General features: G+C 38.4%; 2 long non-coding RNA genes across 2 annotated transcripts; one reads left to right on the top strand and one right to left on the bottom strand.

Moving 5' to 3' along the window:
• Window positions 1-39812: 39812 nt before the first annotated feature.
• Window positions 39813-41399, top strand: LOC145821177 (uncharacterized). The gene is made up of 2 exons (XR_014363209.1): window positions 39813-40047; window positions 40995-41399. It is a non-coding gene; the product is annotated as an uncharacterized LOC145821177 (long non-coding RNA).
• A 6417-nt stretch (window positions 41400-47816) lies between these two features.
• Window positions 47817-49913, bottom strand: LOC145821176 (uncharacterized). The gene is made up of 2 exons (XR_014363208.1): window positions 49296-49913; window positions 47817-48166 (listed from the first exon to the last, which is right to left on the bottom strand). It is a non-coding gene; the product is annotated as an uncharacterized LOC145821176 (long non-coding RNA).
• Window positions 49914-72089: the final 22176 nt, after the last annotated feature.

The raw sequence follows: 72089 nt of genomic DNA, 5'->3' as shown, positions 1-72089 counted from the left end.
CATGCTCAAACATGAGGCATACAAGACTAGGTTGTGTGATTTACACTACAAGTGTACTAACCATGCATGGAGTGGCCAAGGCAGGTAAAAACAGCGGTATGCCACAGCAAAATAACCAAAAATACAAGCTAAGACATGGTCAACATACACTTGGTAAAGATGCTCAAACATGAGAAGGATAGCCCAAATGTCCTCCGGTTGTGCCAACCGGAGGAAAATATCTCCAAAAAGGTGGCAAAAAGCAGCCGACCACTTGAAGTGGTCGGCCGACCACTTTATGTGGTCAACAAGAGCAAAAACTTGTTGGCCACAGGTGGGAGAGGTCTACACACTAAATGCATGGTGGTGGTGTGGTGACCGACCAGAAAAGATGGTCCAAAGACCAAGAAAGCCAGTTACTGACAAGAAAACCGACTGGAAAAAGGGAATGTTGCCTCCAAGAAGAAATACAGGTTTCCCACCCTTGTACCACCTTCTAAACAAGTAAAACAAGGTTTGTACCAAACACAAACCAAAGCGGATGCAAGACGAGAAATCGGGAGGCGAAACACGCGGCCAAAAGCCCCGAAAACTAGCTGGCGAGCATCAAAAGTGGTATGCAACCACAAAAGTGGTCTCCCGGACCACAGTGTTCCTCTAGGCAGAGGCAACAAGGTGTGGTTCAAAAATCACGCCAAACGGAGAACGTTAAGCGGTCCCGAGACAAGACGTGCGGCCAAAGGCTCCAAAAATTGAAAACTAGCCTCCAAACGACAAAAAGGGGCCTACGACCATGAAAAGTAGTCTACAACCATAGAGAGACGGTCTACAAGACCACTCCCTCCCTCCGGGAAGGGAAAACAAGACTTGGTCCGCAAACCGAGCCAAAACACAAAGAGTTCCGAGGCCCGGAGGCGAGGCTCTCATCCAAAACTCCGAAACCTCAGAACGAGCACAACATGCATCATCACTGAGCGCTCAATTGATGACATATGAGTCTTAAGGTCGGTCAAAAATGGGTTGTCTACAGTTGCCCCTCTTTGACAGAACTCGAAAGTCATAAGTGACGGGAGTGAATGTCAAAGACTAGAGACAACCTATGGTTGACAAGGCCGAAGACTTAGACAAACAGGCAAGATAACAAAGAAATGTGCCCGCTGGCAGGGGCAAAATGCAAAAGACATGCAAGATGCCAAACATAACTTATGATCATGCAAGGAAAGTTGTAATGAAGCAAATATGCAAAACAAATGCAACAGTTTTAAGCAGGTGAATACAAATCTAACTACATTATATGCAGAAAGGATGCAAGAGAATTATACAATTCTCACTACGTCTTACGCGGAGTACATACAATACCTGTTCGATTCGTCTGGTCGCGTCAGCTTTAAATGAACCGTACATACAATATCGTGCCTGTCTGGTTCGTCTGGTCGCGCGTGCCTGTCTGGTTCGTCTGGTCGCGCTAGTTTCAAATGACTGTACATACAATATTGTGCCTGAAAAAGAGAGAAACTCAACAGGTATAATATTGTTAGAAATATGCATAGCAATGCAAGTGAAAAGTGCGTAATAACGCAAGTCGAAGGATGCATGACAATGCAACCTAAGTGTGACTCATAACAATGTGGTGCACTAATAAGTGCAAGTAAGGTGCGCAAGATAGCGCAATAAAATCATGCAAAATGCAAGTAAAGTGCATAAAATAGTGTGAATGCGCAAAACAGCGCGAGTGAAATGCAATGCTCAAAATAGCGCGATGAAGGTGCCCAAGGGAAGGGTGCGATAAAATGCATGCAAAATGCAAGTATTGGACATAGCGCAAAGTAGCGCGATGCGCAAAATAGCGCGATTGAATGTAATGCAGAAGATAGTGCGATAAAATGCATGCAAAATGCAAGTATTGGACACAACACAAAATAGCGCGATGTGCAAAATAGCGCGATTGAATGTAATGCACAAGACAATGCGGTAAAATGCATACAAAATGCAAGTATTGGACACAGCGCAAAATAGCACGATACGCAAAATAGCGCGATTCAATGTAATGCACAAGACAGTGCGATAAAATGCATGCAAAATGCTAGTATTGGACACAGCGCAAAATAGCGTGATTGAATGTAATGCACAAGACAGTGCAATAAAACAGATAGTACAGCAGATGCAAAGGGTGACAAACTCCAACCATGTTGGAATCTTGAGAGGAGAAAAACAAAACAACCACCCAGGTGTGTCCAAAACACAACTTGAGATTAAACACGCCCAGGCCCGCGCATACGCGTCCTAAGATAAATTCCAAACATGCTGAAATCGCGTATGGAACGGGACACTCAAACCACGCCGAAATCGTGAGAGGAGGTCTAGAAAAATCCTCCGAGGTGTGTGCAAAACACACCCTGAGATAAAACACGCCCAAGCCCGCGCACACGCGTCCTAAGATAAATTCCAAACATGCTGAAATCGTGTCAGGAGCGGGACAGGGAGAAACACAGGGACATATCCCCGTGTTTCAAAAAGGAAGGAGAAACAAAGGGACGTATCCCGGGGTTTCGGAATGGCAAGAGCATTGGAACGTATTCCAAATGCTTTTAACTAGAGAGAGAAACATAGGGACGTATCCTAGTGTTTCGGAATGGAATAAATTCCAAACACACTGAAATCGTGTGAGGAATGGGACACTCAAATGACGCTGAAATCGTGAGAAGAAGTCCGAAAAGAACCCGCCCAGGTGTGTTCAAAACACAACCTGTGATAAAACATGCCCAGGCCGGCGCACATGTGTCCTGAGATAAATTCCAAACACGCTAAAATCGGGTAAGGAATGGGACACTCAAACCACGCTGAAATTGTGAGAGGAGGTCCAGAAAAACCCGCCCAGGTGTGTGCAGTACACAACCTGAGATAAAACATCCCCAAGCCCACGTACACGTGTCCTGAGATAAATTCCAAACACGCTGAAATTGTGTGAGGAATGGGACACTCAAACCATGCTGAAATCGTGAGAGGAGGTCCAGAAAAACCCGCCCCGGTGTGTGCGAAACACAACCTGAGATAAAACATGCCCAAGCCCACGCACACGCATCATGAGATAAATTCCAAACACGCTGAAATCACGTAAGGAACGCGACACTCAAACCACGCTGAAATCGTGAGAGGAGGACCAAAAAAACCCGCCCAGGTGTATGCAAAACACAACCTGAGATAAAACACGCCCAAGCCCGTGCACACGCGTCCTGAGATAAATTCCAAACACACTGAAATCGTGTAAGGAACGGGGAGAGGGAGAAACATAGGGACGTATCCCAGAGTTTCGAGTGGCATGAGCATTGAAACATATTCCAAATGCTCTTAACCAGAGGGGGAGAAATATAGGGATGTATCCCAGTGTTTTGGAATGGCATGAGTATTGGAACGTATTCCAAATGCTCTTAACTAGAGAGAGAAACATAGGGACATATCCCGGTGTTTCGGAATGGCACAAGCATTGGAACGTATTCTAAATGTTCTTAACCAGAAAGAGAAACATAGGGACGTATCTTGGTGTTTCGGAATGGCATGAGCATTGGAATGTATTCCAAATGCTCTTAACCAGAGAGAGAAACATAGGGATGTATCCCGGTGTTTCGGAATGGCACGAGGATTGGAACGTATTCCAAATACTTTTAACCAGAGAGAGAAACATAGGGACATATCCCAGTGTTTCAGAAGGAGAAACCTCTCAGCGTACCACACGCCAGCGAGGAAAGGGAAAAACCAAATGCGCGCCAAACGCGAGAGAAGAGAAAGGTATCCAAACGCGCGCCAAACGCGAGAGGAGGAAGGTATCAGTTAAACTAAACCGGAACATCTCTGAATGAACGGTACATGCAATACCGTGCATGAATGAGAAAGGAACTCGATAGGTAGAATGCAAAACAATGCATGATGTTTAAGTAATGCAGTAAACAAACAAAGTGGCACTTTAGAAAGCACCTTAAGAGGTGAGTGGCGGTGAACCGCTCTACTCCGATGGGGATTTCCCTTTGCATTGTGTTGTTCGAACACTTACCTTCAACTCATAGTACAAAGGTGCTGAAATACGGACAAGAAGCAACATCTGCTGGGGAAACCGTGGATGCCGCTTTTCTTCATGATCATATTCACAACTTTCCCTATTCTTCAACGGGGTGACAGACTAGGTTGGTTTAGTATCCAAAATTGAAGTGCATACCTGCTACCTCAACCTATGAAGCTTCCATACAGATTTCAAGCTGGGGATGCACCCTTGGGTATTCAAACCAGACTTTAGTCTCGGAAATTCCAAACCTTTGTGTTCTAGGCAACAACCGTTCGAACTCTGGTTTCCACCATCGCAATTGACCTCCTAGGAACTCATTGCAAGCACAGTCAAGATGCCTCTAGCATGGATTGGTACTGTGCGAGAGCATTTCTGATTGCCATTTTGGCGCGAAAATAGTCGACACAATATTCTATTCATTTTGAACACACAGCCCGTAGCACAGTACTCTGTTTATTTTGAACACACAGCTCATGCAGGACACTGCTAATTCTGAACACACGGCCCATAATACAGTACCTGATTTATTCTGCACACAGCTCATACAGTGCACTTCTCATTTTGAACACATAGTTCATAACACAGTGCTTGGTTTATTCGACACATGGCTCACACGGGGTACTGCTTACTTCAAACACACAGCTCATAAGACAGTACTCAGCTTATTCTGCACACGACTCACTCTGAACACACAGCTCATAACGCAGTATTCTGTTCATTTTGAACACACGGGATGCAAAGACGGAACTCGCAGAAGTCGAAACAACCTCAGATGCTCCGAATTTTCCTCTTTTCTTTTACTTTGCAACCTGGAACCTATAGCTTCAGATTGGTCGTAATTCTACTATTCTGAGATGACCTGGGTTGAACCCCGTGATTTTATGAAAGAACGAATTCTGTTTTGTACAAATGCGGAGAATGGCACAACACTCTCAGCACGAAACGATTCTATTTTGAAATTGAAATGAGAAAAGGGTTCTCAACTGGGTATTGAGCCTACAACTGACCACGGCCAAAACGACTCAATAAAGAAACAAAAGGTAAACTGCCTGAACACAACGAGTAACACTCGAAACGACTCAAAACAAGAATTTGAGACAAACAACACACACGACACTCAAACATATTGCAAAGACGAGAGACTTCTTAGTTCGCGAGGAGCCAGTTTCTTTGGGTATTGTTTCCCACCCTATTCTCATTTGGTGATTCTCACATCACTCGGCCCTCAGGCTTTGTTTTTTTTTTTTTTTGAAAAACCCTTTTCTCACTTTTTCTCTCAACGCATAGCTCTCTATTCTTTAATCTCTCGTTTTTTTATCCTTTCCCTAGGTGGTTGATGGATAAACAGGAAGGTTGTGGGTTCTTGCCCAGCATATTCTGCTTGCGGCTATTTCCTCCGGTGACGTCTAGTCAATGCCCCGGATGAGGGAGTGGAGTATCTTGATCCATTCTGGTTCGTGCTTCGCACTTGGCTTAATACCTCGTTGCTCGGAGGATGAGAGAGCTTTCAGCCCTTCGTTGTTAGCTTCGGTTGTGCCGTTTCTGGTGAATAGAGTGCCCTTTCTGGCAAGTATGTTGATAATGGGGGAAAGACAGAACACCTGACTCAACTGCGCCCCTAGTTCATCATTTTGACCATGTTTTGTTTTTGCTTTCTACTAAAACCATTTTGACCAATATGATAGTTAGATTAACATACTTGTTCGATTTTCTGATTTGAAATCATGCAAGTCAAGCTATGAGCACTGAAAATTTTCCTCTTTTGAGTCCAAGAAATGGTCCAATTTTGAAAAGAATGGAATAATTTTCGAGAAAATTGGTCAACCTCAATAAAAATTCTCAAAAACTGTTTTTGCCAACAACCACTGCTCGACGAGCACAGAACCTACACTTGAGATGCACAACCTCATATCCGAAGAAGACCTGCCCCCTGTTTGAGGAGAGCTGCATGGCAACGGAAAGTTGCCCCTTGTTTGAATAGCACCGCAGCACATCGTGTGGCAATGGAAAGTTGCCCATTGTCTGAATGGTACCGCAGCACACTGTAACCAATTCTCAAGGTGACGATCGCAACCGAACTCTTGGATACAGAGAAGACAACGATGATCAGAACCATTACATGGACACAGTCGAATTGGAAGTGTTTATGGCTGGACTTCATAATGAAGTTGCCTACATATCCCAAAAATGGGAATCAAGCCTTATGTAGTTCAGGTTAAGGTACACACGTGTATTAACCCTCACCTTTTACGCTCTAACTTTTGCCAAGGCCACCCTTTTGGGTTTTCAACCTTGCGAGCTTTGTCTTTCTTTTCTTTTCATTTCTTTTTTTGTTTTCTTTTTGTTTTGCTTTATTTTTTGCATTTTTTTTTCTTTTTTCATTTGCTCTAACTTTTGCCTGGGTCGCCCTTCCGGGGTTTTGGCCCAGCGAGCCTCTCAAGGGTAAAAGTGTAGCTAGTCCATGTCAAATGGTTGTAGGGTCTCGAATCCATCTGAATCTAGGAGAGTGGCTGTTGTTCGCTGATGATGTAAAAGTCCATCCAATGGGGGGCCAAATTTGCCCCTAGTGTTGCGGATACGAACTTGGTTGTCTTTCAGCAAAACTTTCTCCTTTTCTCCCATCTAGGATTTAGCATTCTTGCCAGTCTTTGTTATCTTGAGAAAGGTCCAAATTTTTTTTTTTACTCTTTGAGCGCCTCTGGCATTTTTTGTGCCCCTAGTTCGAGGGGTACTTCTGATTTGGCTTCACAAGCTTTTTTTTGATGACTTTTGATCTACTTGATTTGACTTTCTTGCCTCTTGTTCAAGGGCTGCTTCAAATCTGGCCACACAGGCCTCACATTGTGGTTGACCGTTGAACATTCTGAACCAAGGTTCAAGGTTTGAAAGCAAGGAGTCGAGTCTCAAGGCTGAGAGCGATCCTACGCTGCACAATCTCAAGAGCGATTCCACACAAGTCTTCGCAGGACTTCGCAAAACATTTTTTTTTTTTAAAATCTTTTAAGAAATCGACTAATCGCTTGCGCTGAAGATAATGTAGAACCAATCTGGATCAAGCCAGGATCCTTCTCAGTATTCACATTAATAAGCATGATCTCAATCATTAAGGGCTTAGCACGCCTCTCTTTCTTTCAGTTTGGTCAAATTTTTGCAAATCCCGAGGAATTCCTTCCTCTTCGTTTTCGTCACAATGTTCAAAAAGTTTTGAAGAACTTAGGTTAATGCAATAATTTCAAGGCACAGAAGAGCAAGTGGAATGTGCTACCATTTCATCCTAAACTTGTTGGCAAAATAGGCTTAAAGCAGAAACAAACACAGAAACATGAAAACCACAGCTGCTTCATTCAGATCTTCCGGTGTAACTGGCTCCATGGCAGAAATAGACTCAGAAGAAAGCAAAAAGACAAACACAAAACAAAATAGTGATGCCCGAGGTAACATCCTCGGAATCACCCGACTCCTATACAATAGGACTGACTTGATACAACAAGACAAACCCTAAACAAAAGACTGACTTAAAGCAGAAAGACAGACTCGAAACAACACAACAGAACTGACTCAATGCCCAAGCCAGAATGTAAAAATAAACAGCATTCGCAAATGCTCAAAACAGTGCGTGCATACGCAACATCTGGAGAAAACTGAACGTTGTATGCAGGTGGTTCATCCCCCAATCACATACTCGTACTATCCCCCAAGTCCACTGATCTAGTGACGATAGACTTTGCCGAGCTTGGTGGGATGATAACCTCATCATCGATCAACTCTTGCACTTCATGGCAAAGACGAAAGCAGTTGTCGGTACTGTGACCGATTTGTTGATGGTATGCACAGTACTGGGTGCCATCATGCTTAGCTGGAAAGGGGATTCGGGAGGGGGCAAGGCTCAAGAGGTTTGAGATGGCCTTTCTCGACAAGGATTTGAAGAGCCTTGGACAAAGGCATATAGAGGGCATGGAAGACCCTGCGACCCCGAGGTTGGTACTTCGTGGTTTGTGGATTTTTGCTGGGTGCACTAGCAAAAGGGTCGGCAGGCATTGGCTTGGTCTGCTGATTTTTCCCGGATGCAGAATTAGGGTTGGAAGATGCAGTTCTGGTATAGCGATCCTTTTCCCGATTTTTCCCTTGGCTTGAACTGCCCTCGATCTGAGTAGGGAAAGTGTCATCCACAATTTTTGCAGCAACTACGAGTACCTGTTGCTTATTCAGTCCCCCAGCTTTCCTCAACTGCCTGCAGAAGTTGTTCATAGGGATCAAAGTCCACCTTTGCCTTGTCCTTACCACTCACTTCAGCTTGGTTGAAGGTTTGGGTCACGATCTCAGTGTGGAACCCGGTTGTTGTTGGCACGACATTGCTTATACTCAGGATGGGTATAGATTGGCTGAGTTCAATCACAATTCGCCCTAGTAACGGGGGCTCCTCCGGCATAAAATTCCTAACGTGTGACATGGTCGGTGGTGGAGCTGACATTCTGAAGGCTAGATTAGCTACAGATCTCTGAAGATCGCCGATCATTTCCATAAGCTCAAAAGTGGTGGGTTCACGGGTTTGAAATGGTTGGGGTTCCCAGATCGGGTGTGCGGCAGGTGACCTGGGCGGATGTTCCATTTCAACATCGGTCACACCCTGCATGGCGATTCCCTGGTCTAATGTTGTTGCCATGACCACAATTTCTTCTGAATTCTACGTTATCACGAGTCTGCTTAGCTGAACAGAGGGGATGTGACTGGTGACTGACAAATCAGATGAACCGGTGAGCCTTGACTGACCTTTCTCTGCCTTGCCTCAGCAAAGGAGAACACTGGTTGTTCTAAACTAAATCTCTGAACCCCCCCTTGAAAGAGAAAACAAGTAGCATCTCAGCCCTAATTTCATCAGAACAGATATAAGCATAATTGAATAATTGTATTTGACCACTGATCACTGTTCCCCAAATTATTGCCCCAAAACTAAATCTGATACCCGCAGATATAACGGATTCTCAAAATACTAATGCCCACAGGCCTGACACCCAGACTTGCAAACTGATACGTACAACCTGTAGAGACACACTCTGACAACACGTAGCAAGCAAATGAGAGCCAAAACACCCCTATGTTGGGGTAAGGTTTCCCTGTCCTATTTTGTCAGGAGCTAGGGTTTCACTATGCATACAGCGGTTTCAAACAACCTACAATTGGGTAAGCAACCTGTCCTAGTTTGGAATAGTCACTATGGATTCTGAATATGCACTTGGTTGAATGGTCAAAAAGGGTGCCCCAATAAAAATCAGGGTTTATGTTCCCGTTGTGGCAAAGCCCGCAACCGGTCAGCCTTATGGAACGCTTTCTTAAAGTGAGCCTCTGACAAACTGTTCAGGAATAGCATACGGCAAACACGGTGTCCTAGGCGCACAAATGCAAATGCAATGCAAAGAGACACATAAGTGTGAACAAAACACGATATCATGAGTTCGAGTCAAGTTCTCTAGATTCCCCAACAGAGTCGCCAGAACTGTAGATGCGCCCCATAGGCCTTGCATGCTACAGTTCGGCGCTAGAAAATGTGCGATGTGAGATTGATAAATCACCAAAGAGTCCAAATTTAGAAAATCGTTTTGGAAAACTGAGTTTTGTAAAGAAGTGCCAAACATGGACTGTTTGCTAGATACAGAGTCGCCACCTAAATATTTTATTTTGGGGAAATTTAGGAAACCCTGACTCGTGCCTAAGGCCACATATCCGTCATCACCAAAGTTGCCTCGGCTCGGGAACTTGGGTACGATTGGGGAAGATCATTTAATGAGCACCCCCGCTTGCCCGATCAAAGATCGGCCTGTACTAAGCATGATATCGAGTTTTTGAAAACACATGCATTTTTATTTCGGTTAATTAGCGAGAATTACTATGTGATGCGCACAGCAAAACAAGTATAGACTAGATCGCCTAATTTGGAACAAAGTATTGCGTATCCGTGTGTTTGGAAAATGGTTTGAAGTTTGCTACTCGCAAGTAGGCTAAAATGCGGATTTCAATGAATTGTCCCAATTCAAGGAATCCAACTTTCACCCATAGGCATTCGGGTAGTTAATCACGTAAGCAAATAGCCTCATGGAAAGCATGCTTTCATGGCAACATTAACACACATGCAGTATGCTAAAGCGTAAACACTCACAGTGTACTCCGAGCAAAAACAAAGAACTAGCTAGAAATCATGCATGATCCTAGTTCATATTAAAATGGCTAATGCAACACATGTGAAACTGCAACTAAAATAGGCTCGGCTATCCTAATCATGTCATGTGAAATGCAACTTGATACATGTATTCAAATGGGTATTGAAATACAATGCAGTTAGTATGATGAGCCGAGCCCGGTGCATGCAATACAGATGAATGAATGCAAACATGAAAGCATAAGGCACGCTAAATGAAACGTGCCCTAAAACTAACCATCGAAAGCAGTTAAGTAAAAGGGAGAAAGAAATGGGGATTGGAAGACATGCATCACACACATGCACGCTTATTACAACAATTGGCTCTCTCAAGGGAGAGACCGAATAAAGAGCTAACTAGCTAACCTTAGCTAATTAGACTAATTATTACACAACAAATTAATTAACTAATCCTAGTTAACTAATTATTACAAAACGAATTGAAAAGTTAACACATTAACTATTAAAGGTACAAACCAAAGCAAAACCTAGCTATCTAAGCATGGCAGCTAAGGAAAGCAGTAAACAAGGAGCCTCAGAGGTAGAGGGATGCATGCATGTCCGGTCATCTCGTTCGGAAATCCAATGCGATGCCCCGATTTGCCTCTGTTTTCATTTGTCTTCAGAAACTTACACCAAGCTCCAGAAAAATGAAAATCCACCTTGGGAATCCAGTGGGAGGGTGGCCGACCACTATTGGTCTCTCCAAACCCCTGCCGACCACTTTTTGTTGTTGAAAACCAAGAAAAGTAGTCGGCCAGCTACTTTTTCTGGCTGGCCGACCAGTTGTTGCTGCTGAACTGCAATTTGCTGCAACATAGAGCAAGAAAGGGCATGGCATTGTATTTGCAAGATATGTGTGCACAACTACCCTCCCTATCATGTCATGAACTCAAGGGAGTGTAGGTTCTTGACCCTCGGGCCACCAATCGCTCATTTTCATGCATGATGGCCGAGAGGCGAAGTTGCACAATTCAATATGAAAATGAATGCACAAGTAAACACATAAGGCCTAAAACTCTATCATGGATGATCAAGAGCGTCGACGACCGGGAATTAAGGCACGTTTCATTACTCTAAGTATGAAACGTCCCTCGTTTCCCGTGTTTGGACTAACACCTATTCCAAACACAATGCAAGCAAGCATGGCATACACAATGCGACTCAAGCATGCAAGTATGCAATATGGTTTAAGGATGCAATCATGCAATGCAATAAACAACCTAACAAGGCTAATGGCATGCACAATGCTAAAGCTTGTAACAACTAGCATACACAATGCTAAACGCTAAGAACTAGATGGCATACTGAATGCAAGGCATTCATACAGTTCTAAGCATAAGGTAATGCATGCATGCACAATGCAATGCAACAAGGGAAACTTATACAATACACCAAACATGGCATGCTCAATGCAAATAAACATGGCATATTCAATGGACTTAAACCAAAAGGGTTAGACCTCAGTCATGCCCAAATCAGTGGCCATTGGTGATGAATTGAAGGTACATGAAGCAAGGCATGCATGCACAATGCATTGGCCATCAAACAGGCCAAACAGCACAACTCTCAAGAGTGCTCAATGAGGGACAAAAGTGGAAGTGTAACAACACTAAGTGCACTGAAATAAAGCATGAAATGATGCCAAATCATTCAAACAACATAAGTAAAGCATGCTAGGGTCCTAAGGCATGAAAGCTAGCAAAGAGCAACACAAAGAAAGCATGCAATACATGGCATAAATGCATGAACTAAGCATGAACAGAGCTTAAATAGGTCCAATCATGAACCAAAACATGCTGAGATAAGGGCCCAAAGGCCTAGGCATGCAAGCATACAAGCTAAGGCATAAACTTGGCAAACATGCACAACACTTAAGGGCACTTAAAGCATGAATGAAGTGGGAACATGAGTATGCTAAAAGCTCTGAAATGTCATGTTAGATGATGCCAAATCATGTACACAACACAAATGAAGCATGCAATGGTGCTCAAAGCTTGAGGCAAGCAAGAGCATTTGTACTGCAAGTAGACAAAACATGAAGCATGCGATTAAGGTAACCCAAAAAAGTCCTAGAACATGTCAAAATGAGTCCAAAATATGCGGGGAAGTATGCCAAAATGTGCTACCATGAAAGGCATAAGGCATGATTCATATAAGGCAAATAAGGTGGATTACACTACACCTATTAAGACCAAGCATGGAATGACTTAAGCAACAAAAATCAGAGTTATGTCATGGCACAATAACCCCAAACAAGCACTAAAATCGTGGCTCGCAAGCAAGCGCATGAAGGCATCCGCAATGGTTCATGTTAAAACATAAAGGGGGAAACCCTCCAATGCATTGAATGAGCGGTAAATGTGACTACATGGACATGAAACATGAACTGAAATCACATTATGAATGATGCCAAATTATTGAAATAGGCCAAGTAGAGCATGCTAGTGGACTTGGTGTACAAAGCTAACAAGCTAGATTGAACTATAGCTATACAGAGCAAGTCATGCATGGCCAAAACAACCAAAATCAAAGCTAAAGCATGTTAAAACATGGACAAAAGCTTCATGAAGTTAAGACAAAAGCATGCTATAGAATGACATGTCACAACATGATGCATGTTAGGCTATTTCATGGAAATACACTACAAGTGCATGGAGCATGCAAAGGCTAACCAAACCAAACCTAAAAAGAGGTATGACATGGTAAAACATCACCAAAGACATGCTGAAATGGCCTCAAACCAAGCTAAAATGACATGCAACTTCATGAAGCATACAAAGCTAGTTTAAGGGATTTACACTACAAGTGTATTAGGCATGCAAGAGCCAACCAAACCAACCCAAAACAGATCTAAGGAATGTTGAAACAACATCAAAAACCCACTGAGATGGCTCCAAAATAAGCTAGAAAGACATGCTCAAACATGAGGCATACAAGACTAGGTTGTGTGATTTACACTACAAGTGTACTAACCATGCATGGAGTGACCAAGGCAGGTAAAAATAGTGGTATGCCACAGCAAAATAACCACAAATACAAGCTAATTCGTGGTCAACATACACTTGGTAAAGATGCTCAAACATGAGGCATATTAAGGCATGTATTGAAGATGCAAGGAGAGGGGAAGGCCCTCTCCTTCTTAGGACCTTAAAACACCATCCCCACCACTGAAATCTCTCTAGATTTCAGTGGTGAAAGGGCCAAAAGAAGGTGGTCCCGAAGCTCACAGAAAAGGCTCAAAAGCAAGGCCAAACATGGCCTAAGAGGGGGTAAACAACCCCAAACACAAAAGTGATCTAAACAAACTTCAAAGGCATGCAAAAATAGATCTTTTATCAGTTACAAGTTAAGCTTAAAATAGCATGCAAGATAGGCTAAAAGCTTAAGCAAGAAAGGGGGTTTTAAGGCTTAGAAACGCACCCTTGTAGAACCACTTCAAGACTGTAACTTCAGCAAGTTTTTCAAGCTCAAACCAACCCAAGAACACCAAAATCAGCCCCTAAGCACCTTAGTAGCAAAAGGATGGTGTTTGAATGTGTGTTTGTGTGTTAAACTAAGACAAATCTACACTTTTGATGCACAAAAATGAAAAAACAAGGCAATATAGAGACAAAGCTATATCTATCTCTTCTAAGGAAATTTTCTGAACCTGGAGGAGGGAGGTGGAGCCTCCCTCTTATAGAAGAGGAAAGCCAAAGCTTCTTGGAGAAGCTAAGCTTCAAAGAAATCCATCCATACACGTGTATGGAGGATAGCCCAAATGTCCTCCAAATGTGCCAGCTGGAGGAAAATATCTCCAAAAAGGTGCCAAAAAATAGCCAACCACTTTATGTGGTCAACCAGAGCAAAAACTGGTCGATGATAGGTGGAAGAGGTCAACACACTAAATGTAAGGTGGTGGTGTGGTGGCCGACCAGAAAAGATGGTCCAAAGACCAAGAAAGCCAGTTATCTAACAAGAAAATCGGCTGGAAAAAAGAAAAGTGGTCTCCAAGGAGAAATACTGGTCTTCCACCCTTGTACTACCTTCCAAACAAGTAAAACAAGGTTTGTACCAAAAGCAAACCAAAGCGGATGGAAGACGAGAAATCGGGAGGGGAAATACGTGGCCAAAAGCCTTGAAAACTAGCTGGCGAGCATCAAAAGTGGTATGCAACCACAAAAGTGGTCTCTCGGACCACAGTGTTTCTCTAGGCAGAGGCAACAAGGTGTGGTTCAAAAACCACGCCAAACATAGAACGTTAAGTGGTCTCGAGACAAGGCGCGCGGCCAAAGGCTCCAAAAACCGAAAACTAGTCTCCAAACGGGAAAAGGGACCTACGACCATGAAAAGTAGTCTACAACCACAGAGAGATGGTCTACAAGACTACTCCCTTCCTCCGGGAAGGGAAAACAAGACTTGGTCCGTAAACCGAGCCAAAACACAAAGAGTTCCGAGGCCCGGAGGCAAGGCTCTCATCCAAAACTTCGAAACCTCAGAACGAGCACAACATGCATAATCACCGAGCGCTCAATCGATGACGTATGAGTCTTAAGGTTGGTCAAAAATTGGGTGTCTACGGCAGGACCAGTGGATACCCAAAAACATTTTCTCACATTCATCCAGCGATAACCGCAGATAGGGCAACTAGGCACCTTGACTTCCGACACGGGTACCAATTACTTTACACAACTCACCCAACCCGACTCACTACCTGGAGTCATAGACTATTTACCCGCTTTCAACTCCTTCAATATGCCAACATTTTAAAAGTCACAAGATAAAATTTTAAAAGTTTATGATGTATGAATTTTCCAAATCTCAATTTCCGTATAATAATTTCAATGCACAACAATAGTTCACATGTCAACAATGAGAAGATTCTTCAATTCATAACCATCATCATCTCCAGTTTTGGTTCTAGAGGCCAATTGGGCGAAACCCCTTTTAACTCTTCCAAGGTGTGTGCTAGCATATGATAGGGCTCCCTCCTCGGTGCCATCCTAGTTGGAATTGAGTGGGTGTGCCATGATGCTCTTTGCACTCCCTCTCCCTTTATTGATGTATCTCCAAACTTTGTATACTTATTTCCACCAATAAAGTTTCCTTTTGTTGATTAAAAAAAAAAAAAAAAACCTCTTCCTGCAATTCATACACATTAGTAGCACAAGAAGAATTAAGTAATGTATATTGTGCATGAATTTAAAGTTTTCAATTTCCCCTAAGATGATTTCAATTCACAATAATCCAATAGTTCATATTTCAACCTCAAAGTCGAATAAACATGCCCAATTTCATGCTTTAAAAATCAATTGAGCAAAACCCTTCTTTATTGAACAAGTTTCACAACTAGGGTTCGTAGAAAATTAGGGGCTTTCTCTATTTCATGAATTAGAGACTAAGGCCTCATTTGGGAACATGCTTTTTTAGTAACTTTTTGACTTTTTGGATAAAATATTATGTAAAAAAAAACTAGTATGTTTGGGGTGACTTTTTGATTTTTTACGAAAAGATGTGCAAAAAGTAGAGAGAAAATGGAATCTTTAACTTTTTGGTATAGGTTGTTGCCTTTTTGTTTTTTTAGTGACTTTTTGGCTTTTAGACTAAAAAAGATATTTCCCAAACGTGGCCTAATTTTCATCATCAACAATAATAATCCTCAATAATAGACATAATTCTGTCCATAATCATAAATTATTGCCCACATCCTGTAACGCCCTCAAAATAACAACATTAAACCCAACAAATAAGACATGCATTGATATTCAAAAGTTCCACATTCTTTCATTTATCAGAGTTTTATTACATAAGTATTACATGTTAACAACAAAAGCAAAATGCCCTACGGGCTTACAGCTTTCCAAGTTAACACTTGGTTACACAAAAAGGAGTACTAACTCATACACATTAAGCCCTTGGCTTGAATTTACATGTAATACATCAAAAGTAAACCGACAAAAGTATGTCCGCCTCTAGCCTCCCAAGCTATGTCCTTGGAGGTGGCATGCTTCCTGTACCTGAAAATGATATTCCCATAAAGGGTGAGCCACAGCCCAGCAGAAATATACTAAACCAACCACGAACAATGACTAAAAGATTAGCAATTGATAGATGGCCAACACTGATATATTCACATAAATCACACATTTATGTCATACGACCTTTGAGTCCAAGTTTCCTTTCATTTTCCCTTTTTCAACGGATAGGCATATAAACACTAACCACATTATCAACAGATATGTATAACAACAATATCCACATTCTCAGATAAGCAAATAGCTATATCCACATTCTACAACAGATATGTATAACCACAATATCCACAGATAAGCATATAAGCTATATCCACACATCACAAAGATAAGCATATAAGCTCTATCTTAACTTCTTTAGACAAGCATATGAGCTGTATCTACGGAGTTCATCCCCTATCTTCTCCCAACACTATCCGGTTTAGAGGTACATCCCCTATCTTCCCCTAAACCGCGGAGTACATCCCCCATCTCCTCCTCTACACATAACGTATACAAACACATTGGTTCTATATACAATCACTCAATACACATATAGTTAATGTATTCTATCAACCGTCAAGTTCCATGACACACTTCATTGATTAGTTCAGTTTGCCTAATCATCATGCATTGTCTACAACAATCACGACTATCCTCCACCGATAGCCCAAAGCAGTTATTTCTAAACAGAAAAATAAAGGCACAAATGGATATTCAATCAACATTTCATTTCCTCATTTCTCACAATTAATTATCCCAATTAATTAAACAATGTAATTAGGTCAATTCCCATAATTAACATTTCAACCCTTAGGTCCCATTTTCATCAATGATTTAACATTTATTCCATTTCTCTATTCCAAACATGCATCTAGGTTTATTATGAATAAAACCCCAACTTTTGTAAAATTACACAAAAGCCCCCAAACTTTCACAAAATTACCAAACCAACCCCAACATCTCAAAATACCAAAATTTAATCCCAATGCCCTCTATCTTTTTAACAAAGGCCCTAGGCTAGAATCATACTCTAGGGAGATCAATTCTTAGAGAGAATATAAGTGTAGAGAGAGAGGGTCTCGAATCTAGGGTTTGATCAAAGAGAGAAGGTGAAAAAGTGATGTTTAAAACACTACTGTCCGCTGATATAAAACACGCTCGCTCGAGCGAAGCCTTTGTCGCTCAAGCGACCAGACACAGAAAACTCTCGCTCGAGCCAAGAAACTCTTGCTCGAGCCAAAAACTCAAAAGTGCGCTCGAGCGAAGGAATGCTCGCTCGAGCCAACAACTCGAACCCTCAGGTCTGCAACCACAAGCACGCTCGAGCGACAGACCTCTCGCTCGAGCGAAGAACAAACCAGACCGCTCGAGCCAAGAAAAGCTCGCTCGAGCCAAGAAACACAACTCTCAGGTCCAGAACCAGACGCCATCGCTTGCTCGAGCGAAGCCATCCTGGCTCGACCCACCAGACACAACTCAACGCTCGCTCGAGCGACAAACTCCTCGCTCGAGCGAAGGTCCAAAAATCTGGGCAGCAACACTAGGCTCCCAAACACAACCAACCTGTAACAAACCTGCCCAACACATCCTATAGCTCAAATACGAAGAAAAAGGATGCAAACAAGATAATAAACAACTACCAACATCCACGGACACATGTCCGGATCACTGTTCAACAAGGGTAAAACCCGGGATCGCTACAACCTCCCCCCCTTAAAGAATTTTGTCCCCGAAATTAAGCACAAGTTTCTCAAAAACAAGTTTTTCTTCATTTTAAACAATGTTACACTTTAACATTCAACAATCCGACCCATTACCGGTCACCCCCTCCCTTTAACAAGAGGCATTTCACAATATGTAAACAATATATGTACTTTCAACATGCATCAACATTATGCATTATCTTTCCAATTTCAACAATATAATCAACATATATAATGTCACATTCAACTTCCATATGAGCCAAGTTCCAAAACATACTTTCAATAAACCAAAACATTTTCAATGTTTCACAACTCAAGACATATATAAAAGCTCTTAAGTTCAACCATTGTTCAAAATTTAAATACAAGATCACATATCAACAAACAAGTCCGGATATTTTTCGCGGACTTCCAACTCACGTTCCCAAGTGGCCTCCTCCACTCCGTGATGTTTCCACAAGACTTTCACCAAAGGAATGGTCTTGCCACGCAGGACCTGATCCCGCCTATCCAAGACCCGAACCGGTCTCTCCTCATACGAGGCATCCTCATCTACCTCTAAATCGGTCCAATCCAACACATGTGATGGATCTGGCTCGTACTTCCGAAGCATACTCACATGAAACACGTCATGCACTCCGGACAACTGCGGCGGTAAGGCTAACCGATAAGCAACCTCACCAATCCTCTCAAGGATCTCAAAAGGACCAATAAACCGAGGGGATAACTTCCCACTCTTCCCAAACCTCATCAAACCTCGCCTAGGTCATATCTTCAGAAAGACATGATCACCTACCTCAAACGCCAAAGGCCTCCTCCTACGGTCAGCATAAGATTTCTGCCGACTCTGGGCTGTAACAAGCCTCCTACGGATAAGCTCAACTTTCTCCGTCGTCTCCCTAACCAACTCCGGACCCAACAAAGGTACATCACCCACCTCGGCCCAACAAACTGGAGACCTACAAGGTCGGCCATACAAGGCCTCAAACGGTGCCATACCGATGCTAGACTGAAAACTGTTGTTGTAGGCAAACTCTACCAAGGGTAAGTGCCTCTCCCACGTCCCACTGAAATCCAGGACACAACCCTAAAGCATGTCCTCGAGGATCTGAATAGTACGCTCGGACTGCCCGTCAGTCTGAGGATGATAAGCCGTACTAAAGGTCAACTTAGTGCCCAAGGCACTCTGCAAACTCTGCCACAACCTAGCAGTAAAACGAGGATCTCTATCTGAGACAATCGTCACTGGGACCCCGTGCAATCTCACTATGTCCCGAACATACAAGTCGGCAAGATGATCTACCGAATCTCTCATGCGCATAGGAATAAAGTGCGCCGACTTAGTCAACCGGTCTACAACCACCCAAATAGTATCACTACCCCGCTGCGTCCTCGGAAGACCTACAACGAAGTCCATAGTGACATGCTCCCACTTCCACTCGGCAATTGGCAAGGGTTGCAACAAACCCGTTGGCCTCTGATGCTCGGCCTTCACCTGCTGGCAAGTAAGGCACTTCGATACGAAAACAGCCACATCTCTCTTCATACCCCGCCACCAAAACTGGCGACCCAAATCCTGATACATCTTAGTACCTCCCGGATGCACTGCAAGGCGCGAATGGTGAAACTCTCGGAGTACTTCCTCTTGGCAAGACTCCGGTACAAACAAACGGTCTCGGTATCTCACACTCAGGTCGGGATACACCGTCAAACCCTTCTCCACTTTCCCACTGGAGATCTTCTCTCGGAGAGATTCTACCTCAAGGTCACCTCTCTGTGCCTCTACCACTCTAGTCACAAGTGTAGGCTGCGCAACAACAGAAAACAAAGCCGTAGCCCCAACAGATTCGCCCAGTAGCAAATCAAACTCACCAAGTGCTCCCAATATCTCCCATTCCCAGATGGCTATATAAGCTACATCACTAATGGATTTCCTACTAAGGGCATCGGCCACAACATTGGCTTTTCCCGGATGATAATGCAACTCAAAATCATAATCCTCGATGAACTCCATCCATCTCCTCTGCCTCAAATTCAAGTCTCTCTGTGTAAACAGATACTTCAAACTCTTGTGGTCCGAGAACACCTCGAACTTCTCACCATAAAGGTAGTGCCTCCAAATTTTCAAGGCAAAGATCACAGCCGCTAACTCTAGGTCGTGTGTGGGGTAATTCTTCTCGTGTATTTTCAACTGACGTGAGCCATAAGCTACCACTTTCCCCTCTTGCATCAACACACAACCCAAACCCTCCCGTGAGGCATCACAATAAACCGCATAACCCAACCCTCTCTCTGGAATAATCAACACCGGAGCGGTGGTCAATCTAACTTTCAGCTCTTGGAACGACTTTTCACAAGTCTCACTCCACACAAACTTGACTCCCTTCCGAGTCAGTCTAGTCAACAGTGACGCTAACCTGGAGAAATCTTTCACAAACCGACGGTAATACCCAGCTAATCCCAGAAAACTGCGGATCTCAAACACACTCTTAGGCTATGCCCAATCTTGCACTGCCTCAACCTTGGATGTATCAACAGACACCCCTTCCCCGGATACCACGTGGCCTAAAAATTTGACTTCCCTCAGCCAGAACTCACACTTCCCAAACTTGGCATACAGCCTATGGGCTCTAAGCAACTCAAGCACCACTCTCAAGTGTTCCTCGTGCTCCTCCTCTGAAGGCGAATAGATAAGGATGTCGTCCACAAAGACGACCACAAATCGATCTAAGAACTCCCGGAAAATCCGGTTCATCAAGTCCATAAAGACTGTCGGTGCATTGGTAAGCCCAAATGGCATCACCAGAAACTCATAATGGCCATACCGCGTATGGAATGCCGTTTTCGGAATATCCTCCTCCCTGACCCTCAACTGGTGGTAACCCGATCTCAAGTCTATCTTAGAGAAACAACGGGAACCCTTCAACTGGTCAAACAAATCATCTATACGGGGCATAGGATATTTATTCTTAACCGTAGCCCGATTCAACTTCCGGTAGTCAATACACAATCTCAAGGCACCATCTTTCTTTTTAACAAAGAGGGCCGGTGCTCCCCACGGCGAAACACTAGGGCGAACAAAGCCCTTATCGAGCAATTCCTGGAGCTGAACTTTCAACTCAACCAACTCTGCTGGAGCAAAACGATAAGGTGCCATAGAAATCGGCGTCGTGCCGGGCACTAAATCAATAGAGAACTCTATCTCTCGGTGAGGTGGCAAACTAACAAGATCTTCGGGAAAGACATCCGAATACTCACAAACCACCCTCGGCAACACAATCTGTGTCTCATCACACTCACTACTCTCAAAGCTAGCAAGTAGACCACTAAGCTCACCTCGCTCTCGCGAATCATACCCCGGTGGCAAAACACTACCAACCCGGTCTCCCAAGAAATGGAACCACTCCCCGCTCACGGTACATAACGTGACCCTCTGGCGGTAGTAATCGATAACAGCCCGGTATGACGATAGCCAGTCCATACCCAAAATAACATCAAAACCCTTCATAGGCATGACAACAAACGGAAAAGGAAGCCTATAGTCGGCGACCTCTATATCACATCCTCTAACACCCTGTTTCAGGATCAACTCACCACCCAAAGGCGATACCACACAAATAGGAGATGCCAACTGTGCTAACTCCAATTCCAAAACAGATGTAAATGCAGCAGATACAAAAGAATGAGATGCACCCGTGTCTATCAACACATTAGCAACCGAGTTACAAAACAAAAAAGTACCTCTCACTACTGATGGAGCCGGTACTAAGTCCTGCGCGGTAACAGTATACACGCGCCCCGTAGGCCCCTGGTCTACCTGCTCACCTCTCGGAGCAAAAGACTGCTGCACAGATTGGGATGACGAAGCTCCCGGATTAGCCCTCGAGGCCTGCACAGACTGAGCTGGCTGAAAACCCTGCGTCTGCCTAGAACCAGACGCTCCCGAAGTGGCACTCAACTGCGGGCAAAACCTCTTTAGGTGCCCAGGCTGTCCACACTGATAATAAGTCAAGGGCTGCCCCCTGCCCAAACTCTGACTCTGCGGTCTAGCTGAAGAAGAAGCAGCTCTCTGACCCCCACCCTTCTGGGGGCAAACAGAAACCTTGTGACCCAGCTGGCCACACTTGTAACAGGTGAAATCCCCCTGACCACCTCTCCCAGAGCCTGCACTCGGCACTGGGAAGGTCGATCTAGCAACACCACCCTGCGACTGCTGAGGGTTAGAACCCCTCTGCCTCTTGCCATCACCCTGACCATCTTGGCTCCTCTTGGAGCCTCTCTGCCCCTCATCCTCCTCCTGCATCATGAGCTCCACATGAGCTGCAGCGTCCACTAGGTGTCTATACTCTCGGATGTAAGACCCACCAACCCTCAACTTGAGGCCCCGCCTCAACTTCCGCTCAAACTCATAGCAACGGCGTTCCTCAGACGCCACCAGTTCAGGTGCAAACCTGGACAAACTAGTAAAGGTAGCCTCAAACTCGGCCACTGACAAGCCCTGCTGATTAAGCCAGCTAAACTGATCTCTCAGCTTCTCCCTAGCTGCTGCAGACAAAAACCTCTCCTGAAAAGCATTTATAAACGCCTCCCAAGTACCACCAACCCGAGCCTTCTCATACTTCCACCACTGACCCGCATCTCCCTTCAGTTGGAAGGATGCCAAGGTCACTTTCAGTGCTCCGTCCTCGATGCCAAGCATCTCGAACGTCTTACTCATTTGCTCTAGGCACTCATCAGCCTTCAGTGGCTCCTTCGGATCCCCGATAAACTCATCCGGATTAGACCGGAAGAACTCCCTCTTCAAGAAAGAAGGCCCTGCCTCAGCGGCCTGATTCCCAGCTCTAAGAATACCCAAAGCTCCTGCTATCTCTCAGGCCAAGGCACCCATGGCCTGCTAACCCACTGGCTCGGCCACATTGGCCTGACCAACTCCCTCCTGCACTGCCGGAATCTCACCCTGTAACGGTACCTCCTGCCTCGTAGGTCTACCACGCCTAGCACCTCTTCCTCGTCCTGACATCCTAATAAAGGTAACACAGAACATTAGCACATTCACAAATGTGCCGAAACTAAACACTCACGTTCTAATGCATGGACAACTGTAATTCACTCCACATAAGCACATAAACACATAAGCACTTACAAATTTCATTTCCGGATAATGATAGTCCCGAGGCGTTACTGGAGTTCCGGTTAGAAACAGCATTGATCAAGTGCTTTTCCAACAAGACTCCCAGAAACCCAAGGATCCAATCAACATCCTAGAAATTAAATCCCATACCCACATAGTCACATAAGCATGTTATCAAGTAAGCACATAGCATGTGATACTACATCTAGGTCTCTATCAAGCGAGACAAACCCATTGTGATACTAATCACTTCCCACGTACCCAAAGTATTCGAACCCGGTACGCTCTGATACCAAGTTGTAACGCCCTCAAAATAACAACATTAAACCCAACAAATAAGACATGCATTGATATTCAAAAGTTCCACATTCTTTCATTTATCAGAGTTTTATTACATAAGTATTACATGTTAACAACAAAAGCAAAATGCCCTACGGGCTTACAGCTTTCCAAGTTAACACTTGGTTACACAAAAAGGAGTACTAACTCATACACATTAAGCCCTTGGCTTGAATTTACATGTAATACATCAAAAGTAAACCGACAAAAGTATGTCCGCCTCTAGCCTCCCAAGCTATGTCCTTGGAGGTGGCATGCTTCCTGTACCTGAAAATGATATTCCCACAAAGGGTGAGCCACAACCCAGCAGAAATATACTAAACCAACCATGAACAATGACTAAAAGATTAGCAATTGATAGATGGCCAACACTGATATATTCACATAAATCACACATTTATGTCATACGACCTTTGAGTCCAAGTTTCCTTTCATTTTCCCTTTTTCAACGGATAGGCATATAAGCACTAACCACATTATCAACAGATATGCATAACAACAATATCCACATTCTCAGATAAGCAAATAGCTATATCCACATTCTACAACAGATATGTATAACCACAATATCCACAGATAAGCATATAAGCTATATCCACACATCACAAAGATAAGCATATAAGCTCTATCTTAACTTCTTTAGACAAGCATATGAGCTGTATCTACGGAGTTCATCCCCTATCTTCTCCCAACACTATCCGGTTTAGAGGTACATCCCCTATCTTCCCCTAAACCGCGGAGTACATCCCCCATCTCCTCCTCTACACATAACGTATACAAACACATTGGTTCTATATACAATCACTCAATACACATATAGTTAATGTATTCTATCAACCGTCAAGTTCCATGACACACTTCATTGATTAGTTTCAGTTTGCCTAATCATCATGCATTGTCTACAACAATCACGACTATCCTCCACCGATAGCCCAAAGCAGTTATTTCTAAACAGAAAAATAAATGCACAAATGGATATTCAATCAACATTTCATTTCCTCATTTCTCACAATTAATTATCCCAATTAATTAAACAATGTAATTAGGTCAATTCCCATAATTAACATTTCAACCCTTAGGTCCCATTTTCATCAATGATTTAACATTTATTCCATTTCTGTATTCCAAACATGCATCTAGGTTTATTATGAATAAAACCCCAACTTTTGTAAAATTACACAAAAGCCCCCAAACTTTCACAAAATTACCAAACCAACCCCAACATCTCAAAATACCAAAATTTAAAGACAAAATCCATAGAGAGGAGTAGGATATCCCTACCTTGAAGTTTGAGCCAAAAAGGAGATGAAGACTCGAAGACCAACGTACTCCAAATCCAAACTTTTTCAGATTAAAACAAAGCTCCCAATGCCCTCTATCTTTTTAACAAAGGCCCTAGGCCAGAATCATACTCTAGGGAGATCAGTTCTTAGATAGAATATAAGTGCAGAGAGAGAGGGTCTCGGATCTAGGGGTTGATCAAAAAGAGAAGGTGAAAAAGTGATGTTTAAAACGCTACTGTCCGCTGATATAAAACACGCTCGCTCGAGCGAAGCCTTTGTCGCTCGAGCGACCAGACACAGAAAACTCTCGCTCGAGCCAAGAAACTCTTGCTCGAGCCAAAAACTCAAAAGTGCGCTCGAGCGAAGGAATGCTCGCTCGAGCCAACAACTCGAACCCTCAGGTCTGCAACCACAAGCACGCTCGAGCGACAGACCTCTCGCTCGAGCGAAGAACAAACCAGACCGCTCGAGCAAGAAAAGCTCGCTCGAGCCAAGAAACACAACTCTCAGGTCCAGAACCAGACGCCATCGCTCGCTCGAGCGAAGCCACCCTGGCTCAACCCACCAGACACAACTCAACGCTCGCTCGAGCGACAAACTCCTCGCTCGAGCGAAGGTCCAAAAATCTGGGCAGCAACACTAGGCTCCCAAACACAACCAACCTTTAACAAACCTGCCCAACACATCCTATAGCTCAAATACGAAGAAAAATGATGCAAACAAGATAATAAACAACTACCAACATCCACGGACACATGTCCGGATCACTGTTCAACAAGGGTAAAACCCGGGATCGCTATACATCCTTCCAAATCATTTATTAGCAAACACTACCCATACATATATACATATATATCTACAAAGGTGAATATCTAATGAAATTACCACATGTGGTTCTCAAATTAAAGATATAATAAGTTAAAGATACCCTTACCTCAAGAATGGAAACTTAAGATGGAAAACCACTTGAAATTTCAGTGAAAATGTGAAACAACTGGTAGATATCTCGAACTAAACTTGTTCTTCAATTTTCTTGAAGGATCTAGGGTGGATTTAAGGGAAAAATTGGATAAATCAAGTGTTTGGAGCTCTAGGAGAGGGAGAGAAGAGAAGAAGAAAGAATAAATATTTTTGGCCAAAAAGTGACTTTAAAGTGCTAGAATTCGCACAGACCGCTCAAGCGGTCAAAAGTTCGATTGAGCGGGACTTGTTTCCAACACAGGTACCCAAATTTCAAACAGGCAGAACTCCCTCGTCTGGACTCCATTTTAGGTCATTTCTGTGTCCAAATTGAAACACCAGAAACAAGCTTTCCAATGGTTCTAACTTCACACCCAAATTCAAAGTGTGGAAAGAGAAATAGGCAAAAGAGTGAAGACTACTCATGGGATAATTATCAAAATCAATGTTTTGGTTCAATCTTACTTTAGCATTATGATATCACCTCAATCAATATCCCAAAATGAACCAAAGAGGCTCCAAGTACAATAATAAGAGTGTCAAGACCAATCCCACTAGTCCAAGAAGTACAAAGTGTTACATTGATTGACAGGTAGGGTAGAAAATTTGACTCCCCCATTAATTGCTTTTGTTTTTTTATTTTTTTATTTTTCTTTTATTTTTTGATTACTTTTTATCACTACAATAATTTATATAATATAATATATATACATATGAATTGCTTGCCAGATTCCACCATAGATAGATGTAGCTTGCTTTTCGTGATCCTTTCGAATACGACTAGCCCTACAGCTCAGACACCCGTGGTTCTGAATCTGATCTTACAAGTGCAATGTGAAATAAAAAAAAAAAGACAAATGAGTCCAAATCCAGAAAATCTTTTTGAAAATCGATGTTTGAATCAAATGCCAAAAATGGGTTATTTTGTCAGATTTTATATTCGCCACCTAAATATTTTTGAAAAATTTAGGAAACCCGTGACTCGTGCCAAATGTCACTTATCCATCATCACCAAAGTGTCTCTACTCGGGAACTTAGGTATGAGAGGGGAAGGTCATGAATTGAGCACCCCACTCACCCGATCAAAGATCGGCCTATACTAATCATGATGTGATTTTTATTTATATTATATGCTCTTGTTCTGATTTATTAGCTAACATTACTATGTGTTGCACCCAAGTATAGACTAATTTGCAAAAGTTGGAACACTTTGATTTTATGTTTGTTTTGAAAATTGTTTTTGAATATGCGTCACTTGAAAACGTGAGTTTGTATATACATTAATCAATTTATCCCAATTTGTGCAATTCGCCTTCATCCACCGGCATTCAAACAAGTATATCACTTAAGCAATTAGCCTCATGAAAAGCATACTTGACATGGTGACAATCACACTCATGCGATGTGCTAAAACAATAAACACTCACCTAGTACTCCAAGGCAAGTCAACAAAGCAAAATAATTAGAAAACATGCATGCCTCTAACTGATGCAAAATGACTAATGTGATGCAATACAATCATGCAATTAATAGGCTCGGCTACTAGCATGGTATATGAACCAAATCAAGGCATGCAATAAATCACGTATTGGTTGGTATGATGAGCCGAACCTAAATGCATGTGAGACAAGTGTATGCAAACATGGGAAATGCTAAGGAAAACATGATGCTCTATGCTACCAATATAAGCAGGTAAATAAAAGGGAGAAAGAAATGGGTTTGGAAGACACACACCATTATTACATATTTGCCCTCATGCAAGAGGGTGTGAACGAGTGTCCAAGTGTCCGAATTAAGCTAGCTATTGCAATATGAAACAAATGAATTGAGAAAACTAACTACTTATTACATATTCAAATGAATTCTAAATTAACTAGCTATCTAATTTTATTACGACAAGGGTATTGTAGCAATACTGAATTATAACAATAATACACGAATGACATTGCAACCATATTACTTACAACGACAATAATAATAATAATAATAATAATAATAATAATAATAATAATAATAATAATAATAATAATAATAATAATAATAATAATAATAATAATACAACAATGATAATTACAATGATGCTAATAGGAATATTAATCCAAGCAACCACGAAGATGATCGTATGCACAGTTCCCAGAAGCTGCTCTATCTACCCAAATTGCTTTGCCTCACCTTCAGCTATTGCCCAATGTTCCTGCCAAAATGTTATTGCTTACCACACATTAGAGGTCGGCCAGCCCCCAATGAGATCCAGTTGGATCCAAACACTATCGGTCAGCTCCAAATTTCATGCCAGAATTCATTTTGTGTTTTGAGGTGAGGACAGTGCAGACAGAGCCTTTCTAGGCCCTGTTTGTCCCTTCTGCTCTTCTTTGTCACGTGAAACTCAAGAGAATAACAAATTCACATTCAAAACCATCAATTAGCACGTGTTGATGGCTTGATGATCCTGAGCGCATTTGGACAAAACTTAATAAATGCGACGAAAGGCCACCCTTCCCTCCTATCACAAGGTTCAAAGAGGGAAATAGACACGCATGAGTCTTATCAACGTATCATGGACTGATAAGTGACAATTCTCAGAATGATGGACTCAGCATAACGTCCGGTCGAATCCAACTAACTCTAAACATTTTCTTTATTATGTTTGTTTCATTGATTTTAGGTTTGTTTTTTAGTCCTTACCATTTCTTAATCAATTTGTTCAAAGTGATAATTAAGTCCACTAAATAAGAAGAAATGTCAAATGAGAAGTGATTCTTGGCATGAGAGAGACTATGCCTTGATGATGAGCCTCCGTAGAGATTAAGCCATTGAGCATAGGTCTCTTTCCCATGCCTTGGATAATCGTTAACCGTTTGAAATAACTCTCAAACAAAATGAAAGAAGAAAAGAGGGAGGTTGCACAGATGACCATGTGAGATTGATTATTAAAATGGGACTCTTCAACATAAAAATTAAAGAAATAAAGCTATCAACTTAAACAACTCGGTGTCTAAGGCCTAAACAATCGAAGCTATGAGGACGTACAATACAACAAACAAAGATTCAAAGCATAAACTAATTTAATAAATTAGGACAGCCCTAAATAGCCCCAAATATGAGGGGGGAAAAATAGTGGCCAAAGATGTGTTAAAAGTGCACAAAAAGATAGGCAAAAGCAAGAAGACATTAAACTAATAAACAAAGACAAGGGAAGGTGGTCAACCCCTCGACTTTTGGAGGCTTCAAACCATGTTTTCCAACCCTTTTTAAACTCTGAAAGCCAGTTTGAAAGGCAAAGAAAAGAGTGTAAAACAAGGGTGTGAGCTATGAAGTAGAGTGTAAGAAAGGGTATTAACCCTCTCTACCCTTTGGTAGTCATTCAAGCCCAAGTTTCAACACTTGAAATAGGATCAAAACAATACCAAAACACAAGAAATAGGTAGAGAAAGATAGAAACGAAAGCAAGAGAAAGGTGGCAAGCTTATACCTCTTAGAGAGGGTAAACTCTTGTTTGTGAACCAAACTTGGTCCAAGCACACTCTCAAGCTTGAATTGTGATTCACAAAGCTCAACCAAGGTTCTAAGTTCTTGCTCCAAGGTTGTATATGGTGTATAGATATGGTTTATGGATGATCAAATATCTCAAAGTTAGCTTGCACAAGAAGATGGAGCTCTCAAGGGTTATTTTTGCTTCTTTGATTTTTTTCCAACCTCTAACACTGAGATATATGCCTGTATTTATAGAATTTTAGCAAGATAGGTCGAAGATATCTTTAAAATGGGACAACTAGCTGTTTCCCGTCCAGAACAGTGTTTCTCGACAAAGAGTGCCAACCGGCTCCTAATGGCTACAGCCGGCACTCAATGGGGCACAGCCGGCTCCCAATATGCTCCCTTGTTCCTCTATTTCAAGCTCCGTGTAGGGCTGCACAAGGTTCAAAAAAGGATTTCTGGGGTACAAACAATGTGGATATGGAAGGTTTGGGACCGTTTTCGAAGCTTGAATGTAGATCTTTTATTGAGACCTCGAACCATACACAACGTAACTTTCATCATCGAGTGTGCAGGACAAAGCATCCAAGTCTTACGGACGGTCAAAAATAGGGTGTCTACAATAAATTTTACTTATTTATTTATTATTTATTTGATATTATTAAAATAATATAATATAAATTATATTAAAATATGAACAACAATTTATATACAAACACTTAAAATGTATGAAAACTAGGAGTGCAACTCGAGCAGGCTCAACTCGAGCAACCTGAGCCCAGCCTGAGTTTTTTTAGAGCTTGGGCAACTATATCTTGTAATCTGGACAGGCCTGGGCAGATTTTTGATGCTCGAATTGTAATTCGGGCTGGGCTTGGGCAGAACCAATGGCCAACCCGAGCAACTCGAACTCGAACCCGAATTGAATTTAATATATTATATAAATTATATAATATATATAAATTAAATAAAAGAGTTATTCTTAATTTTTATTTTTTATTTTTGGTTAGTCTTTCACCGTTGGATTAGCATCTTTTATGTGTACCCTCCGATTAAATCTAAGAAAACCCTACCTACCTTATCTCTCTCTCAGACTCATTTCATTTTTTGTTCAACTTTGAAGAACTTTGAAGAACGGCGCTAATCTATCTCAAGTATTGTTCTTCTCCTCCTTCTCAACCTTCCTCTCTCCGCTAATCTGCAAAACCCTATCGTCCCCGATCTCCACCTTCACTTCCTCCTTCTTCAGCCCTGGTATATCCACCTTGGGTAAGCTTCCTCATTCTTTGTTCTTGCATCAGGAATATGTAACTGACTTATATATATAATCTGGGTGGTAGTTTTGATCTTTGTTTCTTATCGATGCATGTACTACCATTGTTGTTGTTGTTTTTGACATTCGGTTTGGTTGATGATGTTTGTGGCGATTAAAAAATGGATGAGAAGGGAGGGAAATTGATGATGTTGATGCCACTGTTTTTGGGCTTTGAGAATGATGAAAGTGATTTTGGCTTTTGGGTAGTGTTGAGAGGCGTGGGTTTTAGGTAGATGTATATAATATATACATAAGTTAGATTATCCATTTTATATAACGAAGCAGATTACCCATTTTACATAAGCAAGCAGATTACCCATTATATATATATATAAAATTTAGGCTAATAAATATATATAATTAGCTCTTGCAAGATTGTGACTTCTATATATATAATCTTGTGTTTGATTCACATTAAATATATATATATATATATTTATATAAAAAAAAAAAACAAAGCCGACCAAGCTTATGCTCTGCTTGCTTGTGTTTGATTCCCAATTGATATATATATATATATATATATATGTATATTATTTAGTAAATATTTGTTCTTGTGTTTCTTTGGTTTTGTTATACATGTTTGTAAATATCATTATCTTTCTTTTTTCAGTGTAGAGGAAGCTCTTGCAAGATTGTATGTCCGACATGATGGGGGAAACTGATGGAGAGAATAACAAAGAGAAAGATCCAGTTGGGGGTGGTGCAAAACCAAAGGAAGGTAAGCGCAGGAAACCATATAAATCTAAGTCTCTAGTGTGGGATCATTTTACAAAGATTAAACAAACTAATGAGAGTAAAGCAGAACGAGCAAATTGCAACTATTGTGGACGTGAATTTACTTGTCCAAGTGTTTTAGGTACTAGCACACTTTGGAGACACCTTAAGCAATGCTTTTATTATGATGGTAATAAAGACCCAACCCAACAACATTTTTCTTTCTCCTCAACAGTTGATAGTCAATCTCAAATTGTGATTTGGAAATTTGAACAAGAACATTGTCATAGGGAACTTGCTTGTATGATTATCATTGATGAACTACCTTTTAGTTTTGTGGAGAAATAGGGTTTTAAAAGGTTTGTGAATGCCTTGCAACCAAAATTTCACATTGTCTCAAGAACCACAATCACCAAAGATTGCATAGAGATTTATAATTTTGAAAGGAAACTTTTGAAAGCAATCTTTCAGAGTTCAGCTTCACGAGTTTGTCTCACCACAGATTTGTGGACTTCCATTCAAAACCTTGGGTACATGTGTCTCACAGCACATTACATTGATATTGATTGGAAGTTACAAAAAAAAAATTATCAATTTTCGTGTTCTTCCAAGTCCACATCGTGGTGAGGTAATTGCACAAGCTGTGGAAACATGCTTACTAGAGTGGCAATTGGAAAAATTAGGCACACTTACGGTAGATAACGCAAGCTCCAACGATGTAGCAACTTGAAGTTTAAAAAGGAGGCTTGTTAAGAGGGATGGGTTGTTATTAAATGGTGATTTTTTTCATGTGAGGTGTTTTTCTCATATCCTAAATCTGATTGTGAGGGATGGAATTGAGGAGGCTAAGAGTTCAATATTGGCTCTTAGAGACTATGTGAAATATGTGAGGAGTTCCCCATCTCGATTGCAAATGTTCAAAAAATGTGCCGAGGAGGAAAGAGTTTTGGATAAGAGGGCTTTGTGTTTAGATGTACAAACACGATGGAATTCAACTTATGTCAACGTTAAACAATGCAATTGAATATCAATTAGTATTTGAGAGATTGGAGGAGAAGGATGTGTGTTTCAAAATTGAGGTTAAGAATGTTATGACGGAAGAGGATTGGATGACAGTTAAAAGTCTTCACAAGTTCCTCGAGAACTTTTATGTGATAACAAAGCGTGTCTCCAGTTCCAAGTATGTGACTTCTAATTATTTCTTTCTTGAGACCAACAGGATTCAAGCTCTCCTCTTGAGTTGGGCAAATCATGAGAATGAGTTCTTTTCCAGCATGGCCATGAAAATGAAATTGAAGTTTGAGAAGTATTGTAACATCGAGAAGATTAATCCTTTGTTGATTGTTGCTGTGGTTTAAGATCCACGTTACAAGTTGAAGTATGTGAAGTTTTCTTTCACGAGATATTATTTCATTACTGATGTTGATGCTATGATTCAAAAAGTGAAGCTTATCATGAAGCAACTTTATGAGCATTACTCCAGCTCTGTGTTAGAATCTATGGAAAATGTTGGTGTCTCCAAAGGTGGAAATGATGTTAGAATGGATGATCTTGGGGTTTCAAGTGTTGGGGTTAATATGCATAAACAAGATTGGCATCAATTCTTGAAAGCTGAAAAAACTGTGGTCATTAAATCCGAGTTTGATCGTTATTTGGAAGATGGCGTTGAAGAGGAATCCGAACACTTGACATTTTAGCTTGGTGGAAAATGAAAGCTTCTACATATCATGTGCTTTGTCTTATAGCACGTGATATTTTATCCATTCTTATATCAACTGTTGCTTCAAAATTGGCATTTAGCACCGGGGGTCGAGTACTTGATCAATTTTGCAGTTCTTTAACTCCTAAAATTCTGGAGGCTTTGATTTGTGGACAAGATTTTTTAAGGAGTTCATCTAGTCCAATTGATGTTGAAGAAAAATTAGAGGATCTTGAGAAACTAGAGTCAAGTAAGTTAGTCTTTACACTTGTGCTTTGTTTTTAATTTACAAATCTTATTATATTATCTTAAGTATTTTAATTTTCGCAGCCATAAGGGATGAAGTTGGTACTCTTTCTATATCAAGTTCAAGTAATGTTTGAAAGAAATTTTACCACGAGGTAAGAATAATTTAATATTTCATTTGACTTGTATTATTTTATTGGAGTTATTTGTAATTATGTTCTTTTTTTCTTTTTTTTTTTAAGGACATGATTGCATTGAGATGAAGATGTGAAGATCAAAATATGAAATTTCTATTGGATTGAAGTTTCTGCAGGACTGCGACTTGGATCACTTCTTTTTATTTTGTTGCTTTCAGTTTATGTATGAAATAATGAACCACTGTTGTTTTCAGTTTATGTTTGGCATCTGAGATGATGTTGAAGTTTGTTGTGTGGAAGTTTTATATGTACTAGTGTTTGTGGTTGTTGTTTGATTTATGCACCAGATGTTGAAGTTTCTTGTTTGATTCTTTCTTATGTATTCTATCTACAGGTTTCATTTGGTGGACACAAGTAGAGAGTTTCATTTCTTGACCAGAAAATAACTTTGAATAATTAATTACACGTTTTGGTCTACCTACAGGTTTCAAAACAAATGCTGCTAAATGTGGACACATCCAAATTTTGGCTTACCTACAGGTTTCTGGACTTGTGAATTTCGGGCAATTCGGGCTAACTCGAGTTCAAAATACAAAGCTTGGTCCGGGCTTAGGCAGCAATGCTCGAGTTTATGGTCGAGCTTGGGCGGGCTTGGGCACTGCCAAATTCAATTCGGGCTGGGCTTGGGCAAACCCCCAACCCGACCGAACCCGCCCGAGTTGCACCCCTAGTGAAAACACATAATATTATATAAAACTATAAAATAATACAAATAAATGGACTATGAAAGTGTATGTTAGTGGGCCAAATGTGTAATATTTGGACTTCGATAACACCCCCCAACTTACATTTTGTTAGTCCTCGAGCAAAACAAAACTAAAAATAAAATAAAATAAAATCTTTCTATGCCATTTTATAGAAAACCCGATTGCATTTAGCGTATGCAACTAGCCTTTGAATCTCTAGGTTACCCCTAATAGATGAGTTATAGTCTCGTGAGGGTTGACAGAGAATATACCCACAAAATTCTTTTTTTTTATTTATTTATTTTTATGTGGAGCTCGGAGAATCTCTACAATCCGAATGTGGGAAGCTTCAAAAAGGAAAATCTAACTTCCCTACATTGGAACAATAATTAGTCAGAGTACAAAACAGTAGCAATCATTAGTAATACTACATTCATTTCTAAATTTGGTCTATGTGCCATTTTTTTTAATTTACACAGATATGTCCTCAACTTCAAATTGAAACACAACACCAAAATTTCTATCAGAAGTATGCTTTGACCCAAATGTCTCTAGTGTACTCTCAACAAACACTACAAGAAATTACACTTTTGGCGACTACTTTTAGCGACGACGTCAATTTTTCATAGCTAAAAGTATATTTTTTGGCAATACAATGATGAATTTCGTTGGTAAAAGTAGTCCTTTAGCGACGCAATTTACTACCGTCGCTAAAAAGTCATAACATTCACTAAGCGCCAAAATTATTGGTTGGCGCCAAAATTTCAAAAATTTTAGTACGAGGCTTATTTTTTAGCAACACAATGAGCGTTGCTATTAGTGTGCTTACTTTTGGCGACAACAAGTTAGCGTGGGCAAAGAGTTAAACATTTAGCGACGATAACGCTATTCGTTGGTAAAAGTTTTGCTAGTAAAATGAAGTGATTTAGTGGTTTGTGTTTTTATTATAACTTTTGAAAGAGTTTTAAATATTCTAATTAAAATTAAAGGGATCATTGAATTAGATCACAAAATGAACCCATCAAGCCCAATCATATTCTTAAGTTGAGATGGCTAATTCGAGATAATTTAAACTTTTCCAAAGAATGTAGTTAGATTATCAATTTCAATATATTTGGTTTTATTTTCAGAAACTAGTTTCAAAATTTCTTTTTCTAAAAAACAAAAAAAAAAAATCGGTGAAAAAATAAAAAATAAAAAATTACTTATTGCACTACTAGAAAAATAGGTATACGACAGAACTTTTTGCGACAGCATAATTATTCGTCGCAAAAAGTAACTTTTTGCAACGATTAATATCTTGTCACCAATAGTACACTTTTTACGACGACCGTTACTGAATCAAAAAGAAAAAAAAAAGGTAGTTTTTTTTTTCGCCATATCCTTTGTCGTGCGGTCGCTAACACACACACACACTCACACAAATAAAAAATAAAAAATAAAAATAAACCCTCGTTTTTGTCAAGCCCTTGATGCCCAAAATTCCCAAATTTTATGATATGGAAAATGATTTTGAGCCCTAAAAAACCCTCCTAATCCCCAAAACGATGTCGTTTTGGGAATTTTTTTTTTTTTTGCCTTGGTCTCAATTTTCGGGGGATTAGGGCTCCCTAAATTCGGGGATGTAGCACGGCCCTTTATGGTATCGTGGAATAATGTTTTAGAGCACTAAATTGGGAGTTTTAGAGTATCACTAATGATGTGGTACAGTGACCTCTACCAAAGTGATGTGATATTTTGGCTTGAGTTTTTTTTTTTTTTAAAGCTCATTAGAGCTATTAGTGATCCAAAAATTAGTGGGATATCTTCGTGCCTCTGATTTTTCTTTTCATTTTCACGCTCAACTCTTTCTGTCTCTCCATCTACATCTTCTATCTTTGTGTGACTCAGAATCACTCCCATCCCACCGGCAAGGGCTCAATTATGTAGAGCATCAATGTCGAAGCCACCGTTGCTCATCTTAATGTCGCACAGGACGACATAGTGCCCGTCAATCGTCCATCGCCGCACATCATCGCATGGCCACCGCCACTCACCATTGCCTCGATGACCACCACCGCCATTGATGTCACCATCGCAAACCAGCAACCATTCTCTTCTTATCTCACATTACGATCCACCATTGGAGCACTACCCCGAAGTATGTCCTTCATATTTCACTCTCTCTCTCTCTCTCTCTCTCTCTCTCTCTGTGTGTGTATCTTTGTATCTCTATCTCTATTCCCCCAATTTCGGCCTCTAGGGTTTTTTTCGCATACCTTCAAGCAAACCCACCCCCAAATCGACCCACCCACTTTCACACCTTCTGCACTTTCTACTTCAGCAATCTGATTGTGGATGTCTCTTCTCTTCTTACTAGTGATTATTAGTTGTCCATGGTGCAAATTCCAATCTCCGACCTCAATATTTTCTCGCCATTATATCTCTATTTTGAACAACACCTCATGATCTGGATCCCCTATTCGATTGCCTCCAATCATACATGATTTTCTCGAGCCTGGCATTCTCAATGTTAGGTAATTAAAGTAATGTTGTGCTTGATTTCATTTGTATTTTGCTGTTATAAATTCGATTCTAGTTAGCTTTTTTGTTTCATTCTTTGTTTGATAGTTAGATGACGTCTTATGATCTAATTAGACAAATTGACGCGTTTTCGTTTCATGTTGATATATCCATCTTAGTTCAGATTCAAAGATAATTCGATTCTAGTTTTTTTTTGTATTTATTTTTTAATTCTCTGCTAATTAGTTTTTGTTTGATCGTTAGATGAGAAGTATTATGATTTAATTAGACAAATTGTTATGCATTCGTTTCATGTTGATGCATGCATCTTAGTTCAAATTCAATCTGCTTTCGCACCTTTGTTTGATCTTATTATTATTATTATTATTATTATTATTATTATTATTATTATTATTATTATTATTATTATTATTATTATTATTATTATTATTATAATTTTTTTTTTATATAGCTTTTCCAGAAACCTCAGTGCCTTTCAATGTGAAATTGCAATGCCTGTATGTACGCTGCATTTTGATAAATTAAGGTCTGTCATCAACCTCCATGACTCTGTCGATTTCGTGTAATTATAATATATATTTTTTTTGTTATTTAAGGTGTTTAAATTCATTTAATTTGATTATCTTTCATTTATTTCTTTAGCACACTCTGATGAGAATTTGGGATTTGGTTTTGGTCAGAGCAAAGTTTTTCTCGCATTCTGTTCTTTAATAGGCTTTTTCGGTATTTGGAAAGAAATTAACCTTTTGCCTTTTCTTTTCGGCTTTTGGTTTACTTTTCCCGTCTGTTTGGTTATTCAATTATTTTAATTGAACAAATAAAATTAAGAGTAATAAATCTAAATACCCAGCTGATAAAGAGTACAAACTATATAAATTACATCTTGAATTAAAGAATTTCCATTACAATAGGGACAATTTGAAAGGGCATACTCAGTTACATAGGCTTAGTGCTTTTTGATTGCATTTATTGAACTGAACCGCACCAAAACTACTTTCTATGGTTTGGTTTTGGTCCGATTTCACAGGTTGACGGTTCGATTATAGTTCTAATTTTTTTGAAACTGTAAAAAATGGTTCAGCTTCTGGTTTGCTTTAAAATGGACCAATTCGATCTGTGTACACCCCTATTGTTAATTGTAAACAAGTACATATGTTCAACCTTAGATTCCAAACCAAAAACGCTATGCATTATGAAAATTTATTCTTAATTTTATTTCAAAAGTGAGTGTGGTGTAAATTTAAAATTATTGAGATGTGAGCCTCACCTATGAAATATAGATTATTGATTATATTTTCTCAGTAATATTTTTTGAATATCCAGTACTTCTGCATTATTAGGCGTCTCTTAAGTTTAAATTTGAATTTGAAGGCCAGTAAGACCTATCATAAGTCTTATTTTAACAATTTAAACCATGCATTTTATAGAGGGCATTTTATGTATAATCATAGTAAATTTCATTTTATAATGTTTATCTTTAAAAAATTAATGGTCTGTCTTAAATAATTTATTCATCGTTCATTTTTTTCAAAGATAAGTATGACAACAAAAAAAAAAACGTTACAATTATCAAATTAAATTTTTTTTTTCTATAAATGATATAGATGGAGAGATTTACAAAATAAAAATTTGAATTATCAAAACGAGACTGATAATGACATCTTTAAATGAGAAGTTCTTGGTTAGTCTAGAGGCAGCGCCACGTGGAGGTCTACATAATTGTAATTGATAAAAGAGATGAAGTCTATGATTTTATATTGAGTGATTGAGAAATATAAAGAGATATAGGAATTTATGATTAGCCTAGGACCTAGTCACGTCACGCCCCAGAATCAACAAATAATTTTTCCCTTTAAATTATCTCAAGTTTAAGTTTGAAATTAAAAGAAACCTAATCAATTGCTACATTGGGAGCAGAGTTCCACAACGAGTAAACCAACACCCAAGCGTACCAAATTAATGCTCCCCCCCACCTTAGAAGAATGCTTGACCTAGAAGGGCCTCTCTCCCACTCCCCCATTCAGCAAACCCTCTTGCGATTAGGGTTCTTAATCCCCCGAATATGGTAAGCTCTTGATCTCTCTGTACATATAAATATATATATATATATATATATATCGATTTCTATGTTATTTGTTTATTAAAGTTTGATTGCTTTTTAGAAGCATTGTTTTCTCATGAATTTTCTTTCTTCGCAAGCTGATTCTCCTCGAAAACAGTGATACACTCGTACTCTTACCCATGTATATGAATTTTTCGTATATGATTTGTTGGGACTTTTGATTCATGGACATGATCTTGCCTCTCTTTAATTGAAGATTGAATTTTTTAAATATATTTATATATATTTCTCTTCATTTCTCGTACAAAGAACAACGGTTTAAGGCTGGTGATATGACATTCAGGACATTTGAAGGACTTCTAGGTTCTGCTAACTATATTTTAAGAGGAATGCAAAGAAAATGATCTATTTTGGGTATATTTGGGTTGTTTTGTTTTTTCCAATAAACAATTTAGAATTGAGAAAAAGCTTGAAATCCCTAAAATCTCAACCTTAAATTTACCACAATGATGTGGATTGCTACATGGATTCTGTTGATTCTTGTAAAATTAAATACCTTTGTCAGAATGCGTGCCACGTAATTGTGGGTGACTTTATGGGTCTCAAGCAAGACTCTTGATTTATCTATGTTTTGGGTGATGGGACATTTGAACATTTCTCTAATCTGTGCTTGCGGACTATCAGATATAGGGGACTCCCCTAAAAAAAGGGCCCCTATTCTAAGAGAAGTAGCATAAGTGTTTTTTTTTTTTTTTTTTTTTGAATGTTATTGATCCTTGTGCTAGATTACAACTTAGAGATCAGATGTTTAAATTTGTTGCACACTGTAGTATTAAAGTAGCTGGATAGACTATTGTTTTACACAGTGTTGTCTTCATTTTGGTTGCATTCATTGTATAAACTAACAAATCACAGCAGCAATATATGATTACTCTTCAATGCCCTTAAAGTTTATATTTGATGTAACAGGCATGAGTTAAAGACAAACCTTCTATAATCATGCTGTGTAGTCATAACATATGAGTTAATTTAAAGGTTTGAACTGTCAGATGGTTAGGTTTCCTGATCAGGCACTTTGATAATACCAATTTGTTAATGGCATTTTCAAAACAGGTTCCAGATATGACTATTTATCTTGTTTAACCAATTTGTCCTTGTTTATTCATGCATGAACTTCATTTTAGGCACAATTTGTAAAAATACTAAGATGTCTAACCATACTTAATGATGCAAATACATAGACATTTCTCCATGTTATATCACTTATCTCTAACTACTTTAAAGGCTAACATGACTTTGATTTCTGCAGTGGAAGCTCTTGGTGAAATAGCTGAACAACTGGGTAAAAAAGGCTGGAATTTCAATTTGAAACATTGTGACAAAAACTTGAACTGGCAAACACCAATACTGGACTCCTCCCTTATGTATGACTGTACTGTCAATTGCACCTGCCTTTCTGATGATGAATGTCACATCAGTGCCATGTATGTTCCTTTTTATGTTTTTAAATATACTTATTATTCAACTCTATTTTTTGCTTAAAATGTTATTTATGATTTTTTTATTTTGTTTATTTTTAAATTAGGAGGCCTTCTGATGATGAATGTCACATCAGTGCCATGTATGTTCCTTTTTATGTTTTTAAATATACTTATTATTCAACTCTATTTTTTGCTTAAAATGTTATTTATGATTTTTTTATTTTGTTTATTTTTAAATTAGGAGGCAATGATGTTTGAATACTAGCCTATGCTCTGTATGTTAAACTTATTAATGTAAGTTGAAAGTCCAAATTCTGTTTTGTATAGATGAATAAAAGAGTAATGTGTTGAGAAAACCCTGGTGTTGTTCTGTCACTTCTTATTTACACGACGCAACTGGTTGCCATGAACATCTATTCATATATTGCTAATTACTAGGGTTGTTGGGAAAATTAAGGTTGTATTTTGATGTCCCATAGAAAGGGAATGACTGCCAACAGTACTCATAGTAATTCAAAGTGGAAATCTGATATTTTGGGTATGCAAAGTGACAAGAATAAATGGCAGCCAATCTACAAATGAAATTCAAAATAACGAATATTGTCATGTTCTAAAAGAACATCAATATGATCACTTTCAAGATAAATGAGCGAGTTTTCTGTTCTTCATTAGGTGACCTCATTTTAGTAACAATTGATTGAACTTTCACTTCTCATACCATAAAATGTTTAGTAGGTGCGTTCAAATTTAGTTCAGAAATGTTAATGTCCAAAACACCAGAGGCACCAATACACATCTATAATTAGGCATGTAAATCTGCAGGATGTATGTACTCTAATTACTTGGAGTTTTTCATGTTTTGTGCTTTTAATTATTTGTTGTTTTACATTGTTGGTTTTTGAAAAATTGAATTCTGTAATTATTTATTTTCATGGAGATGACTCTCTTAGGTAATATATTGTATACAAATCTCTAATTCAAGAATGAATAATTGATTGCTTGAAGAATTTTGCTGGGCTGCTGCTGCTGCAATGTTGCTGTGAAGCGGGCTGCTACTAGATGCTGGTCTGCTGCAAATTTAGGTTGTTAGTTTCATATTTTCATTTTGTTATCTGCTATTTTTACTATGTGTTCACAATTTGGATGTATTTGAGTATTTTAGTGAGTTTACCCTTTTAGGTTTTATACAACGCTTCCAAAAGCATATTTTTCGGCAGTGTTTTTTTGCTTACACATCAACTTTAGGTGATTTAATATCAATGTTATTAGTTTGTAATAGTAGTGCCTGAGGGATGCCTCTTGTAAATATGTAAATCTTATAAAAAAATATATATGATTTTCAATTTTTTTTGCCGTTTCAAATTTGTCGTTGTCAAAAAGTAAAGCTTTCTCGACAAACAACTTGTTGGTAAATGTGTAGCCAAAAGTTTATTTTTGCCCACTCATATTATGTTGCTAACAATGCCAATTTGTTGTTGTTGCCAAAAGTAAAGCTTTATCGACGACCAAATCATTGGCAAATGGCAACATTTACCGACGTAAATGTGTCGCTAAAAGTTTACTTTTGTCCATTCATATTGTGTTGGTAGAAATGTATTTTTTGCCAATGCCAATTTGTTGTTGTCAAAAGTAAAGCTTTAGCGACAAACAAATCGTCGACAAATGGCAACATTTACTGACGTAAATGTGTCGCTAAAAGTTTACTTTTGCCGATGCATATTTTGTTGCTAAAAGTATATTTTTTGCCCATGCAAATTTATGTCGCGAAAAGTGCCACACAATTATCATATTTGAATGACTTTTACCGACACAAGGTAAATTGCCGACGATAGATGAAGGCTTTTACCGACGATTATGTTCGTCGCTAAAGGCATTATTTTTACCAACGCAATGATAATTTCGTCGGCAAAAACTTTTGCCGACTCACTTTTGCCTACGGGTTGCCAACGTAGCTTTGTGTGTCGGCAAAACTCTTTGCCAACGAATTTTCCATTTTAGCAACATATTTTGTTGCGATGCGAAAAATGCATTTTCTTGTAGTGAAATAAAGCACTCTGAAATGGCTTATGTGAGAGAGAACTTATATTTATCAAAACAAAAATTTCTCACATATAGAAATGAAAAACGCTGCAAGAAAAAAAAAAGTATAGTCTCATGAGAGGAATGCCAAAAAAATGAAAACTATGCCGCCTTGTTTTCTTTAAAATCATGCTAATCCCAAGATTAAATAGGACTTTATTTTCGGCTATAATGTTGGGTCAAAGGGAATTATTTGCAAAATTGGGTGTATGTTGAAAAACAGGTGTCTAAGAAATGAATTGAACAAATGCAGCATATGTGAAACATTACTTTACTCATCTTTCCCTTTTAACCCATTATTATTGAATTTTATTTTATTTTTGTACATGGGAGTAAATACATGTTTTCAACTAAGCATCTCCTTAAACTATTCACAGGATAACTTACTCTCCATGTTATTGAATTTTATTTTATTTTTATTTTTTTGCTATATAGGCTTAATGGGCTAACTAGTGATATAATTGAAGAAAGAATATATATATATATATATATATATAAATTTAAGGCTTAAACAAAGAAACGTGGCCTAAAATCATTTTTCAAAATATAGCATGATCCATATGTTGTTGGTACAAAATGGCATGTAAATGATTATTTCAAAATTTTTAACCAACTTGAAGGAATAATGAGTCTCAACAATGACATAATGAGCTGCTAAAGAAAATTAAGAGTAAATGTTAAATAACCCTCCACATTAGACATCAAGATTTCCAAAGGCTGTGTCCCCAAATCAATCAAGTAATGTTTGTGTAGTTACGTGCATGTGATCAAACTGAGTATTAAACAAACGAGTATTAAAATGAAAAATAGTGCAATGAATTAGGACAAAATTATAATTCTAGGGTAACAAAATTACAACTAAACTTAATCACCTCAAGCATAGAATGAAAGAGATATAGTACAATCATCGCTCAAATTTTTTTTTTCAAAAGTAAGAAAAGAAAAACCATAATAATTTTTAATTTTTTTTTAAACACAACAGCACAAAAACAACAAGAAAAACAAAATCCTTCCCCCCCCCCCCCTCCCAATTTAAATGACATTGTCCTCAATGGCACATATCACAAAAATCTAATAGAAATTGGAAGAAACATAAAACATGATAAATTATACATTACCGAGATGTAGGAGAGAGATGCCCCCAACTTGAAGGAAACTTTACTTGCAAAAGGGTTAGACAATTAACACAAATATACCTTCTTCTTTTTTTTTATATTAAAAATAACAATGTAAAAGCACATATATTAACTAGGAAGATTGTAGCATAGATATGGCAGTGTTTGGTCAGGCAAAAATGTCAAACAATGTGTGCTCTGATCAAAGCATCCGCCGAAAGAAATGCATCTATCAAAATTGAGATTGTTCTGATTTGTGTGTTTTGTCTTATTACATCCTTGATTGCGATATATACTCATGTATTTCATATATATTTGCATTCATAAAATTACAAGATCGTCGCTATCATCAGTTCAAGGTCCTTTAAACTTGAATGCTCCACCACAGGTTCAACCGGAACCATGGCAGCCACAATTCAAGGTTCAAGGCCATTCCCTTTCCACTCAGCCTTCTGTCATGCAGAATCATGTAAATGCACTGGTCGTGGCTAGAAACATCATTATTCTATAGGATTAACAAATGTTTGCAGCAGCAACGGATGCGGAGGAAGCTGATGAAGCATTGAATCTTAGTCTAAGAGCCACTACAGCCCTGTTAAATGTGGCATGGCAATTGTAATCGCAGAGTTTGGAGGTGCAAACTCTAAGCAATCAATTGGCTACCTACCGTCATCAAGTTAACACACTAAAACAAAAGAATAGAGAACTGAAGATTGGGGTGCACACTTTAAGATGGCAAGGAGCAGAATTGAAGACTTGACTAAACTTTTATTAAGATTTTGCAATCGCATGCCTCCTCAAGTTTGAAGAGGAAATGGACGAAGTCTATAATCAGGGTGAAAGATTGCAGTTAGCAATCCAGAGTGATGCAAATGTGCCATTATTAAATGAGATAAAGAAAGCAGATTCTGTGTAACAAAATTTTTTTTTCTTTTGTATATAAAAATAAATAAATAAAAACAATCTCTTACACCCGCCCCTCCCACAAAAAAAAAAAAAAAAAAAAGAGCTTAAATGACATTATCCTCAATGGCATACACCAAAAAAGGAATAACAAAATTAGTTCAAATAGAAGAAATATAAGTATACAAAGAAAACAATTAGTAAAAGAATTTACCCTTATCCTACTCGATCATAAGGAGGTTTGTACTCCAAAGGTTTCCAGTCGGCTGAACAACACCCTAGTGACATTCCTTAGGTGTATGAACTATGCCAGGTTGGTCTTATAGTGCCAGGCATTTTATCTCTCCGGTATACCAGTTCTACAATGCCACTGACAAGTCCTACAACACCAATCTACATTAAGCTAAGAGAGGCACTTCCCCAATGGAACAAGAACCAAGCCTATTTGAAGTAGGAGCTCAAATGTATCCTTTTAATCCAAAACATCTACACGGTTGAACATGTGTTAGTGTGTTTGAAAATAGTCTTTTAACGTCAGATTCCAAGACAGTTTAAGGCATCAAACTAGTCATCCGTTAATTAACCCGTCTCAAAGCAAATTTCTTTGGTCCTATTCAACGGTTCCCTAATAAGGTTAACCCTTTTCATTTGCCCTGATGATGATAGTTGTAGACCCCTACAAAGTTTTCTATGTTCCCTTCTGATTGAATTACAAGTGAACCTTCCGCATTTATAACAACAACTAATCCTTTTAGCTCTATGTTTAATAGCAAAAAGGCTATTACCATTAAACAGCAGCGATTATTTTTCCTTTATTTCCCGCGCAATGGCCTCTTTAACTTTCATCAATATGATGAACTTGACATCAAGAGGTAAGTCAATATTTCTCACACACCAAATCGCTTGGAAACAAGATTGAACCATTAGTTGCCTCTAATGCAGTGCTAAGTTCAATGTCTTCAACCTAACTAAGAGATATATCAATTGGTTTGATAAATAGGTTCCACCAATGCAATGGACTCAATTGACTCTCTACCATGAATACCCTCTATGTATGGTTCTAAACGCTAACCATTAACTTTGAATGACTGACCATCACGGGGGTTTTGAATTTCTATTGCACTATTCGAGAATACTTCAATGACCACAAAAGGACCCTTCCAACAAGATCGAAGCTTACCAAGAAAGAAACTCAATTTAGAATTAAAGTCACACCTTTCGGTTAGGCTCAAAAGTCTTACAATTAATGTACTTATAATGAAATGCTTTGGTTTTGCCTTTGTAAATCCTAGCATTTCCATAGGCATCATTGTGTATCTCTTCTAAATCATTAAGCTATAGTTTTTGGGTTAGTCCTGTACTTGCCATGTCAAAGTTAAAATGTTTTATAGTCCATAATGCCGATGCTCTAACTCAACTAGCAAGTGGCATGCCTTGCCAAACACTATCCTGTAGGGGGGACATTCCTATAGGGATCTTATAGGCTATGCGGTATGCCCAAAGAGAATCAGTTAAAGAATTGACCAATCCTTCATATCTAACCTCACTGTCTTCTCAAGGATGCCTTTGATCTCCCTATTAGACACTTCTACCTGGCCACTGGTTTCGGGATGATATGGAGTACTGACTTTGTAAGTGATGGAATATTTTTGAACCAAAGCTTCAAAAAATTGATTACAAAAATGTTTCCCACCATCCCTAATAATTGCTTGCAGAAAGCCAAAATGACAAAATATGGTATCATGAAGGAACTTAACCACAACCTTGTGATCATTTGTCCTAGTAGCTATCGCTTCAACCCACTTCGATACTGCTATAAGAATGTACTCATACCTAAACAAATACGGAAATGGGCCCATGAAATCGTTGCCCCAAACATCAAATATCTCAACAACAAGGATAGGAGACATTGGCATCATATCTCAACAGGAAATGGAACCTATTTACTGACATCGCAAACAAGCTTGACAAAAAACATGGGCATCTTTAAAAATGGTTGGCTAATAAAGCCCGCTTTGTAAAACCTTAGTGGCTATCTTTTGCCCATTAAAGTGGCCGCCACATGCCTGAGAGTGACAAAAGGTAAGAATACTATGGATTTCACTCTCGAGCACACACTATCGAATCACTTTGATCCGTGCAATATTTGAATAATTCTAGATCCTACCAAAAAAAAAAACTTAACGTAGGCAAAGAAACAGTCGTTATCTTGCTTGGACTAATGGGAAGGGATTTGATTAATGGCTAGGTATGTAAGCAAACCATGGAGGTTTTACTTGTGACCTTGCTAAAAGTTGCTCGTTAGGGAACGAGTCCTGTAAAGTTAGTGGGTCATTAGTATGCTCAACTAGAATACAAGAAAGGTGGTCTGTTACGACATTCTCGGAGTCCTTCTTGTCTCAATTTTCTAGATCAAATTCTTCTATCAGAAGAATCCACCTAATCAACCTTGGTTTAGTTCTTTCTTGGAAAGTAAGTGCCACAAAGCAGCATGATCAGTGAACACTATGACTTTAGAACCAAGCAAATATGACAAAAATTTGTCTAAGGCAAAGACTATAGCTAACATCTCTTTCTTAATGGTTGTATAATTCAATTGGGCATCATTAAGAATCGTGCTAGCATAATAAATGGCATGAGACTTTTGGTTCACTCTTTGGCCTAAAATTGCACTGACTGCATAGTTAAATGCATCGCACACGATCTCAAATGGCAAGGACCAATCAAGTGACTACATGATCGGGGTTGCAGAAAGAGAAGTTTGTAATTTTTCAAATGCCGCCAGACATGCTTCATCAAAGACAAAGGGAGTGTCCTTAGCCAAAAGAATGCACAAAGGATGTGAAATCTTACTAAAATCTTTGATGAATCTGCTGTAAAAACCCATGTTTCCTAGAAAGAAACATACTTGGCACACAGAACACTACAGGAATTCACACTTTTGCCAACTAAATTTTTAGTCGGCAAAAGTCCAGTTTTAGTCGGCAAAAGTTATCTGCGACTAATTTTTTTGGTCGCCACTTTCGTTGCCAATTGAAGGTCGCGAAAAGTAATTAGCAACTAAAAAATTTTTTAGTCGGGAAAAAGTTCTATTTGCCGACTAAATTTTTGGCCGCTAAATATATAATTACCGCGGCTAATCCATTTTGTAGGTAAAACACTTTAGTCGCCAAAAGTGATATTTTTCGGACTAAATATGTTAGTCGCTAATTATACCATTCCTCAACTAAACATGTTAGTAACATTTCCTGACCAAATCGGTTAGTCGCCAAAAGTAACATTTCCCAACCAAATCGGTTAGTTGCCAAAAGTAATGTTTGCACGACTAAAACTTTAGTCGGCAATAGACCTATTCGCGACCAAGCTCTTTGGTTGCTAAAATTAATAATTTTACCGACTAATAATTTAGTTGCCAAATATACCCTTTTGTTGACCAACATTTTGGTCGCCAAATGTGAGTTGTCATACACCGACTAACAACTTTAGTCGGCAAAAATATTACTCATCTTTTCCAACTAATCACTTGGTCGCCAAAAGAGGCAAAACAAAACCAATTTTTAGTCGCCAATTCAGTTCTTTTGTTTACCAAAATTTAATAATCCATCAAATCCTTCAATATAACCTGTAATTTGTAAGAATCATTTAAAACCAACAAAATCAACTGAATCATGAACATCCAACAAAATACATAAATCATCAAATTCTTAATCTGTTTAATTAAAGTCATCAATTATTATAAGTTTCCATCCACAAGTAATTCCAAACTACATAACCATTCAATTAAAAGTCATGTAATCTATATAATCATCCAATTCACATCCATCTAGCATAAAAAATTTAAAACATAACAAGTACTTGTTATTATATTTTAAATTTTAATCCATGCTTATCTATCTAAAAATATAACTACTAGTCTATCCAAATATTTTCTATACATAACTATCCAAAAATACATAATCCTTCAAAAAATGTAACAAATGCCAACTAATCCTGTACAATTCAGCTTCATGCATGAGTTCATCCATCTGTACCAAAGAAAAACAAAAATATTGTCAGGTACTTTTTTTTATTAAAATACGTGTACATCAAATGATTATAAAATTGGAAAAAAAATGAAATATGTCTAAGGAAAGTAAAGGTACTATGAACAAATGAGATGACTATCAATACCATTTTATAAATAAAACAACATTCATATGTATATATCCAATCAACACTATAATTCTATCAATATCATTATTTCCAATGTTTGTCGTCTAGTTTTAATACCAACCACATCCCCAGACTTTTTCATTTGTGGTCTTTACTCAAATAAGGCTTTTTTTTTTTTTGGTTACTATTTCAAGAATTATGGAAAACGTGATGTTTTGTTGCTCTCACAAGTGTGTTTAATCTAGGCCGATGTGATTGTGATGATCTCGGGGCTGTTTGGGTGCTATTTTCAATTTTCACCCCCATACGGCACGTTTTTGCCTTTTTCTCTCACATTTTTTTGTCTATATCTCTAACCGTATATCCTATCGATGCGCCGCTTGCTCTCACAAGTTTGTTTAATCTAGGCCTAGGTGACCATTATGATCTAGGCCAAGGTCACTCACCTGTTATTTCAAGTCCATGTACTTTGGTCATAAAATCCAACAATGGTTTCACCAAGATCCATACCCTCAATAATTCCAGCATGAGACTTGATTTCTAAGCTCAAATCAAAACTACTCAATCCAAATACCATCTATAGAAAATCTCGAGTAGCTCCATGACCATATTTATTATGCAAGGCAAAAGATATAAAAGCTAAATTCTATCAAAACTTTTCAAAAACAAAAAAAGGTGTAACCTCACACAGACTCTAGATCTTGGTACCATTCTGTTCGTAAAAAGTATTTTCTATCTTGAAAAGTTACTTTTGTTGCAAGAATTTTCTAGCAAGATTTCAATGATAGAAAACAACTAAACTAACAGTCATAGTTAAAATAAATTTGTCAAGAAGATGATAGAATGATCTTAGAAAAAAACTATTTTACTAGCATAGATAAGAATTTTGATAGTCACAGTCAACAAAGAGTATGCTCACATGAAAGAATTCTATAATTTTCGAGATAAGCTAAGAATATCAAATAATTTAAATGATATCTACTTTAAAGTTCATAGGCATACCTCTTCCTCAAGTACTGCATGGCGAGTAATACCAACTTTCATTGCTTTAGTCTTTTCCGGTTTGCCAAACAGTAGAGAGAATTCCATTTGTTTTTCACACCATTCCTAATGTTAACATGAAATGAAGACGAATGTAAGATAAATCTAATCAATTTCCTTGCAGCAAAACTAAAAGAAAAAAAAAAACATTTCCATGTTAAGAAAAAATTTCAAAAAAAGAAAAAATGACAAAACATTTATATACAAAATCATAATGTGAAAATGATTACCAAGTTTTCAATAGTCAAGGATGCCTTATTCTTATAGGATTACGGATTAATGCAGTGACAACTAATAATTAACTTGAGTGCACACAACTAATAAAATATATTAATTTATATTTTCAAGTCCTAAAGAACCAGAGTCCCACCAACTCTACAATTTTCACGTCTTAAAGAACCACCCACATTTTTCTATATTTCCCTCACCTTTTCCTTTCCCTTTCAAATTCCTATCCAAATTCACGATCCAAACATAACCTAAATAATTCTAGAAAATATGAAGTCTTTTTTTGCCAAATTCTATGTGTACTAGCTTAATAAAGTGCAGCCAGAAAATACTTATAATTAATTGTGGATCAGTAAATTACATAATTCAATGTATAAAATGCCATAAAAAATGCATAATTTGTTATAAGATTCTAATATTCACGGACCTTCATTGAAAACTAGTGGACATCTGGCAACGTCTGGATTCGTTATAATAGTCTCACTGCAAGATTATAATTTGTTATAAGATTATAATTTGTTGTAAGATTCTCACTACAAAACTTCTGGATTTGGTCACTATTGAAACAAGCATGATCATCTTTTCAATTTTAACAGAGATTCTATTTACATTATGCATGTAACCTCAATGGACATCTGGGAACTTCAGACCACTAAATGGGCGATAAAGACAAGGGGCGTTTTGAACAAATTTGAACTCTCAAAACCTAGTGATATGTCGTACATGTGGGAGTTCTGAGAGGTGTTATGACCAATACAGATACAGTTCCATTATAAAATATGCACACTAGTGATATGTCTAAAAAATGAGTCCTACAATTTAACAATAAAAAGTACCCGGATTGAGAGGAATGAGAATATAACTCATATTAGACTCCAATTTGTAGCAAAACATCTGAGATACAGTTAAAAAATTGGAATCAAAGGGCCTAGATGGGCTTGGACCCTTGGAAGATTCCACATAAAGATTGCTGAGGAAAACAAGAGAAAAACACTTCTTATATTTTTCGAAACACCATGGCACATACCATGAACTAATGCATATCGAACCAAGTACGAATATTTGGCATGATCACTGCCAGAGGAATGATACAATTGAATCTGAACTCTTTCACATAATTCATAAAGGATTTATTTTTATTTTTTTTTGATTAAGTGCCGGGGCCGTAAGGACATGAAACATGGGGGACTTATGGATGGTATGTCTAAAAAAAATATTCAGAAATAACGCACAGAAAAAACACAAACAAATAATTGATGTTACACATTGGGTATAGTACAATCATATAATCCTGCTTACCAATTGGTTCGGGAAAACTCAGATGTCTACGAAGGCCATCAATCCCAGCAGCAATTATAGCAGCCAGCCCCAAGTGTGGATTTGCACACCCATCAAATGCTTTAATCTCAAAGTTGCTCACAACACCATTTGGAACCCCAGGTGGGCATGCGGTTCTCAGGGGTGCTTCTCTGTTCTCTTTTCCCCAGCACTGGTATGCTCCACTCCACATATTGGGCACTATGCGATCATAACTACATTCCAATAACAGCTGAACAAGGAAATTAGAGAAAACAAACTATATTTTTTTTTAAATTTAATACACATCTATTTGAAGTTCAAAAGCCCAACAACGTACTAAAATTTTGACCCTTCAAACTGCATAAATTTGGAAGTCAAGAAATGGGCAAAAAGAATTTGCACGGAAGGGCATTATTTAAATTTAGCAAAAAGGGAGCATCGACAATTAGAATAAGTGTCAAAAGTGCATCCTCACTTTACAAACTAGCTATTGGGGTTGAGTTTTACACAAGATCATATCACATAGACAACTTATGATAAGAATAGGAAAAGAATACATGTATTTTTAGAAAAATAAGTTACATATTCTGCTGAAAATTGAAATCCTTCAATTCATCAAAAATTGAATTTCATTCAAAATTTCAAACATCTTATCTGTCCTTTCATGTTTCTAGACCAACAAGTTCTACATAAAAACTTCCAGATTAGAAAAAGGTTCGTGCATAAAAATTAATAAATTCGAGTCTGCAGGGAGAAGTAGAAATGCAAGGATCTGTTTGTTTCAATTCAAATGATTAATTGGGAAAAAGTCTTTGCAGAATAGTGGCTCCAGAAATTATTGTGAGATATCTGCTTTCTTCATGCAGGACTGAAAGCGATGGAAACATCACTTTGAAAGGTTTTCCTCAAGATCAATAGTACACCCATCAAATTTCCAAATATAACTGCATGCTTAAAAAATAATTTTATGTAGACAAGATATTTTAACAGATCTGGTAAAAATGGATACTTCTCTGTTAGTGCCTAACTACCTATTCATATGGGTTCAACTCTGACACATGTTTTGCACAAGAATCATCAAAATTATACAAAAAAATTAAAAACCTGTTTGGAAGTGGTGCCGTAAAGGCTAGAATTGAAGGAAGATGATTTAAAACCCCTGCCATGAACTCTTCTCCAATCTTGGACATTCCATGCTTAGAGTGTCCACCAGATGCCATAAATACATTTTCCCCATTTTCCCACAAACTGAGATGCACATGAGATCCAGAACAAACATCATCTAATGCATACCTGGGGCAAACAAAAAAATGGAGAAAACAGTTATGTGACATAGCTTGAAGAAAAAAAATTTGCAGGTGAGGAAATGAGTAAAGCTCAACTTTGAGTGAGTATTTTTAACACTGACTGATCCTCTTGCAGAGTATTTATGAACTATTACAACAAAACATAAATAATAAACTGAATTTTATTTATTTTTTTACAATTAATTATAACTTCAAAGCAGTATTTCTTACCCTTGAGGTCTTTTTCTAAAAAAAATTTATGGGTAAATTACACTAACACCCTTGAAGTTTTTGACAAGGACACCCTTCAGGTTTCTAAAATAACACTAACACCCCTTGTCAAAAATTTTGGCCTAATGATGTTAACAGAATAAGTGGAATCACATTTTTACCCTCTTGCAAAATCATATTTAACAAAAAATAGTCAAATATTGTATAGTGCAGAAACCTTAGAACGATTCAATCAGTCATCGCACTAGCTCTCGGAAATGATATAGAAAAAATCCCGCAGTCATTTAGCATGGTAGGTTTGACATATAGGGTACATAAAGGATATGACATATTTGTAGATGATTGCTGATGAAACAATAAAATACAAGGCAAAGGAAAATGTTTGCCCAATACAAACAATAAATGAAGATATTCATTTTTTCCCCTTTAATCCAAAAGAATAATGTTGATCATACTTCTTATATCATCATATGGATAGAACAATCTCCTCACTGTTCGTCCAAACCATTATACGATTCTTACTACTAAACAATGAAAAGTGTAAAAGAAGAAGAACAAGTTGACTGTGTTTTGAGCATAGAAATAAGATAAATGTTTTTAGAAAACAATTTCAAGAAAAAAGAGGGGGAAAGACAGAGGGTCAAACAATTTCAAGTTGACTATTTGGCATATCCTTTTTGAAATATTCACCACTTTTTATGGGTATACCTACCAATGTCAAGCAATTCGACCGATAAATCTGATCTGAAAATTTTTCCAACTTTGAACCAAATACCTCTCACAAGTTTCATAAAGACGCATGATTGAAGAATCCACCAATTGCTCATAATATATATATATATATATATATATATATATAGAAAAGAAAATTTGAAGAAAACAAAAAACCCATCAAATTCATGTAACAAAAAATCAAACCCACAAGAACAATGAAGAAAGAATAATCAAGACCCACCAACTGTTCGATCAAATGTATGAATCAAAAAATGCCGAGATTTGATCAGAAACTGTTACCTTAGTACTAGGGGCTTCTTGGCGGATCTCCTCCTCGGGGATAATAACAGGCCACTGCTCACCGGCATCACGGAACATTTGCTCAGTCTCGAGAAGCTGACCCTTGTTGAGAATCATGGTCATGCTGGTCACTCGTCCAAACCAAAATTTGCCACTCGTCGCTCACCTCCGTGAGAGAGAGAGAGAGAGAGAGAGAGAGAGAGAGAGTGTGTGTGTTGTTTCGAAGCTTAGGGCTCTACAAACCTGAAAGGAAATGAAAAAAGGGGGGAAATAAGCTTGGGCAGACGGGCAGGTCAGTGAAAAAAGGGGGATAATTTGTTTCATTTTTATTTTAATGAATTTTTTTTTATTTGGTAGAAGTAGGGGTAATATTTTAATGAAAAATATTTTTCGTTAAAATAAAATTAATTTTTTAAGGTCAATTAAAAATATTTTTTTGTGGCCTATTTTTTTTTTTTTTTTTTGTTACTGAAAATCAGGAACTAATTTTTTGTGGTAAAGGAGAGGGAGCGATAGTAGTAGTAAAGGTCGTGGATAAGAGGTGATAGTGGTAGTGGTGGTGGCGGCGGTGGTGGTGGCGAAGGAGATTAGTGGTGAAGTTGTGGTAATGGTAGAGGAGATAAAGTCGCCGTGGTAGAGGAGAGGTAATAGTAGTAGTGGTGGTGGTAGTGGTGGTAGTGGTAACGATGGTGGTAGTAATGTTAGTCGTAGAGGTGGAGTGACAACTATGGTAATAATGCTGGTAGTGGAATGACATTTGCAGTTGTAGTGAATGTGGTAGAGGAGATGGGTGGTGAGAGAGAGATGAGTGAGAGATAGATAGAGGAGAGAGAGAGAGAGAGAGACAGTGATAAGCGCGAGAGAGAGAGACAGTGGTCACTAAAAGTGCATTTTCTTGTAGTGAAGAGCTCGGCAAATAGAGAAGATGGGAAAGAGAGAGTGAGCAAGGTAAACACAATGGGGGAGAGAGACAAACAGACGGATAGACACACAGAGAGAAAGAGAGATAAAAAAAGAGAGAGACAGACAGACAAACATAGAGAGAGAAAGAGATAGAGAAGAGTGATGAGTGAGAAAGAGATAGAGAGAGAAAGAGACAGAGAGAGAAAGAGATAGAGACAGAGACAGAGACAGAGAGAAACAAGAGATGAGTGAGAGATAGACAAAGAGAGAAAGAAAGAGAGTGAAAAGAGATGATCGAGAGAAAACATAGAAAAAGAGAGAGATAGAGAGAGAAGAAAGATGAGGGAGAGAGACAAAAAGAGAGATAGAGAGAAGAGAGATGAGTGAGAGAGATAGAGATAGAGAAGGAAAAAAGATGAGAGAGATAGAGAGAAGAGAGATGGGCGAGGGACAAAGAGAAAAAGAGATAGAGATAGAGACAGACGGACAGTGAAGAGTGATGAGTTATAGAGAGAAAAAGAAGAGAGAGAGAGAAAGAGAGAGAGAGAGAGAGAGACAGAGAGAAAGAGAGTGAGAGTGAGAGACAGAAAAAGAGACAAAGAGAGAGGAGAGATGAACGAGAGAGATAGAGACAGAGAGAGATAGAAAGAAAAGAGATGAGCGTGAGCGACATAGAGAGGAGAGATGAACGAGAGAGACAGAAAGAGAGATAGAGAGAAGATAGATGAGTGAAAGAGACATAGAAAGAAGAGAGATGAATGAGAAAGGCAGAGAGAGAGATAAAGAGGGGAGAGATGAGAGAGAGAAATAGAAGAGAGATGAGCAAGAGAGATAGAGCAAAGAGAGATGAACGAAAGAGACATAAAGAGAAAATAGATAAGAGAAGAGATAGATAAGTGAGTGGCACAGAGAGAGACAGAGAGATAGACAGACAGACAAAGAAGAGTGATAAGTAAGAGACAGAAAGATAAGAGAGCTAGGAAGATGAAAAAATGGGTGAAAAGAGACAGACAAAGAGAAATAGAGAGAAAAAGAGCGAAAAGAGATAAACGAGAGAGAGACAAGAAGAGATGAGCGAGAGAGATAAAGAAAAAAGAGAGAGAATAGAGACAAAAAGAGAAGAGAGATGGAGAGATGAAAGATGAGCGAGAGACACACAAAGAGAGAGAGAGACAGACAGACAGACAGACAGAGAAGAGTGATGAGTGAGAGAGAGAAAGAGAAGAGAGACAGAGACAAAAACAGAGACATAGAGAGAAAGAGAGAGACAGACAGACAGAGAAGAGTGATGAGTGAGAGAGAGAGAAAGAGAAGCGAGACAGAGACACAGAGAGAAAGAGAGAGAAAGAGTGATGAGTGAAAATAAATTTTTATTTTTCTTTCAGTGACTAAATTATTTTAGCTGCCAAAACTATCTATAATATTTTAGTCGCTCAAATTAAATTTTTGCCGACCAAACTTTTGGTCACCAAAGATAAAAAGTGAATTTTTAGTTTTCTTTTAGCGGCTAAATTATTTTAGTTGCCAAAACTATATATATAGTGACAAAAATAATTTTTAGTCGCTGAAATTAAATTTTTGCCGACCAAACTTTTGGTCGCCAAAGATAAAAAATAAATTTTTATTTTTCATTCAGCGACTAAATAATTTTAGTTGCCAAAACTATCTGTATAGCGACTAAAATATTTTTTAGTCGCTGAAATTAATTTTTTGCCGACCAAAATTTTGGTCGCCAAGGATAAAAAGTATATTTTTATTTTTCATTCAACGACTAAATTATTTTACTTCCCAAAACTATCTATACGGCGACTAAATATCTTTTAGTCGCTGAAATTAAATTTTTGCCGAACAAACTTTTTGTCGCCAAAGATAAAAACTGAATTTTTATTTTTTTTAGCGACTAAATTATTTTAGTTGCCACAACTATATATACAGCGACCAAAATATTTTTTAGTCACTGAAATTAAATTTTTACTGACCAAACTTTTGGTCGCCAAAGATAAACAATAAATTTTTATTTTTCATTCAGCGACTAAATTATTTTAGTTGCCAAAACTATCTATACAGCGACTAAAATATTTTTTAGTCGCTGAAATTAATTTTTTGCTGACCAAAATTTTGGTCACCAAAGATAAAATGTAAATTTTTATTTTTCTTTCTACGATTAAATTGTTTTAGTTGCCAAAACTATATATACAGCAACCAAAATATTTTTTAGTCGCTGAAATTAAATTTTTGCCGACCAAACTTTTGGTCGCCAAAGATAAAAAGCAAATTTTTATTTTTCGTTTAGCGACTAAATTATTTTAGTTCCCAAAACTATCTATACGGTGACTAAAATATTTTTTAGTTGCTGAAATTAAATTTTTGCCGGCCGAACTTTCGGTTGCCAAAGATAAAAATTGAATTTTTATTTTTTTTCAGCGACAGGATTATTTTAGTTGCCAAAACTATATATACCGCGACCAAAATATTTTTTAGTCGCTAAAATTAAATTTTTGCCGACCAAACTTTTGGTCGCCAAAGATAAACAATAAATTTTTATTTTTCATTCAACGACTAAATTATTTTAGTTGCCAAAACTATCTATACAGCAACTAAAATATTTTTTAGTCGCTGAAATTATATTTTTGCCGACCAAACTTTTGGTCGCCAAAGATAAAAAGTAAATTTTTATTTTTCTTTCTACGACTAAATTGTTTTAGTTGCCAAAACTATATATACAGCAACCAAAATATTTTTTAGTCGCTGAAATTAAATTTTTGCCGACCAAACTTTTGGTCGCCAAAGATAAAAAATAAATTTTTATTTGTCATTCAGCGACTAAATTATTTTAGTTGCCAAAACTATCTATACCGCAATTAAAAAATTTTTTAGTCGCTGAAATTAAATTTTTGTCGACCAAAATTTTGGTCGCCAAAGATAAAAAGTAAATTTTTATTTGTCATTCAGCGACTAAATTATTTTAGTTGCCAAAACTATCTATATAGCGACTAAAAATTTTTGGTCGCTGAAATTAAATTTTTGCCGACCAAAATTTTGGTCACCAAAGATAAAAAGTAAATTTTATTTTTCTTTCAGCGACTAAATTATTTTAGTTACCAAAACTATTTATACAACGACCAAAATATTTTTTAGTCGGTGAAATTAAATTGTTACCAATCAAACTTTTGGTTGCCAAAGATAAAAAATAAATTTTTATTTTTCTTTCAGCGACTAAATTATTTTACCTTCCAAAACTATTTAAACCGCGACTAAAATATTTTTCAGTCGCTGAAATTAAATTTTTGCCGACCAAAATTTTTGTCACCAAAGATAAAAAGTAAATTTTTATTTTTCATTCAGCGACTAAATTATTTTAGTTGCCAAAACTGTATACACAGCAACCAAAATATTTTTTAGTCGCTGAAATTACGTTTTTGCCGACCAAAATTTTGGTTGCCAAAGATAAAAAATAAATTTTTATTTTTCTTTCAACCACTAAATTATTTTAGTTGTCAAAACTATCTATGCAGCAACTAAAATATTTTTTTAGCCGCCAATTGTGGCAAATTTAGCGACTAAATTTTTTTTAGACACCAATTGTGAGATTTTTAGCGACTAATTTTTTTTAGTCGCCAAAATTTAATATACCCTGACTAAAAAAATTTAGTAGCTAAATATTGTACTTTTACCGACTAACATAATTTTTGGTCACCAATTCCACAACTTTTGGCAACCAAAATATTTTTAGTCGGCAAAAGTGGTCGCCAAAAGTGTATTTTCTAATAGTGGAAGTAGGTGAGGGAAGAGCAGAAATTAGGTTAACTCTTGCTTTATCAACCTCTATTCCATGCTTAGACACAATGTGACTAACACAATGCCTTCTTGAACCATAAAATGACTCTTTTCCCAACATAAAACAAGATTGGTCTCCATGTAAGGCTTAACAACCTTGGTTAAATTTTGAAGACACTCCTCAAAAGATGGGCCAAAAAGTGAGAATTCATCCATGAAGACTTCAACAAACTTTTTTACCATGTCAGAAAAAATATCCATCATGCACCTTTGAAAGATCGTTGGTGCATTTCACAACCCAAATGGCATACGTCGATAGGCAAATGTACCGAAAGGACAAGTGAAAGATGTTTTCTCTTGATCATCCGGAAAAATAGGCACCTGATTGTATCTTGAATAGCCATCTAGGAAATAGTAAAAAGTTTAACCCACTAACCTTTCTAGGATTTGATCAATAAAGGGCAATGGAAAGTGATCCTTCCTAGTCATGGAATTGAGTTTTCGATAATCAACACAGACGTGACACCCGGTAATGGTGCGTGTTGGAATTAGATCACCACTCTTATTTTTAACCACTGTAATTCCTGATTTCTTGGGTACAACCTGTGTGGGACTCACTTACTTGCTATTAAAGATGGGGTAAATGATACTTCCATCTAGCATTTTTACCACTTTTTTCTTTACTACCTCTTTCATATTGGGATTTAATCTCCGTTGTGTTTATCGTGAAGGTTTGGCATTCTCTTCGAGATGAATGCAGTGCATGCAAACAAAAGGGTCAATCCCTTTCAAATCAACCACTGACCAACCTATAGCACTTTTATGTTCCTTGAGAATTTTTAAAAGGCAACACTCATGTTCATTAGACAAGTTAGATGCAATAATCACAGGAAGAGTGTTGTTAAACCCTAAAAAGAAGTATTTAAGTGAAGTTGGAAGGGGTTTCAACTCAAGTTGTAGTGGGGTCACTATGGAAGGTACTGTAGGCTCACTAGAGAGGATAGGAAGGGGCTCAAATTGGGGTTTCCGTGATTGAAAGTTCATGTAGGAATCAAGCAAAGCGTCGACCTCCTCAATGGATCCTTCAATGTCAAAATTCTCAATCCTGAAATGAATAAGACATGCCCTTTAAAGGGTCTGTTAAGAGGATAGATAGAAGAATGTCCTTCATCAACTCATCAACCACATCAATTGTATAACATTCACCATCATTGGAAGGGTGTTGGAATGCATGAAACACATTCATCTTGACTTACATATTTCCAAATAACACTTTCATCACTCCCGTCTTATAGTTAATGCATGCATTGGCTATAGCCAAGAAAGGTCGCCCTAAGATGACTAGAATATGTTTCTTATTAGCCGTAACCGGTTCCATGTCAAGAACAAGGAAGTCAATTGGTAAGTAGAACCTATCGACCTTAACTAGGACATCCTCAAGCATGCCACGAAGGACTTTGAGGGAATGATCAGCTAACTACAGAGTCACTAGTGTGGGTTTCAACTCACCAAGCCTAAATTCCTCATACACTATGAAAATCCTAAGTGATTCGCGATTAGATCAAGATTAAAATATTTCAATTCCCAATTATTCAAAACACACAATCTAAATCATCAAACACTTACGAAAGTGATTTAGATTGTTGTTTTCGAAATAAACAATAAATCGACACAAACGATTTTTATGTGAAAAACCACAATTGAAGAACCTTCAATTGTAATCAAAAACCATGGGCGAAATGCCACTAATCAATCCACTACTGAAGAAAGAAAGATTACAAAGATAACAAATAAATTACCCAACTCATCCAATTTGTCTTCAATCCTTCTGTAACTTTTTCACCACGCCTTCGTCTCGGAACTGATTAATCTGAAGTTGAATCCATAACTTCACTTGTCGAGTCAACGACTACGTACAAAATCAAACGCCTTTGAAACTCCACGTTTGAATCTTCGGAATCCACCGAAGAAGAACACTTGTAATTATGAAGAACCAAGCTCCTTGATGTATCTATCTTAGATCATAGGTTACAAACCCTCTCAAATATATCGAGGAAAGCTCACCAAAAAATTTCAAAAGAAAACCTCAAACAAAACCCTAAAACCCTTAAACAAGATCTAGGAAAAGTAACCCTAGAATCGAACCAACATGCGAATATATAGTAGCTGAGATCGCGCAGTCCGCTCGAGCGTGGGAATGCTCACTCGAGCGGAGACTTCATATTCCGTGTTTCATACAGGGTTCATGCTCGAGTGGAAGATCCCACGCTTGAGCTTAAAATCACATCATCCAGTATTTTTGTAGACTTAACATATGTCGTGAGAGTGCAAACCCCGCTCGAGCGTCACTTTCCCCGCTCGAGTGGGAAGACAAAAACTGGAAATCTGGAAAATTACAAGTTGATTACAACGTTGGTTTTTCCATGGAATTTGACAACAAAGAGTCCTAACAATCTCCCCTTTTGTCAAATCCCAGACAAAACCATTCTAAAACAATTTTCCTATCAAAATCACAATAAAAACAAAACCAACACCAACAACTATGAGCAAACACTAACAACCATGAAAATCTGAGATCCATGCTTTTGAACAATCACCCTAAAAGAAAAACAACCACACAAGCCAACCAAAATCTATGGAACTGTATTAAATAACAAAATATAAATCCATCCATCAAAAAAATATAATATCCATCCATCAAAAATATACCATATGCCCACCTATCCAACTATACCAAATAGTTATCCAACTGTACCAAGGAAGAATATAAGCAAAAGTAAAACTGTACCAAAAGCATGTAACCAAAAGTACCAAAAGTATGACCACCTGTACCAAAAGCATGTAACCAAAAGTACCAAAAGTATGACCACTCCCCCTTTTTTCCGGGAGAATACAAGAACTAAAAGAAACAGAACTGGGCATCAAAGATCAGGAGCGAGTGGTTGAGACTGCATCTGAAGCATAGACAGGATCTAAGCTAGTTGAGAAGAAGACTGGGCCACGGACTCCTCCATGCGCTGTGAAGAAGCCTCCAATGCACTGAACCGAGCATCAGCAGTGGTCTCAAGATTCGTGAGCTGTTACTCAAAGATATCCATCCGCCCCTCAAGTTGGTCAAACCGAGAAGTAACAGACCACTCAAAAGACTGAAGCTAGCCATGAACCATACGAACTGGAGGGGGCTACTCCGCCTCACCAATAACACCACCGGCATCAGCTGCATTGTACTCAACTTCCTCTACCAAAACAGCAGCATCACTGGAACCTACGCCAGACTGACCTGTCCCAGTAGAAACCCCCCGAATGTGAGACTGACTTTGAGAGACAGTCTTTTTGGTAAAAGGCCGAGTAGAGGAAGCAAACTCATCTTCATCAAAAGAACGGACCTCAAACTTGGCGAGAAGCCTATTGATGAGGCACTCGAAGGGTAAACCAAGATTTTTGCGCTCATAAGTGGGAGCCATCTTTTGAATGATCAGAGTGGCAAGATCAATGGAGCGATTTTGAGCGAGACACTGGAGAACAAACCCTTGGTCCTGGTTGATTTCGGAACTATGGGTGGTAACAATGACATTGGCACACACAATAAGGTTGAGCAACCGAAACTGAGGGAGAAGCTCATTTTGTTTGATTAAGGAACTGGAGGGCCAAGGACGAGGGAAACCACACAAAGTATTTGCAACCTCATTGAAATCACAGGTTGGACACACAAGAAAGGGGTAGAATATGGGGAAGACTTGACCAATCCCTAACAACTCTCGGATAAGATCTGTGGTAACTATGATTGCCTTGGACCTGACCCAAGTCTTGAAGGATGGACCAATATCATCAAGACTATCCATGTTGCAATAAAATTCATGGACCCAAGTTAGGTCTTGCGAACCAGAAAATAAGAGGACATTATCCCCACCCAAAGGATCAAAAAGTGAACAGATAGGAATAGACTCGAATGTGTTGGGTTGAACATTACGTTCAAGATGAATGGTGCGGACTGGATAAGTGTCGCGTTATGACTTGGCTTTCTCAGCCGAGGCAAATCGGTCAGTTTTAAAGGTAGGGCGAGGGGCAGTGGACTTCCGTCTCTTGAAAGTAGACATGACTACAGTAAGACAAAAACCAAAACACACAACCTCCAACCCAAAACAAAAATAAACCAAAAGAGACAACACAAAACATTAGTAGCATAGTTTTATATAGCAATATGAGGCAAGTAAATAAAACTATGATGCAACAAGGTAGGGAATAGTTCAAATAGGAATCATGGTAAACAAGGCAGCCATCAAAACATCAATAACCTTAGCATAAGATAAATGAAAGGGAACCAGAGCTAAGGAAACATCAATCAAGCACACATTAAGCCAACATGGTTAGGGACTCAATCAGCAATGCAATGAAACTAGATCACATTATCACAGGTCAATATTTGAAGACAAAAAACAAACAAAAAAAAATCCCGAATTTAAACCAGAGAAAAAAAAACTATCAAAATGCTCCAAATCACTAACCCTAGAGGCAAGAGAGACACTAAACCATAATGAAATAATCAATCATCAACAATGAAGAACAAAAATAGAACAACCACAGCGACACACTGTAAAACAAACTCAAGCAGAACAAATACTAGGAAACCAAAGGTGACAAAAAAAAAAGACAAACGAAACAGAGAAAGAGAGATGAAATGAAGAAGAGACAAACCTTAGGTGGACCAAGACACTGAAATCACCACATATGACACCAAGGACGAGCAAAGGAACTGAACTATGAAATAATTCTATCTGTTTTTTTTTTTTTTAAATAAACAAAAACAACGATGATGTCCTGTAACCAGCGGGGAGCCCAATTGAAAGACTGTAACACTGGGATAAAATGGTCCATCAATCATGAATCCTGTAAACTTGTACAAAAAGATGAATCACAAGATCATGAACAAAACAGATAGAATTTAATCAATGATCATAAGCAACATAAGAATGCATAACTCAAAAACACACATGAGAGCTCACGAAAATAAAGTGTGTGTGTGAAATCCTTGAGAGTCACAAAGCTAGAGTTAATCTTCGTAGTGATCGAATGGCTAGACCTCTGTCAAGAGTAACTATACATCACAGAGAAAAGTCAAACCACTAGGAATCATGGGGTATTTGTTGAGTAAATGCGAAGGCTCCCTCTCAATTAATGGTTTTTTTTTTTTAACTTTTCTTTCTTGTGGGCACTCACTGGTGGCATGCACGCTCAAGAGTATGGAGACCAAACCAAAGAAGAATGAAATAAAAAAGGATGGCCTGGTTGGTGCCTCTGAGGTAGTCTTTTCCTAATGCCCAGATTTCAATGAACTGAGGGAGAAACCATGGAAGTGAAAAAAGATGGTAGATGGTTAAGAGACTCAACATCACCCATGATATACTAGTATAGGTTAATTCCTCTGAAAAAGTACAAGAAACACTATTAGTGGTCCATAGAGAACTTTGATCACTTGTGCAGAAACCCCTGCAACCGTTTATCTCAAGGATGTGTACAGAATGAGATCATGGAGTAAATGAGTATGGGCATTCAGAATGAGCTATGAACAAAGAAGAATGAGATCTTGCAAGCAACATGAGCAGTGTTCATAAAAAATTTTGATGCAAAGATGTCAGGAATCAATGACAATGAGATTATTACATCCAAGTATACAATAAGCCAACCACTCACACCCACTTTACAAAACAAGAAACACCCTAGTTGATGAGCACTACACCCAAGGTCTTTTTAAGAAACTCAAATCGAAGAAGATCAAGGGGTTTTGTAAAAATATCAGTTTTTTGATGCTCAGTGGGTACATGTTCAAGAACAACAAGGCCTTTTTCCACTAACTCTCGAATAAAATGATGATGGATGTCAATGTGTTTGCTGCGAGAATGTTGGGTAGGATTTTTTGAAATGTTTAAGGCACTTGTGTTATCACAGAAAAGAGTGAGAGTGTTCTGTTCTATCCCATAATCATGAAGCATTTGCTTCATCCACAGCGTTTGCACACAACAACTCCCTGTAGCAATGTACTCAGCCTCAGCAGTCGAAAGGGAGATGGCATTTTGCTTTTTACTATGCCAGGAAATCAAATTATTCCCAAGGTAAAAACACCCCCCGGATGTACTTTTCCAATCATTAGCACACCCTGCCCAATCGGCATCAGAAAAACCAGTAATTTCAATTGTAGTATCAATAGAAAACCAAACCCATACCCTAATGTCCCATTAACATATTTAATGATGCGTTTGATAGCAAGAAGATGAGACTCTTTAGAACTGGCTTGGTAACGGGCACAAACACCTACACTGAAAGCAATATTAGGACGACTGGCTGTGAGGTAAAGAAGACTCCCTATCACACTCCTATACAGGGTAGGATCAACATCAGTACCAGAGGAATCTTTAGAAATGTGAAGACTGGTGCTCATGGGAGTGCGAGCATGTTTGGCAGACTCAAGACCAAACTTTGACACAAGATTTTTGGCATACTTAGACTGAGAAACAAACATACCTGATGGAGACTGTTTAATTTGAAAACCCAAAAAATAAGACAACTCTCCCATCATGCTCATCTCAAACTCAAGTGTCATGCAATCCGAAAAATATTTGAGAAGATGATCAGCAGTGGATCCAAACACAATATCATCAACATAAATCTGAGCAACAAGAATATGAGACTTAGTATGTTTCACAAATAAAGTCTTATCCACACGGCCCATTTGAAAATCATTATCAAGAAGAAAGGTAGTAAGTCTATCATACCAAGCCCGAGGGGATTATTTCAACCCATACAAAGCCTTGTCTAACTTGTAGAGATGATTTGGACATTTAGGGTCCTCAAACCCTTTTGGTTGCTCAACATATGCCTCTTCTTTTAAGTACCCATTCAGAAAGGCACTTTTTACATTCATTTGAAACAATTTGAAACCAAGAAAACATGCAACACCACGTAAAATACGAATAGATTCAAGACGTGCAACTGGGGCAAACGTCTCATCATAGTCAACACCCTCTACTTGTGTGTAGCCTTGAGCAACCAACCTGGCTTTATTCCTAACCACAGTATCATTCTCATCAGATTTATTTTTAATGATCCACTTGGTACCTATCACATTCATGTCTCTAGGTCTGGAAACTAGAGCCCAAACATTGTTACGTTCAAATTGACCTAATTCTTCAGGCATAGCATTGACCCAACTATCATCTAGCAAGGTCTCTTTAAAATTCTTAGGTTCAATTAATGAAACATAACACATATGTGATACCTCATCCCGAATCTATCTTCGGGTTTTCATTCGATCTGATACACTTCCAATCACCTGTTGAGTTGGATGATTCAGTTTCACCCTTGCTGATGGTTTGAACTCAGGACTTGCGGTGATAGATGCATCAGGAGTGATGTCTCTTTGTGCACTCTTTGGACTTGAACTTACCTGTGAGGATGGTGCTATCACAAGTTTTTGTGCTTGGACCTCACCTTCTCTTTGACTTTGTGGTTCAGTATCCAAGATTGGAGACTCACCATTGTCATCCTCATTTGTTGTTGGAGTAGGTGAACCTGTGTCATCTATAACCACATTGATTGATTCCATTAAAGAAGAAGTTTGCAGATTATAGACTCGAAAAGCCCTACTAGTGGTTGAATACCCTAGAAAAATGCCTTCATCACTTCGAGAGTCAAATTTGCCCAAAGGCTCTCTATCTTTGAAAATGTAACACTTACTCCCAAAAGTTTTGAAGTATTTTACATTAGGTTTCAATCATTTCCACAATTCATATGGAGTTTGTAAAGTGCCGGGCCTTAAATACACGCGATTTATGACATAAATAGTAGTATTTAGGGCTTCAGTCCAAAACTTTGGAGGAAGTTTCTTACTAAGGAGCATGACCCTAGCCATCTCTTGGACAACTCTGTTCTTCCTATCAACCACTCCATTTTGTTGTGGAGTAATAGGTGCAGAAAATTCATGCTTAATTCCATACATATCACAAAAATCCGAAAACGAACTATTTTCAAATTCATGACCATGATCAGTTTAGATTCTTATGATACGCCCAATGGAAACACCCTGTTTGTTTTGGATTTTAAGGACTAAGGCCTGGAAAACATCAAACGTATCAAATTTTTCCCTTAAAAAATTCACCACGAAAATCGAGTAAAATCACCAATAGTTAAAAAAATGTATCTGTTACCTCTGATGCTTTCAGTGTGAGTAGGTCCCATTAAGTCCATGTGAACCAATTCAAGAGGACGTTTGGTTGTAAAGCTGTTCACCTTTTTATGAGGGGCACGGGTTTGTTTCCTAAGTTGACATGATCCACACACATGATTCAAATTTTTACCCAATTTAGGTACTCATCTCACAAGCTCTTTGTTGGCTATCTTAGTTAGGTCTTTGAAATTCATGTGACCTAATCTTTGATGCCACAAATCAATGTTACTTATGATAGCTGAGTGACAAGTGAGATCATTAGTAGTAACAATCCTATAGCAGTTATCAGATGTGCGAACCCCATGCAAGACAGTATTTCCCTTTTTATCCAAAATTTCACATTTATTTTTTGAAAAAAATACTTCATGATGGGAATCACACATTTGACTAATGCTCAAAAGATTTACTTTAAGACCATCAACAAGTAAAGCATTTTCTAGCATGGGAAGATTAGCAACACTTATAGAGCCCTTACCAATGACTCTAGAAGTGCCGCCATCGCCAAAGGTAACAATTCCTCCTTTATATTTTTCAAGGGAGGTGAAGTAGGATTTGTTACCGGACATGTGACGAGAGCACCCACTATCAAGATACCACATGTGTGAGTCACGTGCTTTTAGAGCTGTGTGAACAACTAAACAAGTCAAATCATCTTTTCTCACCTAAATCTTTTTGGTTTTGGTAAATGTCTTGGCATTGTGAACACCCTCATGAATCTTGGTATTCTGCCTAGACATGTAAGGTTGTCTCCTAACCCAAAAAATATTCGAATTTCTACCCTTTTGAGACACCTTACCAAACAATTCAAAGCAATAAGGACGAATGTGGCCATACCTACCATAGTGATGACAAATAAAAGCAGGTTTACCTCCATTTTGTTGATCTTACCCCCTTTAGGTAGATTAAGAGAGGGATCACACTGGTCTACCTTCAACTTTCCCTTTGCTTGAGTCTTCAGGTCAAGTGAAGTAGAGGACTGTCCCTTGTGAGCTGTCGCACCATAGCCTAGCCCACTTTTGTCATAACCCATTTGTTGAGACCCGAGGATGTCTTCTAATGATTTGGAACCTTTGTTCCACATTGCAATTGTGGCTCTAGCAATACAGAGTTCTTCATCTTTCTGACAGACTATCTCTTCTAATGTGGCTTGTGACATCTCAAGGCTTTCAAGCTTCTCTTCATATATGGAATACACTTTTAGAAGTTCATTCCTTTCAGTTTCACAGGATAGAAGTTTTCCACATAGGTCTTGCCTGTCACTTGAGATCTTGATGACATTCCGCTTTGTTGCTACAAGTTCTCCTTTTAGCTTGACATTCTCGCTTTCACATGCTCTGAGCTTGAGAGAGAGTTTGTAATTGATTTTGGAAAAATTCAGAGATTCCTCGTAAAGCTTTTCGTAAGCTTGTTGCAGTTCATCACCATTAATCTCGTCATTGTCTTCTGATGTTTCATCATCCTCTTTTTGCACTTCATTCTCCTTTACCTCATCCAATCTAGCAACTAAGACAGGAAAGTTACTGGATGGTAGTGAAGGTGAATCTCTTCTTTCATGAAATTGGCTCAGAATTTCCGATGCATCTTTAGCCTTTGTGCAGTGAGCAACTTGTTGCTGTTCTTTATCTGAAATTGCTCCACGAATAGTAATCAAGGCTCTCTGATTGCTTGGATTGTCAGCACCTTCTGTATCTTCTTCAATGGCTTACCAGCCTTCTGGGTCACAAGCACTCAGAAACACCCTCATTCTGATCTTCCAATACAAGAAGTTACTCCCATCAAAGGTGGGAGCATGATGCAGGTTCTGACCATGAGCTAATTTTGCTGGCTTTGAAAGAGTTTGAGTGAAAGTGGACTAATATGCCATGAAAGCACTATCCCCGTCTTCACTGGATTTAGGTTCTTCAGGTTCTTGCTTCGACCCGCTTTCATCATCCCAAGTCACTATGTAGACTTTCTTTCGATTCTTTTTCGAAGGACATTCAAGGGCAATATGGCCAAACCCTTGACATTCATAGCACTTGACCCCTTTCCCCTTTACAATCTTCTTTTCAGTTTTTGAAGCAAGTTTTGGTGGAAACGTTTTGGGTTTTTCATTACTCTTGTCTTTTGAAATAGGGTCTCTGAAATTAGGCTTCTTTTTCTTCAAAATTTGTTTAAACAGTTTGGTAAACATAGCCGTCATCTCAGACTCTAAATCAAACTCAGTCTCCGGGGTTTTTGCAGTCTCATGAGCACTAGTGAAAGCCGCACTATCTTTCTGTTTTTTCTTAGAAATCTGGTGGGCTTCATAAGTCTGCAAGTTTCCAACCAACTGATCAAGCTTGAGGGTATCAACATTCTGAGCCTCCTCAATGGCTGTCACTTTTGATTGGAACCTCTCTGGCAATGACCTCAAAATTTTACAAACAACTTTAGCTTCAGGGATTTTCTCACCGAGTGTGAAACAGGATTTCACGATATCACTAAGTTTTCCATAGAAATCATCAAACGTCTCATCATCACGCATAAAAAGAGTTTCAAAGGCGAAGGTGAGGCATTGAAGTTTTGACCTTTTGACAGAAGTAGTACCTTTGCGAATCGTTTCAAGAATGTCCCTAGCCTCTTTTGCTACCTCATACGTGCAGACACGATGAAACTCTTCAGGTGTGACGGAGCAAAAAAGGGAATTGAGAGCCTTACTATTCCAACTCGAGTTTTGGTAATTGGTTGTGTCCCATTTATCAAGGAGTTTAGAAATATCAATACCATCAACGGTGACAATTGGTTCACTCCACCCATAGATCATGCACTGCCAAACATTCTTATCGATGGATTTTAAAAACGCTCTCATACAAGCTTTCCGATAAGAATAGTTTGTACCATCGAGTAAAGGAAGTCTACGGGTTGAGTTACCTTCATCAATTGAATCCATATCACTTAATCACACAAAATCACACTCCTATAGCTTTGATAAAAGCAAAGAGTAACCCACTCTTATACTAATTGAAAATCCTAAGTGATTCGTGATTAGATCAAGATTAAAATATTTCAATTCCCAATTATTCAAAACACACAATCTAAATCATCAAACACTTACGAAAGTGATTTAGATTGTTATTTTCGAAATAAACAATAAATTGACACAAACGATTTTTACGTGGAAAAACCACAATTGAAGAACCTTCAATTGTAATCAAAAACCACGGGCGGAATGCCACTAATCAATCCACTACTGAAAAAAGAAAGATTACAAAGATAACAAACAAATTACCCAATTCATCCAATTTGTCTTCAATCCTTCTGTAACTCTTTCACCACGCCTTCATCTCGAAATTGATTAATTTTAAGTTAAATCTATAACTTCACTTGTCGAGTCAACGACTACGTACAAAATCAAATGCCTTTGAAACTCCACGTTTGAATCTTCGGAATCCACCGAAGAAGAACACTCGTAATTATGAAGAACTAAGCTCCTTGATGTATGTATCTTAGATCATAGGTTACAAACCCTCTCAAATATATCAAGGAAAACTCACCAAAAAACTTCAAAAGAAAACCTCAAACAAAACCCTAAAACCCTTAAACAAGATCTAGGAAAAGTAACCCTAGAAACAAACCAACACGCGAATATATAGTGACTGAGATCGCGCGGTCCGCTCGAGCGTGGGAATGCATAGTGGCTGAGATCGCGCGGTCCACTCGAGCGTGGGAATGCCCGCTCGAGCAGAGACTTCATATTGCATGTTTCATACAGGGTTCACTCTGAAGCGGAAGATCCCACGCTCGAGCGTAAAATCACATCATCTAGTATTTTTGCAAACTTAACATATGTTGTGAGAGTGCAACCCTGCTCGAGCGGAAAGACAAAAACTGGAAATCTAGAAAATTACAAGTTGATTACAACCTTGGTTTTTTCCAAGGAATTTGACAACAAAGAGTCCTAACACACTAAATAAGGGAGAAGATTAACACTTGTGCCTAAGTCAAGGAGTGCCCTATCATTAAGGTGTTCGCCAAAGATACACGACATGGTAGGTGCACCTGGATCCTTTAGCTTAGGATTTGTGTTATTGGTCAAAATGGAGCTCACCTGTTCAGTGACAAAGATCTTTTTGGTTACATGGGTCTTGGATTTACGCTTTTGCGTGCACAAGTCCTTGAGAAATTTGGCATAGGAGGGTACTTGTTGAATCACCTCCAATAGGGAAAGGTTGATTTTTCACTTGTTTAAAGAGATCCATTATTGCCTCTGTAGATGCCTTTTTCTTATTGAAAGGAGAAGGTCCATCTAAACACTAAGGATACGGTGTCTTTGGCACAACAGTTGTTGTAAGCTCACATGGAGGACTTGGAGGATTCTTTCCTCTAAGCTCATCATTTTTCTCTTTTGGATTTTAGGACTAACTACTCTATTTATATGTGGTTCCTTCAGTTCGGTTTGGATTTCTAAACCACTCCTAAGGGTCATGACAGCTTGGACTTGCTTATGTTTGAACTTTCGCATTTGTTATTTTAACTCCATATTGTCTTTTTGGATTATTAACGGGCTAATTGGGGCAGTTTTCCTCCTTCCTTTTTATTAAGCCTATTAGTTATTTGCCCAATTTGGGTCTCAAGCTTTGCTATGGATTGGGAATGGGAATGGACAAGTTGAGTAGTGGCCTTAACCCCCTGCAAGATTTGCAACACTCTTGGATTAACTTGGGACATTGAGGTGTTGACGGACATTCAGTTACATAATGGATAGGACTAAAACAGATTGAATAAGCCTCTTGATATGAAGGTTGTGCTACCTATGAAGAAATGTGTCCTACTACTAATAGTTGGTCTATTTTTGAGACAGTTTCTCAACTTGTTAAGCAACATCAATATAGCGACCCCGGTCTTTTCCCATTTGATTATGGTATCCGGACTTAGGTTCCGTATATTCTGTCATTGTATAATTGTTGTTGTCGTCCTTTATTTTCTCATTTGGAGTTATAGGATATGTTGGGTAGGGTTGTTTCAGGTTGGTTGGATTCGTAAACCAAGTGTTGCTGTCCAGTTTTTGGGTGTTCGCTCGATCCAGGGATTGGTCGCTCGAGCGAGGGTTGTATTTTGTGTCTTCTGGCTCGATCCAGCTTTGCTTCGCTCGAGCGAGAGACTGCGTCTGGTTTAGACCTGAGGGCAGTGCTTATTCGCTCGAGCGAGATTTTCTTCGCTCGAGCGAGAGAGTTGTATGTTTTCGAGTTCCTTGCTCGAGCGAGCATTCTGTCGCTCGAGCGTGCTCCAGGGTTGCAGACCTGAAGCATTGCATTCTTGGCTCGAGCGAGCTTTTCTTCGCTCGAGCGAGGTTTTCTTGTGTCTGGTCGCTCGAGCGACCATGTCTTCGCTCGAGCGAGCCTGTCCAGTTTATATAAGCAGCAGCGGGTTTTGATTAGTCTTTTTCATCTTCTTTTTATTCCAAACCCTAGGTTCGACTTCTCTCTCTCCCTACTCACCTTCTCTCTTAGGTTTGATCTATTTAGAGTGTATTACTACCCTAGATCCTTTGTTAAAAAGATAGAGTGAGTCGAGGGCTTCCATTTAATCTGAACATTTGGTGATTTGGAGCACATTGGAATTTGGGTATTCATCTCTATCTTCTCCATTCGGGTTATTTCTTCAAGGTAGGGATTTCCTACTCCATTTTATAAGTGTTGTTCTAAGTTTTGGTATTTTGATATGTTGGGGTTACTTTGATAATTTTGGGAAAAACCCTAGTTGTAATAATTAATTAATTTGTATAATTGATTTAAGGGAATTGAGGAATTTGGTTAAATTCATGAAATTGGGGAA

The sequence above is a fragment of the Camellia sinensis genome, chromosome 3 (genome assembly GCF_055761805.1).
Source record: "Camellia sinensis isolate YWXY chromosome 3, ASM5576180v1, whole genome shotgun sequence".
Classification (NCBI taxonomy): Eukaryota; Viridiplantae; Streptophyta; class Magnoliopsida; order Ericales; family Theaceae; genus Camellia; species Camellia sinensis.
The sequence above is the reverse complement of the archived record's forward strand: the minus strand, read 5'-3'. Positions and strand labels throughout refer to the sequence as shown.